Raw genomic sequence first — 72,089 nt, 5'->3', positions numbered from 1 at the left:
CACTAAAAAAAAAAAATCTAATTGAGGTTTTTTTGTTTTGCTTTTTACTACTCTCCAAAAATCTTCCATTTGATCATAGACACCCAAACTTTGCAGCTGAGGGTTGTGCTGGTAATTGGTCATGTGCCCCAGGGCTGCATTTACTTTGTATGTAATGCAACAGATTGCAGTTGCATTCCCTTTAATACAGAGTTGTGACCTACAGAGACTACAGGTACCCTCATGTAGCTCTGCCTTGATCCAAGAGTTCTCTTTTCTTGCAACCGCAGCACTGCATACTGAGACTTGTGCTACATTTAAAAACTATAATTGTGGGGCATGTAGCTATGAAATTGGTGGCTGCTCTTCTAAAGTTCCAAACCCTGTCCTTGGGTGTAGAGCAGAAGTTCTCAAACTATGGTCTGTGGACCACCAGTGGTCCGCAAGCTCCATTCAGGTGGTCTGCGGATAGTTCCCTCTAAGGTGTGTGCCTTGACGACTGCACACAAGAAAATGAAGGGCCACCCTCCTAATGAGTGGAGCTGCGCAGGCATGGCTCCACTAATTAGGTGCCTGGACCCTGGAGAAGATGCACATGTAAGGTGAGGTGGTGGCCTTGGGGGGATAGGTGGGAGGGGGCAGTGGGGTGAGAAGGGGGTGGGTGGGATTTGGGATGTGCAGGGCTGTGGCTGCCAGAGAAAGAGGTGACTTTCCCTAGCTCCAGGGCTGCAGCTGCTGGGGAAAGACGGCCCTCCTTCCCAGACTCAGCTCTGTGTATGGTGTGGCGGTGGAGACCCCCCCTTCTTCCCAGCATCCCTCTGCTTGGGGGCTGCTGCCATGGGGGAGAGAGGGAGAGACCTCCCTCTTCTCAGCCCCAGCTTGGGGGCTGCTGCGGCGGGGAGAGAGGGCACATCCATCGCATTAGAAAGGTAAGATTACTGATATTAAAATATGAGTTGTGTGCTTTTATTTGTAGAACAAAACAAGTTAGTTATTAAGTTTATATATATATATATATATATATATATATATATATATATAGCGCTTTACAATAGTTATCTAGTGGTACAAACAACATTTGGAAAGATAATTAAGTGGTCCCCCAAGACCCTCAACAATTTTCAAGTGGTCCATGGAAAAAAAAAGTTTGAGAACCACTGGTGTAGAGTTTAGCAGCCATTTAGTTGTCATTACCCACTTACAGATTGTCCAGGGGAGACACTGTGGGTCAAATTCTCAGTGGATTTTAGTTTCTTTTTGTGTCTCCATGTTTGAGTGTCCTGCTTTGGGCCTGATTCTCAAATGCTGAGAAACTGCAGATTCCAGTGGCTTTATTTGAAGTTCAGCGTGATTAGCATTTCTGAATCAAGCCCAAGATGTGTCAAGTTGGATACCCAAAAACGGAGGCACCCAAAATCAGAGCCGATTTTTGAAGACTGACCTGTGTGCTCTCTTGTGGAGTCTTGATCCTTTGTTGTTTCTTGCTTTGTTGTTCTAGAAAGTAACTCATTCTGACTGATAGTACTGGTGTGTGCTATGATATGACATACCGTTATGAAATATTTTAAAAGAAAAATTTGATCTGTGTAATGGGAACTCCAGTGGAACTATTTGGTACCAAATCCAATTAAAATGCTCTTTTTGGCTGCCATCCTTCTGTCCATTACAACAGTGTAGGGCAACATTTAGTTTGGCTGCCACTGTGTACATGCACAGGTAACTGTGACAATGTCATTTGAATAAATCACATCTCATGCGCAATACAGCTCCCCCCAGATGAACCACAGGAGACTTGTTAGAGCAGAGCTGCTCTCCACTCTGCTTTTCTTACTTCTTCTCAATGCTGCCCTACAAAACTGCTCTTTCCCCATTTTGTCTCCACACTCCCATTCTCCTGTGTGTTCTCACTCCTCCCCATGGCACTGCTGCCCAGTGTGCTGGGAGGGACTCTGGAGTCCATGATATAGGAGAGCCCCCAACCATCTGAAGTGCGGTACTGACACATGTAGGGCTTGCTCCAGCACCATTTCCTCTGTTCCCCAGTACACCGCGCTGGAGCTGCACTGAGGGGAACTCTCGCAGCACTGCTTCCTCAGCGCAGAGACACTGCTCTCCTGGCACTGTTGCCCTGAGACAGCAGTGCCAGGAGAGCCTTTGAAGCATCAATGGGTTGGTTTACAAGCACTAAATTCCCCTCAATCCCAGGTCCCCATTACAGCTGCGGTCTCCTGCTTGAAGCTTCCCTGCTTCCCATTTTTCCTCCCACACACCTCCACTCAGTTCCAAGCCTTGATCACTCCTTATGTCCTCTTACATATCTGCTGCCCCCTGGCTGATGGATGGGACACTGAGGAAGCTGCAAATGTGAGGGGGGGAGGGTGAAGAAGTACGGTTGCCAACCCTCCAGGATTGTTCTGGAGTCTCCATGAATTAAAGATTAATCTTTAATTAAAGATTATGTCATGTGAAGAAACCTCCAGGAATACGTCCAACCAAAATTGGCAACCCTAAGTGGGGCTGAAGGGAGCAGGAATGTAGGAGCACAGAAGGCCCACTTTGCTTCCTTGGCTTCTCAGGTTCTGTGTGGTGTGTGCACAAAGCAGGAGAATCGGGGAAGTGGGTTAGTAATGACAAAGATTGGAGGTACAAACTGACACTCCAGTTGGCTTTTCCTTGCAGAGACAAAATAGGTTGTGTTGAATAAGGGAAATAGCTTCCTTCACGCTCTGCTAAGTTTGAAAACTGTCCTATCCCTGAGCTGTTATGAAAGTGTGTGTGTGTGTGTGTGTGTGTGTGTGTGTGTGTTTCAGAGAGATGGAGAGGGGAGGAAGGGAGAGGGAAGACTGTATGTAGGAACTATGATTGCTACCTAGAGGAGTCCAGGAAAAAAAAAATACAATTGGGGTATTTTTAAGGGCTCATTAGTAATTGTTTCCTCTTAGAAGTTATTAAATATTTTCCTGCATCTGATTTGACTGAGAGAGGCTCTTCTGGGGGTTATTTTCATTTTACTTTCTGTTGGCTGAAGTAAATTATTACCTTCACTTGGTTATTGAAGGCTGCTGATTGGTGGCTTTCATCTATTTGTGTTTATGCTGCTGAGTGGGTATGTAAGTTTAATTATTGTCAGGGCACTCAGAGCTTTGTATGGGTTTTCTTTATTAATGACAAATCTAAAGAAAAAATATTTAACCAAGAAAATATGATAGAGAATTCAGTTGTCCCAGGAAGAGTGAATGTATTAAATTTGGAGACTAAAATCAAACACTTAAGTGTGAAACAGGGGGATTTTAATCCTGCTTTAAGTGCAACTGTCAATGTAACTATAGCTAAGGACATACCATAATATTACCTTTTTATGTAACCATCCAGTTTGGTTGCTGCAGGGCAGGTGAGGGATTGGATGAGGGATTGGAGTTCTCCCTAAAAGTATTTCTAATTTATGTAGTCCACAAGTGAAAAACATCAGAGAACAACTGGTCTGGCTAGTGAAGGACATTTTACTCTGTTAAGGAGGTACATAACAGCAAGAGGTTTATTTGTTTATTATTATTATAAACGTCTTGCTTTTTTAGACAAAAGCATTAAAGAATATTACCCAACAATGACAGAGTTTTCAAGATTTGTTATTGCCTATTTGTACAGAAATAGCTAGCATTTAGCACTTGGAAACTGTCGAAAGCTTCAGAAAGGAAGTGAAAAGACAAATTCTGTTCTTGCAACCCTGCTCAGTTCATTGAGGTTGCACACATGTAACCAAAGAGCAGAATCTGGCTGCAAAGCTCTTGTATTTTGCCAGCAATAGGAAATAATAAAGCTTTATATTTAGTGCACAAAAATCTAAAGGGTGCAAGGGTGAGACAAAACGCAAGAGAACTGGGATAGAGTGGAAAGCTCAGTAACTCATTCTGTATTGAGAAAGGCCAACAGGAAGAGATGTGAACAGTTAACATGAACTGTTTTTCAGGTTTGAATTTACCTTGTAATGACATAGCAGAGAGCAATGCTGAAGTTAGGCTTAATTATTGTCACCTATCCTGGAGGAGAATCCCATGATACCACACTGCTGGAATGATACTGATTTACAGAATTACCTCCAGAGTCAGTGTTCTTTTTTTTTTTTTGTATAGATTCCTGAAAACAAGGATTTATGAGTTTGAAAAAATATATATTTGATACAGAAAATCTGAACCTTTGAGGAGCACATTTATGGAGTGATTTTAAACCAGATGGGAAAAATAACTGAGATTATTTTAAGTTTATATGGAGTAGTATGCTTGTAAGGTCCGTATTTTTTTTTAAACTGGTTGGTTGCTGTTATGGTTTTGAAGCCAGTAAGAACCAGGGTGAAAAGCTGTGGGTTTTTTTGTTGCTTTTTTAAAATTAGTCTGTGATTGAAATGGTGATTAGTGTGTAGTATTTTAGTCTGTCAGATAAATATGTATTGTAAAAAAGTCCAGGACTCCTCACCTGTGTAAAACTATCATGTGCCTAAGGCTTTACAAAAAGGGGGCCATTATTGATATGACAATATGGTCATGAGAGTTCAGTCCTGTATTCATACATCATGCAAACCTCCCACTCAAGTCAGTGCAAGTCTCAGTAGAGTAAGGATTTTCGAATCTAGCCTAAAAAGTCCATATATGTATTAACTGTAAACTTAAAAAGTTCTCAGAGAGGCCTGTCCACTGGCTAAGTGATGGAGCTGTTACTTGACAAATGGAAAACCAAGGTGTGAGTTCCAGTCTCTTGCTTTGAAAGCTGGCAAGGGATGGGAATGTTGCTAGGAAGTAGCCTGCTTAGCCCTGGGGCATGGGAGTGTGCAGTGATTTCTCTGGCCAGTTAAGGAACAGAATAAAAGGGAGCCCTGTCCAGTCTGCCTCCTCCAAAAGTGTGGTGGCTGCAAACTATTCCCTACATAGAAAATTGTTATGTGCAAAGCGATACTGACCCTTGTTCAGCACAGTTTGGATCAAGAGTTTAACTGCCCATTTTAAAGTTTTTTTTTCTAAGTCATAGGAGGTGTAGGGTACTGTATAGCTTAGGTGCACTTCTTATTCACCGTATGAGGGTGAATGCTCTCACCCTGGGATTCACTCTCCAGTAACTCCTAAAAGAAGAAAAATTACACACACATGATAGAATAGGAGGATGAAACATGGTGTCTGGAAAGCAGATGCCCAGATACCCTCCCGTGACACCGCTAGACATGCATGTGTCTCAGTGAGAGCTACATAAATCTAAAACACAGGAGTGACCCAGGACCTCCAGACCTATGGGTAGTCACTCTCTTATCATGACAAAGTAGCAGAGTGCTATAGCTTTTGAGACTTTAATGTTCAGAGGGGTAAAAGGCTCCAAGGAAAGAAGCCTGAAACTTTTGTGTATTTAATTTAAAGTTAAAATAGTAGAGAGGTCTGAGCTGCAACTGTGAGAGACCACTTACACCAGCTAAGGGGAGTTCTAATAGGATAAAAGCAGAGTGATATTCTTCCCATCTACTGCACTTTGTACAGGGAGCTGAGCAGACTCTTCTGTGTGATGGCCATTTAGGAGGAAGAATGGATTGCTGGGATGAGATGTTTCTGTGACAGTTAGGAGCTGGTGTCTGGAGGAAGAGAGCAGCAGGACACCCAGGGGGACAGAGGAGATAGGGAGGCTGATGGAAGGCAACAGGAAACTGGGTAGAGTGTGTGAAGAGAACAGCATAGGGACCAAGGGGGTAAGAGAAAGGAAAGAGTGAGAGAGGGAACCAGCAGGACCAGGGAGAAAGTGAGAGCAGAGAAAACGAGCCAATGTGTTCTCCTACAGAGGTGGGTGTGATCTTACCATGGTGATGTGCTCTTAGGTTGTATATTAAACTCTCTCTCTCTCTCCTCAGGAGGACACATTTTGTTCCAAAATGAGAACTAAGGAGAAAGCTTGTGTAGCTCTAGTGAGAGGTAAGTTGGTTCAGGGCTGACACACCTAGTAAGTTCTCTGGGGCAGGGGCCATCTTGTTGTTCGGTGTTTGTACAGCACCTAGCACAGTGGGCTGTGGTTCATGACTAGAGCTCCTAGGCATTACAATAATACAAATAATAAATAGTACCAAGGCACGTATGGAAGTGATATGTGGGATTCCAGTCAGGACTCAGCACAGGCGACTGCAGGCCCATGAGTACTTAGTTACACACACAGGTCTCCCTAGCTGACATCGGGAAGAGATGGGTCAATGAACCAGGAAAGAGCTTTTCAGACTTCCAAGCAGGTTAAAGTATGCTTTGAAGACAGGCTGTGAAGTCTGCTGTTTTTCCCCTATGTGTCACCTCAAGCGAGATACTCCAGACGGGCTAGAGTAAATACTGAGGCTGAAAAGAATCTGCACGTGGCTTTGACTTGGATGTTGGAGAGAAGGTTTGTTTATCGGTGTGGTACGGACTGCAGGAGAAAGAGCATTTCTGCCCCCTCTGGAGTATGGGGCACCATAAAAGGGTTTTGCAACCAAGATAACTTCTTGCTGAATCATCCTGCCAAATGTAGAAGCAATTGTCATGGTCCCTTAAAGAATTTATAAAATATTTGTAATGACCCCAACTCCAAAGCACTGTCTTGGTACCAGACCCAATTACAATGTGTATTTGATTAGGTTAAAAACAATTTGCTTTTCTATAGCTGTTCCCTTTAACCATCTCAAAGCATTATTATAAACATTAGGCCTCCTTACAATGCCTCTGTGGGGTAGGAGAGTATTATTGTATCTCTTCTCAAATCTATGCAAAAAGTATCTGGTAAGATCATCTTGCTTCCCTTTCAGTCTAACCATGTTACCCCCCCTCCCCATCATCTCTGCTGCTCTGTTTTTTATATGATATCAGGTTCAAGTTGTCTTCCGGACCCTACATAACTCTTCCCCTCCTTGCTTACTTTAGTCCCTTACCAGTTTGATCCTCCCTACCTGGTCTGTTTCTAATGATGCCAGCTTCATCACCCTGTTTAACTCCTTCTCCTGCAACCTTTCTTACATTCCAACCCACGTGTGGAACGCAGACCCTGAACTGGTTCCAATAAGGCAACACCCTCTCCTCATTTAAATTCTTCCTGGAGACCCATTTCTTCCACAATGCCTCAAGGAACTGCTTCCTCTTCATCTTTATTTATCTATTAATATTTTAAAAATAAATTAATGGAGCAAAACCATTTTTTTTATCCTGTGCACTAGCCTTTGCTGAGTTTCCACTTTATCCTATGGATGTTGCATGGGCCTTTTTCTCCTGTCCCACCCTGCTGTCTAGTTACACCTACCCATTCTATCATGTCTGAAATTAGCTTATAAACTCCTTAGGGCAGGTCTCATGTCCTTTATTGGGAGGTGCCCAACACTGTGTTATTAAAATGATAAATAACATTATGCAGATGGGGAAACTGAGGCACAGAGGCTATGTAACTAGGCTGAGGTCACGTGGCAAGTCTGTAGCAGAGTCAGGGCTAGAGCTCAGATTGCTTGACTCCTAGACTTGTGCTCTAACCATTAATTCTCTCAACTGTTGTTATCATCCTCTAAGAATGTTCTTTTTCCAAAATAATCTAATTTTAATCAAAGAGCCCTTTTGTAATAAATGCTTATGATAAATCACAGTTCTGTTTAACACTGGTTTTTATAGTGGGTATTTTTCTTGCAACCATAGTGATGATGAAATATATTTATTGCTGTGGTCACAAGGATTTAATTTCAGTGAATCCTGACATTGCCTGTTATTATGGTACTGGAGAATTTGGAGTATTCATCCCTAACTTAACTCGTGACAGTTTTCTGATACCAGACTAGGAATCTTTCAATTTGAGAACCTCCCAGAATATGTTCAGATAACACCTACTCCTATGGCTTGCCTTGGAGATTTTGGTGCGAGTTTTGTGTCTGTCTATAACTTGTTTTGTGAGACTGCTATACTAAAATACGGTTAGATATTTACATATTCTCTCTGGCTGCAATTCTTCAATCTGCCATCTCCAGAGCTGTGCTAAAGAGCTAAGCTCTCTATCCGGGAGCTGTAAGAGTATGTCTACACTACAGCTGGAGCAAGCCTCTTAGCCCAGGTAGACAAGCCCTGCTAGCGCAAATCTAAGTTCGTGCACTAAAAATAGCAATGTGATGAGCTGGCTCAGGCTGAAACTTGGGCTTTCCAGTCTAGGGTTTCTGGTGGCCTTGGGAGCCTGAGCTTCTCCCAAGCTGGAATGTCCACATTGCTACTGCTATTTTTAGCGAGCTCGAGTCCCTTTAGTGTGAGTCTGTCAACCTGGACTGGGAGACTAGCTCTCAGCTGCAGTGTAGACGTACCCAAAGAAACCCATATCCTCTGTGAATCAGCTACAGAAGGGGATGTGTAACACACACTGATGAGCAGGTTACATAGGTTTTTTTCCCCCTGGAGTGAATTTCAGACTCCATGAAGGAGCATTTGTACTATTCATAAGGCTTATCTACAGCACAGCATTGCTCACAGTCATGTGGAAACACAATCCAATCAAGGTAGGGTAGGGTAGGGCTGTCCTTTGCTACATGCCTTTACAGTTCCTAGTACAATGGGGCCCTGACCAGGTCGAGGCTGCTAGGCACTGCTGTGATATGAATGTTGAATAATAATGATGATGTCATGCTATAGCTTGAATTTTGGAGCTCTGGTTAAGGGAAATGCCTTTTCCAACTCTAGACAACAGAGCTCTGTTGAGTGTAGACTCTTTAAAGATCCTTTCCTAGTTTCAGGAATCCATTAGGGTACTGATGTACTACAGGTTGTGTGTCTCCCACTCACGCATATGGAGAGAAGTATGTAGCTTTTATCACCATAGGATATATTGAGTCATCTATTACATCGTAGCTTGAATAATGTCACCAAAAACTACTCTGCAAATTCATTTAAGTGGTTGCTTTCCAGTGAGTAACAATACTTCATGCTTCTACTACGCGCCTCATCCAAGTACCCCAAAGCTCATTGGGTTTGAATCTCAAGTCTGTCTGAGTTGTGCTTGGCATAGGACCAGAGAGTAGGAAGTAAAAGTGGCTTCACACAATTCTGAATGTGGCTGGGGGTCAGTTCATACGCTGGCAGCCTAAGGACTACTATAATGTGTGCCTTGCTTCCCGTGGTTCCAAAGAGCCTTCCAACAGCCGAGAATATCTGGAGCATAGACACTCTGGCCATGCTCCCTTTCCCTGACTCCGCTGTGCTCCCTACCCTGAGGGCTGCAAGGGAGGTGGTGGAGATCCGCTACACCGAGCAGGATTGTTTGTACACAGGAGGAATTCCCAACTGTCCAGATCTGCTGGCTTTGCAGCCCCTTTGTGTTGGTAAAGTGGTGTAAAAGGACCACAGTGGACCCAAGAATTGGGTCCATTGTCTCCCAATGTCCCTGGGAGATAAGTAGGAATTACATCCCCATTTTTACACAAGGACACTGAGTGAGACATCTAGAATTAGTGGCTGAGCGGAAGTAGAAACGACACATTTATCTGGCATTATGTGCAATCGGATAACGGAGATACAGTACAACTGGAACAAACATCTTCTGGTTTAATTTTGTATGTTCCTGTGTCTAGACTTTTATCTTCTCATGCCTGGCAACCTAGTTAAATGTAATTACCAAGGAGGGTTTCAATTTCTTTTTGTCAAGAAACCACTGAACTTTTCTGTTGTTCCATTCTCATCAACTCCCAGCAATGTTTTTTAAATGCTATTTTTCCTCCTGAGGGGCTGTTCTCTTGAACTCTGAGGCTAACCCTTCACACACAGTTTTCCATGTCTGGGCAGTTGCTACTTGTTTTGAAATCCTGCTTTTTGGATTAATGTTTTATCTCTTCTGGGATATCTGGTTGAGACTTTGCTTGTCTGCCATTATAGCACGATGATCTCAGCACATGGACAGCCAATCTCTTCCCTATCCCCTTGTTACAGGTCTTTAAATCTAACTGGAAATTAGACTGTTTGCTGTTATGCAGGCTGAAGTGATCTGACTTTTGTCTTTGGGCCATGGGCAATGTCAGCCCCTTTCATGCAAAAAATATGTGGGAATGGGCCATAGGAAAACTCTCTACTGCGGTATCCCATGTGGGAGAAGGGGTTGGCAGCTAAACAACAAGGTCAGTCATGACTCCTCTCCTAACTCTGTGGAATGCAGGAAACTTAGGTCAAATCTGTTCTCAAACACGTGGATCTCTATTTGGGCAGTGTCAGTCAGTCCATATTTTCATCTGGTCTCTAGTAGCTCTCCAGGGACTGTGCTGTCATTAGCAGAATGGTTACAGCTGCATATTGCCCATTCCCCTTGCTGGTTTGCCAGATCCCCTTAACTCCAGCTGGACATGCACCTGACATCACACCACATAAGTGGCTTCCAGTATGCCTGGGACAGGGAGAGGGGATAATGCAGTGTGCACTCTGATCCCCCTACTCCTGTACTTATGACCGCTTTAGGGTTCATTTTCACTAGTGTGTGGAGAGGATGATAGCCAATATGAAAATCCCAGTCTTTCTTTGAATTATTTACCTTGTTATATATCGCTTCCATTATTTATAGATAAATATGACCACTACCAACTGTAGGCATCCAATTTATGAACTGCCTATAAATCAGTGTGAAATGTGCTGAATTCAGGATATATTTAAACATGTAGTATAATCTCCATCATAATTCAGAGCTGAAAATGGAATTTACACGAGCTTCTGAGAACAAACTCAACAGTGTATGCATAACTCCTATGGAAGTCTATGGGAGCCTTGCATGTGAAAAGTCTTCAGGATCAAGTTAATATGGGATTTATCTCCAGCCTTCAGTTACTGCCATGTAAGGTGATCCAAAAGCTATTGACTTTAATGGACTTTGGATCAGGCCCTGAGTTCTTAACTGCTGTATAGAATGTGGGTGAGGCTAAGATATGAAGCAAGTAAAGGAGAGTGACAATCTTTAAAAGGATAAGTGTATTTCCAAATTAGCAACAGAACAATAATTGTGTGGAGGTCTGTAATGTAATTACAAAGCCAGTAAAGTGAGTGCAGTCAGCATGACCTGGGTCACAGTCCGGCAACACGCAGCAAAAGTAAGGGCTTGATTTTCAATAGGATCTGTATAATACACTGGCATAACTTGTCATGTCCCCTTCAACTGTCTGGTCTACAAGTGGCTAACTGTCTACTACTGCTTCCAGATAATAGGACATAGTGCTTTTCATCAGTCAATCTCAAAGCACTTTACATTATCTTCATTATGCAGATAGGGAAACTGAAGCCCAGAGAGGTGAAGTGACTTGCCCAAGATCATTCAGCAAGCCAGTGGCAGAGCTGGAACTATAACCCCAGTCCAGTGCTCTATCTACACAACAGCACTATTAAAATTTCAAATGGCAAGGCTCTGTGATTTTGATGCTAGAGGCTCTGGGATTAAGTCCTGCTGATGCCACATGTAAGAAGATGATTAGACATGTGCACAATTTATGCAAGGTCCCATTGTGCTTAGTGCTGTTCATACAGAGTTCATGCCCCAGAGAGTTGATAGTTTAAATACACAAAACAGACAAAGAATGAGAAAATATTTCCCCCATTTTACAGATGGGGGAACTGAAGCACAGAGAAATTAAGTGACTTCCCCAAGTCACACAGGAAGTCTGTGGCAGAGCCAAGAATTGAATGTTGATGTTCTGAGACACAGTTGAGTGTCATAAAAAGTGTATCCTTCCTCTTCGATTTGCTTAACATCACCAGTAGCTTCCTTGCAGTCTTTACACATTCCAGAATCTGCTGTTGTCATGCTGGTTCCCCTGGTTGCTGGAATTGAGGAAAGAGGTACTCGCTAACTTTTTCTTGCTCCTCAAATGGGAGAAGCTTGTTCAGCCACAAACAAATCTTTTCATTAACTTCATGTAAATATATTTCATCCTCCTAGAGAGGGAGACAGGCCTAATATGAAAATAGTACTGGGAGTGAGTCATTTCTGAATTCTAATTCTGGCACTGACACCAGTGCCTTGAGCAAGTCACTTAGCCTTTCTGTTGGTTTTCCCCATCCACGTGAAAGGAATAATACCTACCTCGGAGAGGCATTGTGAGGATTAATTAATATTTGACAGTGATTTAAAGATTAAAAATTCTACATAAATGTTCTAAGTGTTAATTGTTTAGGGCTGCTGGACCTAACAAGTGGTCAGGGTGGCTGGATTGCAAGGCCAAGTTCGGGAGCATAGAGTGGGGGGGACTGAAGGATTTAGCTGTCCAGGAACTGGCAGCAAAAGGAGATTTAAATTAGAATATTTCTTCCTGAGTGATCCATCAAATGCTTTTCAAACTCTAATTGCTCATCAGGTGCCAAAGTTGGGCTCCTTTTATGCTCAAGGGTGCATGGCTAGTGCCTTTCAGAGCTTTTGATCGTGTTGGTGCTGCTGTCAGATAGCAACTAGCTGAGAACAAAGTATCCTATGAAGCAATACGAAAGTTGAGAAGCAAAGAAGGTTGTTAGAGCTAAAATCTTGTTAGATGTGAAGTTAGGTCAGGACAGGGAATAGAAAATAAGAACTCGTCTGCATGGTAAAATGGACCAGAATAAAGCACACTAAATTATTCTGGAATAAAGTGATTTTTATTCTGGAATAGAGTATCCACATACTACTGTTGTCTCTGTGCATATTAGCAACCATGGCATCCAATATTTTCAGCCATTATCAAAGTCACATCAATCTAAACTAAAATAAGTCTTGCATTGTGCCCTGAGTGTTGCTAGACTTCAGCTCTGGTGGACTCCAGCTGGAACAAATTCCAAAAGCCATAGCTCTCATCTGAGAGCGCATTGCCTGCCACCATTCCTTGAGAGATCAACCTCAGAAACTGAAAGCAAGATGCTTCTGTCTTGACCTTTAACTGCTGTGATGAGGGAGGGTAGGAAAGGTCTTTGAGATAACGGGGTTCCTGTCCACTCAAAGTCAAAGGAATCATGGGAGTGTTATGGTTTTATAGTATTTTTTTAGCCTCTCACGTGGCCTAATGGATCATTGCAGACACAGCGCCTTTAACCACTAGATTGTTAGTTTGAATTGCTCCAGGTGCTCTGTAATCAAGGTTACCATCTGATCTGATAGTTATTCATTGGTGTGAGCAATTAGACAAGTTCTTGGTGGATAAATGTGTACATCGCAGTTGGCATTAGCTGACATCTTCTAGAGAAGGACTGAATCAAGACTAAACTGTCCTTTTCATGCCTAGAATCTGTCCTTGTAGGGTCAAGGCTGAGTTAGCAGGGAAGTGTGGGAAAGTATGCACTATGGCTGCTTGTGTTGTACCTTGCCTGTATAATTTGGGATTCAAATTCTAATTCTATCAGTCTGGCTCCATTCATGTGCACTAAATTTGCTTTAACATATTCCACCCCCTTCAGTGTTTTCATAATTGCTAAAATTCAGAAGCCCTAATGACAGATGTACTTCTATTGCACATATATGACTATTGGGTAAGGCTCTTGAAAATGGAGCAGCCAAGTCACACGTTTGAATGTAACTTTGGTTTTTTTGTTTTCATCATATAAGCTTTTTAAATGGTTCTCTCGCTTTATGGTCCATGCCTGTTAAATAATTTGCTAAATTATGTGTAAAATATAAATACAGAAGTTAAGATAGTTATTAAAAAGGTGTGTGTGTGTGGGGGGGGGACTTTTATAAAATCAGTATAGACAGGAATAACATTTACCAGTTTTAGGTTCAAAATGTAGATCGCGTGTGTAGGGATGAAGAGGGTATTTACAATACTTAGCAGGCCAAATTCATCCCTGAATTCAATGGAGTTACACCAGAGATGATTCTGATCAGTAGGAGTAAAAGTATATTGATGAACAATTTTTATCTTTACTTTCAATTAAAATAGCTTTGAAGGGGATTTTAACTCCCCCCTCCCATGTTGTCAGTGTTGGTGAAAGGAAACATTATTGATCAAATACATCAGAAAAGTCAACTGAAATGGACGAGAAACTGAATGCTCTATTTTAATTGTTCAGGCTGCATAATGTGCAAATAGTAAGGAGACGTATATTGTGACATGAATATTTGACTTTAAAAATTGTTTCCATTCAGTGGAAAGTGTTATTAAGAACTGAATTATCTCTTTAAAATGAGATTTGTTGACAGTACCTCTTTGGTATTTTTTGCAAGCACTTCCTAGTGGGTATAGTGCTACACAGCATTTTTGGTTTCATTGTGGAAGCTATGCATGCTAGTTACACTGGTAGTAGGTGTATGGCAGCGTCAGGGTCTGAACTACTGATAAGTTCAAATCAGGGGGAATGCATGCACAGGGTCCACCTGTGCAGAGCTTATTGCAGAATTGAGGCCTCAGTAGCATTTCCCCCCCTCTTTGATCCAGAGCATTTCATCCCTTCTCCTGCAGGTGGGGGTTTTTTCTTCCCTTTTAATGGCACGTCCTTGCTTTTTGGTATCATTAGTTGCCACTTGCATGCATAAATTCAGTACATGCAGCAACTGTGGCAACTTTTGGTAGCCTAGATGAACACTATTATACAAATAACAAACAGTAACAAATGGAAGGGGTAAGGGATTCAGGGCTCTTTAACAGGTAAAGCTTTTAGAGTCCAGAAATCCAGTGGCCCTGAAATCCAGTGCTTAGTTCAACTGCTGTGGTCATGTTAATGGGCCAGCACACAGCTAATAGCCTTAATTTGGAGCCAGGGTCTGACTTCTTTACTACTCCAACAGCATAAAGTGGTTGAAACCAAGATGAATTCTACCAGGGCAGAAGGGTTCACTGGGTTATTGGAAAGTTGGCATAACAGCCTTCTATCACCACTCTGGTGCAATGCAGGGGTGGGCCAGAGTATTCTGCATCCTTGCTCTTCTGGACTCTCTGCTGGTTCAGCAGGGAGCAGTTTGTAGGTAGCATAAGTAACACTGGTGGCCAGGTCCAGAATCAGAGATGTGTAAAGGTTGCTTAAAGACCCTCAGCTCAGAATTGGGGCCAGAGTTTGTATATTGTATTTTAAAAGCTTGAGATGACACTCTGACTCCATATATTATTTCTATTTTCTTACAAGTAAATTGAACAATTTTCCAAATAAATTAACAATAATTTCCTTTATCTTAGAGGACTTTAAATGGAATCAAGTTTAAGTGTAAGAGGTTGGGAAGTTGTATTTTTCTTCGGAAGTGCTGTTAATGGGTTCTTGTAAAGTCACCGTTCGGCAGTTCTATCCAATATCTAGTCCTCCCTCACAGCAGCAGATCTAAAGTTGAGAGGTGATTTGCCTCTATAGGGCATTGGTGAGATCAACTCTGGAACACTGTTTAGTTCTGGTGTCTATATTTTTAAAAGGATGTTTTAAAGTTGGAGAAGGTGCAGAAAGTGTCACAAAAATGATTTGAGGGCTAGAGAAAATGCCTTACAGTGAGAGCCTTAAAGAGCTTGATCTGTTTAGTTTATCGAAAAGAAGATTGATAGCTCTCTAGATTAGAGTCTCTTAAGAACCTTCACAGAGAGAAAATACCAGATATTAAGGGCTCTTTACTCTAGCAGAGAAAGACATAACAAGAATCAATGGCTGAAAACTGAAGCCAGACATCCAAATTAGATACAATATTTTTAACATTCAGGATAATTAACCATTGGAACAAACTATTAAGGGAAGCGATGGATTCTCTATCTCTGGATGTCTTCATCTCAAGAACAACAAAGAGTCTGGTGGCACCTTAAAGACTAACAGATTTATTTGGGCATAAGCTTTCGTGAGTAAAAACCTCACTTCTTCGGATGCAAGAAGTGAGGTTTTTACTCACGAAAGCTTATGCCCAAATAAATCTGTTAGTCTTTAAGGTGCCACCAGACTCTTTGTTGTTTTTGTAGATACAGACTAACACGGCTACCCCCTGATACTTCATCTCAAGACTGATGCCTTTCTGGAAGGCATGCTTTAGGCAAACACCAGTTATGCTTTAGTGAAGACACAGATTATTGGGCTCTGGTGAAATGTAATGGCCCAGGTTCTATATGTCAGACTAGATCTAATGGTCCTTTTCTGGCCTTAAACTGTGTGAATCTAAACTCCTGCTGGGCATGCATGTAATTCTGCAGCCACAGGAAATGCCGAAAGCAGCCTGTGTGTGACTGAGCGTGGTGGCCTGGCCCAGGAACTGGCTTTGCCAGTGACAGCAGGTACCTTACCCAGGGGCAGGTAGGAGTCCTACTGCGTGTGCCTGGCCCGGGCAGGCGGTGTCAGGAGCGCCTTGGCCGGGCAGTCTGGCATTGCCCACAGCGCAGCTCCCAGGTTTCCAGGCGCGCGCACATCCGCAGGAGAGTTCCCAAGCGCCGCCCCCGCCTCGCCGTGCGCCGGCTACGGCCCCTTCCTCGGCCCGATCCAGCGCCGCCCCCGAAACCAAGCCCGCCCCTGGCAGGGAGGGGGGCCCTCGCCCCAGCAGCCCCCGCCTCATGCATATGCAAATGACGGTATAATGGCCAGCCAATGGCGTGCGGGCTGGTCACATGGTGCCGCCGGAGGCTGAGGGGAGAGAAGTTGGGTCTCAGTGAAGCCAGGCAGCTCAGGCGGCGGCCACGGGCGGCGAGCGCTCGGGCTGCAGGCGGCGGGGGAGGCTGAGCCGCTCCCCCCGCGGGGCGCCCGGCCGGCCGGGGCGCTGCCGGGACCATGCCGATCCTCCTCTTCCTCATAGACACCTCGGCCTCCATGAACCAGCGGGCGCACCTGGGCACCAGCTACCTGGACATCGCCAAGGGCGCCGTGGAGCTCTTCATGAAGGTGAGTGCGGGCCGGGCGGGCCGCCTGCCCCGCCGCCCCGCGCCCGCCCGCTGGCTAACGCCGCCTCTCTGCTCTCTCCGCAGCTGCGGGCCCGGGACCCGGCCAGCCGCGGGGACAGGTACATGCTGGTCACCTTCGACGAGCCGCCCTACTGCATCAAGGTAACGCCCGCCCCCGCGCGCCCGGCCCGGGGGGCGCAGCCGCCGGCGGCAGCAGCCCGTGAAGATGGCGGACATTTTGCTTTTGTATGGAGGAGCGAGGCTGGCGGAGGGCGCTGCTGAGATGGAGGAGGGGGAGGAGCGTGATTCGCTGCCCCGGCGTGGGGCGGGGCCGGCCCGGACCGCTGCTGCGCCGCGCGGCTCCGCCCCCGCCTCGCCGCCGCCCCGCCGTCGCCCCGCGGCCCGACCCCTTAGCAGCCCTGCTGGACCCCGGGGCGGTGGGGGTCCCGCCCCTGCGGTTGCCCCTCGCCCCTGGGGACTGGTCCCAGGGGGTCCCTATCCCTCTCTCCCCGGGGAGACGGGGCGGTGGGGGTCTCGTCCGTCCTTCCCCCCTCATGCGCCAAGGCCCTATAGACCAGGACAGTGTGGTTCTTGTCTGTGCCTCCCCTTACTGGGACCCTATAAACGGGGATACCTGGACCCCGCCTCTGCACCAGGATCCCGCGGAACAGGCCAGTGTAGGTCCTTTTCCACCCCCCCGATAGACCAGGACCGTGTGTGCCCCGCCTCCCCATCCCCTTGGTGCCACTACTCCTCCCTAAGCACTAGGACCCCATAGACCAGGCTAGTATGGGTCATGTTCCCCTTACCCAAGCACTGGGATCCAGGGCAGTGCGAGTTCTTGCCCCACCTTGGCTGCTGCTACACAAGGATTGGAGGAAGGGGCTTCTGAAGCTTTTTCTCCTCTCCCCCAGGATCCCTGTCCCCTTCCTCTGCTGCCCTGCTTTCCCCTCCTTTAGCGGAGTTTGCTTCTGCCTCCAATTCAGCTGCTATTGCTAGGGCGGCCTAGACTAGAGTGTCTCTCTCTACCCCATTGCAGTGCTTCGTGCACAAGGATTAGGGCAAAAGACTTCCCCCACTCTCTGCAGCAGCAGGAATATATGTATTGGAGCAGCAGCCTGGAAGCAGTCCTTTTCCCTGTACACATGCGGCTTGTATTGCAGCACAAAGCCTGGGCAACTGACTATCTCTTCCCCACACTTGCTGGTGCCTTTCTATGCCTCACCTTGGTGTGTCTCCCTCATTAGTGACTGAAGCAACAGACTGAGCCTGTCTCTTCCTTTTCCTCCTCCCACACCTACTGCTAAAGGTGCAGCTCAGGAATCGAAGAGAGACAATGTGGTGCTGCATTGCCATGTGTTGTGACTTACAGCTGTTCAATGTGGGTGTAAAACATTACCATTCTGCTTTGATAGTACTACTCTGCACAGGTGTATGTGATTACACACGGCAGTGCTGAATTTGGCCCGGTGTGTGTCTTTCTCTTCCCCCATTTTTGTTGTTTCTCAGGATTGAGGCAAGTAGTCTGTCTTTCCATGGCTGCTGCATCCCAAGAACGTGTCAAAAATATAGGCCACCTTAGCGATATTTCTGTTTGCTTCTCAGACCATGACTTTCAAGCAGCTGAGATGTCCAAATAAATGTAATTTTAAATGTCTCATTAAAGCACACCACAAAACTCTTCACTGTTAGAGAGGTTTTGAATACTTGTAAAATGTATCCATTGAATGGCTCTGGGCATAGGTATTCCACTACCGTTCTTTTCTGTTTTAACATGTCAGTAATTACCAATAGTTATCATCTGATTGGCATTAGCCCAGCACAAAGTATACAGATGTCCACATAACAAACGCCACCGTTGTTGGCAGTCCCAGCAAAGAAGCTAAGAATGGATGGTCTCTGCAGGTGATGGCCAAACATGTTGTTGGGACATGGGTATGCTTGTGCTGATGCTGTGCGCGTTGTACAGCTTCTGTGGGAAGAGAAATTTATTATCTGGGGCCATGCATCTTCCGCCTTTAACCAGCACTGAATTCACACACTTGAAATGCAGTCTGCTCTCTGAAATGCTGATAACACTTGCATAAGTCAGTATTTATTTTGTGTTTAGTACTCCACACCTTTCCTTCCCCGTCTCATTTTGTTGTCTCTGCGTTCATGAAGATCCATCTTGAGCTCTGGGTTAAAATCCCCTAATTTCTGGCAAAGAAATGTTAGCTGGCATTCTAGTCCGACAACACTGGAAGGTTTTCTGCAGCGCAGTGTGAAATATATTTCCCTCCTCTTCTCCACTCAGGACTAAATACAGCAAGCCTAGTCTTTGTCATGGCAGTCTTAGCTGTGAGAACACACTTCCCTGTTTTTGTTGTATTGCACACAACATGATGTAATGAAAACATTCCATTGTCAATGCATCTACTTGTAACTCTGCAATGAGAATACTATATAGGCTATTATCACATGCCATGCAAGTCTCACTAAAGAAAATTCCTATATTTGGCGTATTGTACCAATGAGTAGTGCTATACTACATACTACTAATGTTGGTACATAGCAATTGAAATACATGGGAAATGATGTGTTTTGTCCATAGTGTTGTGTGGCACAGAGTGCATGGTTTAAAACAAAAATAACATGAATTGGGTACTTCATGTGAACAATAGTTACTTTCTGAAGCTTGGTAAGATACTCCTTTTCTTCTATCAAGAATAAGCAGGCTTACCCTGCAAATATTTCTCATAATTCAGTAGTTTGCATATCATCAAAAGCATGTGGAACATGATGATCGTATCTTGTATTGTAAATATCATAGTATTTAAATGGGAAAGATCTAAGGACTTAGATCAAGTGTGTTTTCCTCTATCTCTAGTTCCACAGTAGCCAAGCAGATTTGTATGTGTTACAAAACAAAAACTTTGCAAAGGAAATACTAATATCAAACTACAACAATAATGGTGGATATGCCAAGATCTTTTTTCTGGGTTGGGGAAGGAGAAAGTAAATATAAGAATGAAAAAGTAAGCTTACAAAATATATTCCAATATCTGTGCAGCAGCAGATGATCTCCCTTGTCAATTGCTTTGCTCTCTTGTTTGTAGCATTTTATTGAGAGGGAATCACAATCTTGTTTCATTGGTTACTTTAGGAAATAGTTGTTTAGCCCTTTCTATCAACACCAGCTGAGTTGACCCTACCAGAAGACGGCTTGCTGGTAGGCAGAAGAGGTCACCTGCTGAAATCAGTGGAACTTACTCTCTTTTCCATACCCCATATGTTGTACAGAATGCAATGCACAGTAAAGATGATTAAATATGATCTAAAATAGATGTAGCTATCTATAGGGTTAAATAAAGACAGACATCTTAATTTTTTTTAAATAATTTTTTTTTTGGTCTCCAGAGATGCATAAAACTGCACCTAAAATCTCTTTTGTCAATGGACTTTGTCCAGAGCCCACTGGAGTCTGGAAAAACGCCTCTGACTTCCTTGGGCTTTGGATCAGGTCCTTTGTTAGGTTTTCTCTTGGTAGATGGCAAGTTATTTATTTTAAGAACAACCTAGGATACTTTATTTTTAGTACTTCCGAAATTATGTTTTAAGAAAAGCACTAATTTCCAGAATTAAAAACCTTTGCGATGCAAAGTGAGTTTGCTGATATGCTACTAGACAGAGGCTGATAGCTATGCAGAGACAATAGTGCAAGTTACTTGAGTTACTCTGATTTACTATGTCATGTCCAGGATTTGCTTACACTTAATTTGAGGTATTGCAGGAATCTCTCACTCCCCACACACTCTTAATTCCCATTTGAGAGAATGGCATGTTTGTTTGTGGTTCCTACCTGTAGATCTCCCCATTGTCCTAAGCAGGCACAACTGATTGAAGCAGCCATTTGGCTGTTACTGATCTGGCAGTGCTATGTGGAGAAGCAAAAATCTATTCTGGAAGAGAATGAGGAGAGAAATTTCCTCTTGCACCCCCAGCAATTGTTACTCTTGCCATTTTCCCTGATGGCATAGAGAAACGAGTTGACTATTGTTGTAAAGCTAACCAAAGAGGGCTACAGATGTAGGTTCTGTGGGATGCTGAGATCTCCCAAGTTGTTATCCAGTCTTGCAATCCCTGGGCATATGTATAGACTTGTTTTGTTTCCTTTTTTAGGAAGACTGGTCCACTCTTAATTTATTTGCTGCTTTTTCCCTAATAATATAAAACCTCATTTTGTCAATTGCTCATCCTACAGTTTGTGAAACAGTCCCAAATTACTTTCGCAGCCTATGCTGTGGGGAAATATTCAGTCTCACGATGAAGTACTAATACAGTCTTATCCAGACTAATTGGTTTTATGAACTTTCTTATGCACTTGTGACTGATATGATTTCAGCAGGGTGGGTAACCGTGAGAGGGCCTTCCCTTGGCTCTTGACGGTGTTCTACATGGCATTTTCCCAGAAATGGTGATTCTTGTTTCAACATGAACTTCTCCATAAATGACCTGCTCACAAGTCCGAGTATTGGGACAACTTACAATTGATTAATTTACTTCAGGGACTAGGGTTAGGAGTTCTGTATTCCTGTTTGTTTGTATTGTCACGTATTGTATTGACTTCAGTTGGTGATCCAACAGGTTGGGCCAGTAGTTGGCTTCCTGAGACCTAGTGCAGTAATATGTAAATGTGATTTTGGAGCTGTTGTTAAACTACACATCTACCCTGATATAATGAGACCCGATATAACATGAATTCCGATCTAAGGCGGTAAAGCAGCGCTTCCGGGGGGTGGGCCTGCACGCTCCGGCAGATCAAAGCAAATTCGATATAACGCGATAAGATTTTTTTGGCTCCCGAGGACAGCGTTATATCGGGGTAGAGGTGTAACTTGGAGTTCTAACTGCAGTACATATTAATGGAGTTTACTGCCATATAAAACTCTTGAACACATTGTGTTCAATTAACATTTCTATATAAACGCCTACTGTATAAACACATGAAATATGGGGGAGTTATGGAAGAAAAAGAAATGGGGGTCAAGGTGAGAATTGTTGGGAAGGCATGGGAACGTACAGAAAAGTGGATAAGTAGTGGGGAAAGAGCTGTGAAGCTCCCTGTAGGTGACCGCATGGAGCATGAATCTGATGTACTAAAAAATGGGGATGTATATGTGGATAGTTGAAGGGTAGGGAACAGAATGAGAGGGAAGGAAGATGACTTCAACTGTGTTTTGAATGGACTGGATGTGGCAGTGTGGGTCTTGGAGGCTAGAAAGGAGTAGTGTGCAATAGTCAGGCTGGGGATCAGTGCATAGACAAGAATTTGAGCCATCTTGATGGACAGAAAAGGAAGGATCTTGGAAATGTATAGGAAGATTTGACAAGACTTGCTAGCCCAGAGCTCTAACTAGCGCTGGTTGCTCCCCTTTCTCTCCCGCTCTGACTGCATGCCTTGTCACGTTTAGATGAGCGCTCCAGTCTTGGAGGATGGGGACTTCTATGACTAGACTCTCTGGGTCTCTCACTAGGTAACCGCTTCTGACTCTGAAACCATTACCTGAGGGTCTGTGACCATTGTCAAGGTTGGCTGTGTTTGTTGGCTGGAGGTGGTAGAAATTTCTGGAAGGCTCCTATGTAAGCGTCCACTGAAGGGTACTGAAATAATGCCTAGCAGCTCGGTTACTTTTTAGGGAGGCTGGTGAGGCTTGGGATTAGTTTCACTATTGTCAGTAGTGAAAGTAGTAGTGAAAGATATTGTCATATCTTTTGATATGAAGTCTGTATACTTAATGGTGTCAAACAAATCAGACTTTCTCTTTGTTCATCATGAAATGGTTGCTCCGTGAAAGCAGTGGGCACTACCATGGCCTACGTGGCTCTCTGTGACAGAGAGTAACTGAGTGTACTCTGGTGCAGACCTGGGGTCTCGTCGTATAATTTCGATGTCGGAGAATTCAGAGTTCCAGATGTTGGGTCAAAGAACTCGCTCTGCTTGGGTCTTGAGGTGGAGAGTAGCAAGAAAGCTGTTCCGGATGGCAGGTGCTGTGTTGTATAAAGGCTTTCGTGTTGGCAATGGCCAACTCATGGAGAGTCGAAGGAGGCTTGTGCGGAGGACAACAGAGAGAGAATCCATTTGGGTAGGCTGTAGCAAATCTGTAGGCTTTTAATTTGGGGTAACTTAAACAGGGTCTTGCACTGAATGGGGTTGTATGAGGTTGGAAGTGAAATAGTTATGTTTTTATATACATGTAAGAAATCTGGTAGAAGCATTCTGCTCAGGTGGGCATCTGGAGCTCTGATTTAGAGCCATGGAGAAAGGAATTCCAGTAATCTAAAGTAAGAGGAGATGAAGGATGGTGATTTCAGCAGAGTTGAAGTTGAGGCAGTGGTGTAAATGGGCAGTATTGTGGAGGTGGTTCTAGGCAGGTCACAAGATACGGGAAGAGCAGAGTTCTGGGTCAAAGATGAGGCTGAAGTGAAGGTGAGTTGAGGGAAATGGAGTTCTGAGTTGGGGGTGAGAAGAGGAATTTCTGTTCCTCTTGGGCAAGAGGAACATTTCTTTCTCTTAATTTGTAGCTGAAGTAATCTGAGAGGTCTTCAAAATTATCTAGTCAAGAGGCAGGTCAGATTGGTGGGCAGAAGGAATCACTTAAATATTAATACATAATTTAAGTATTGTTATAAGGTTGTATAAAAGGGACAATGTAGAAACATGAGTTTTGATTTGTTCCATTTCCAAAAGTTGCCTTGTGCACACTACTTAAATGCCTTAAAATTATCTTCCATCATGTGTAAAGTCTTCAGCCAGCCCCCAAAAAACAAAGTCCTAAATTCGGTGAAGAATCTTGTTCTAACCAATTTATTTTGGGCTTCCATTATCCTGGTATTCTTTTACATAGTCTTTTTTCCTGAGTGGTGACTTTGAGCATGAACAAATAAATTACAGTAGGTAGTTTAAAACTAACAAATGTTCTTATTCTGTTTTTGTTCTCTTAAATTAATTTGCTTAACAGAAGTAATTTAGTTTGAAGGGAGATTGGGGCAAATCCCTTATGACTATTACCCTCTGAGAACAAAATAGGTTTGGAATCCACTTACTGTTACTTGCTTGGGAATAATTTGTCTGCTAGCTGTAATAATTCCCCCGCAGTTAGCTGCTCCGTCTCCAAGTGTAATATTCAGGATTTTTTGGTAGCTTGATTCAGTAGTCCCAAAGAAAGGTGACCAGAGGACGCACTACTTGATTCTATTTTTAGTTGGACAATCTTGGGATTGGGCAAGTAAGATTAAAGCAAAATAAAATGGTGGGTGTTTTTGTTGGGGGCAAGGCAGACTTATGCATGCCGAGGCCCCCAATGGATGCATTTTAAAATCTAAAACTAAACTGAGTACTATTTCACTTGAACTTTGGGGGGATTATGAAATTAGCCCTCTAGTGGAAATACCATGGAATAGTGACAGCTTTCAATTTAAATGGATACTACTTGACTTTTTTTTTAATTTTCTGGTAGAGCACACTTTTTAAAAGTGTATACCTGTTGCTGGGTGGGCCTATGGTCAATAGCAAACATGCTCAGGCTCTTCTCCCTCCCTATTTTCGATGCACGTTCCTTCCTGCTATCTTCTCTTTCAACTGTGGTTTCTAGTAAACATTGTCTTGTAGAACCCGGGGAAGCGGTACAAATGTCAACAATGGCAAATTAGTGATACACAGTGCAGACAAATGCACAAAAAACTGAAAAAGCAGAGGTTTGGTTTTTTTTCCTTTAGTTTACAGTAAGGGTAAGAGTTACTTCTAGCAATATTAGACCACTTTCAGATGGAAATATGAGGGTTTTTCTAAATTCCAGTTTATTCAGAAAGAATATGAAGCACTGCGTTCTGATAAGGAATTGAATTCTAAATGGAGAGAGCAGTGTAGAAATGACTCCATATCCAGTCAGATGTCAAAAGTTGTCTTATTCATCTAACTGGTTTCCAGTTAGATGACTTGTTTTCACTGGCTGCTTATAACTAATGAAAAGGAGAGGCAGTGTGGATTGCTACACTAAGCTTATTTAAAGCATCTAAGCAGCTCATTGTCTACTGGAATTTGCAAATTAAGGCCCTGATCCTGCATATGCTTATGTGAGACACTGATGGTATGAAATGGTAGGATTCTTTGGAGAAGTTAGATTGACACTAACCCCTATCGCTAATAGTCACTATGGCCATTTAGTTTTTGTCTTTTTACTTGGCTCTCTATTTTATCTTGAGCAGGTCCATAGACACATCCGATGGCTTTAAGGGCTTACTAGATAAAAGCAGAAATGTTTGCACTAAGAGGCTTAACTAATTTCAAATGCTAATGTCACTTTTTATAACAAGTTTAAGTTGTAAAATCCTAATACATATTTCTGCCTAAGGTAGTCTGCAAATAAGTGGAAAAGCTTCTCTGTTGTGAATAGGGAGTTGTCTCCAAGTTTCTTTGCCAAATGCTCTTTGTTTCTTGTGTACTACGTGCTGTTTTTTCATCAAAATACCAAGGCAAAATCCACAAGAATGACTAAACTATGATCCAGGCTTCATAGCGTGGCTTTGTAATCTATATAAAAATGTACATAATAGTTTAGATTGTAAACTCCTTGGGGCAGGAACTCTCTTCTTAAACTATATGATGTACCATTATGTTGATTTCTGAAAATATGAATGTGTGTATGTATTAGCTTTTGCAATAATGAATACTATAAGATTGTAAATAGTCTTCCTTTTATTCTTAATTGCTTATAATGTGTTCATTCTCATTTTGGGTTTTGAAAATGTTTCTCCCTAAGGAAAATAGTCTACTTACTTTGAACCCAATGGTACATAAATGATATTCTGAACTTACTGTAACAAGAATACACAGAAGGCTGCCTGTGTTTGCATACTATGAAAATACCGTTAATGTGAAAAGCTGCTTCTCTGATAAACTTCAGTTTCATGACTTGCGTGGATCTGTATTCATGGGTAAAAGTAGTGCATGTCTAGTGACTTAATTGTCTAGAATATTCTGGTTTCAGCTTTAACTTTGCAGCCATAATACATACATGAAATTGGCTGTTTAGTTGTAAGAGTCTGATTTACAGATTAGTTAGCGAGAGCTCCACCATCCAATGATTCAGTGTCTTCACGCAATACTTACCAAATTCGCAGTCCATTTTGGTCAATTTCGCAGTCATAGGATTTTAAAAATCGTAAATTTCATGATTTCAGCTATTTAAATCTGAAATTTATGGTGGTGTAATTGTAGGGGCCCTGACCCAAAAAGAAGTTGTTGGGGGGTTGCAAGGTTATTGTAAGAGGGATTGCGGTACTGCTATTCTTACTTCTGCGCTGCTGCAGGCGGTGACATTGTCTTCAGAGCTGGGTAGCTGGAGAGCAGCGACTGCTGGCTGGGAGCCCAGCTTTGAAGGCAGAGCTGCCGCCAGCAGCAGTGGAAAAGTAAGGATGGCCTGGTATAGTATTGCACCCTTACTTCTGCGCTGCTGCTGGTGGGGCACTGCCTTCAGTGATGGATGCCCGGCCAACAGCCGCCATTCTCTGGCTGCTCAGCTCTGAAGGCAGCACAGAAGTAAGGGTGGCAATAGCATGATTCCCCTAAAATAATCTTGTGACGCTTCCCTCGTGGCTTCCCCCGCAACTCCCTTTTGGGTCAGGACCCTCAATTTGAGAAATGCTGGACTCTTCCTCTTCCCTCCGTGAATGCTGTACAGTATAGGGTAAAAGCACACAAAAGACCAGATTTCACAGTCCGTGATGTGTTTTTCATGGCTGTGAATTTGGTAGGGCCCTAGCAATACTGTACAACTTGATCAACTTCTTCAGTAACTTGCGTTAGGAAAACAAGGGTATGGGGGGAGGAGGAATGCCACCATTTTAAACCAACTTTATTTTAACTTACATTTAAAACTAACTGTTTGATACTAATGTGGACTGTGGGTTTGGGAACTTGCTACTGTTCTCTCTCCCTGCCCCCTAATTTCTCTGTCTTATTAATGTGTTCTCTAGTCAAATATTGTGATATATCCACCACAGAGTACAGCTATTTCCAGAATCTATAACATCACCGTGTAGTGCTATGTATAGAGCAGCTATTAACAATACCACTTAACTATATGCCAACTGTCATTTTAATATATAATCTCTGTTACTGTTACACTGAAAACCTTGAGTAGAATTTGAATACCTAAAACTACACTCTATCAAATTCAGTTTTCATGGATTCTGCTTAATATTTGCTGGAGACTCTAAACATAAAGATGAAAAGGATCATATGGGGGGCTGTTCTAAACACAAGGGACAAGGTTTTAGTAAAACGCTTGGTTCATGTCTAGAATATACATTTTAAGTGGTGTCCTTGTAGTCACATTCTGTGTGCAATTTAGAATCTGTAACTGCCTGATACTTGTATTGATTTATCCATTTCTCCCCAGTTCCCTGTAGAGACTGAGGTACTTGCATTTTCTGTGTAAGGCATGGGTATTAAGAAGATATGTCTCTGGGATCAGTAGTTTTAGTTTGAATTTCAAACTGAGCATCTACATTTTTCTTTCAAATATTGATTTTTAAATTTGTTTTTGAATTGGCCACAAAACAAGGTATTAAAATGTGGTACATTGCTGTTTAGCTTAAAAAAACAGTAACCAGAGAGTATTGAAGTGAGCAGATTCTTATTCACTTGCCTTGTGCTTCTCTGCTTTTAATGCTGTGCTTAGCTCTCTAATGTGAACTTTTTACAAGAAGTGATATTAACAATTCTATTCATGTATAGGGTGTAAAGCAAGTACACCTCTACCCCTATATAACGCTGTCCTCGGGAGCCGACAATCTTACCACGTTATAGGTGAAACCGCGTTATATCGAACTTGCTTTGATCCGCTGGCGGGCGCAGCCCCCCCACCCCCGAGTGCTGCTTTACCGCGTTGTATCCAAATTTGTGTTATATCGGGGTAGAGGTGTACCTTCCTTATGCTTGCTGTTAAAGATAAAGGGACTTGAAGTTAATTTTAGCAACTTTTTCAGAGGTGCTATTAAGCTTCCAACAAACCATGTATAAAGATTGCAGTGTTTGTTCTTTTAAAAATTGTGTTGGTTTTGGAACTGATCAACATTTATCTTGGTATTATAGTGGGGTAGTAGCACCTGTGTAGTTAAGGTGAGACTCTTACTGTTTAACAGCTGACTTTTCTAAGTGCTGTGAAGTCCACATGCTTACCTGGATTAACCTGACAATTTCTGTGCCTCTTGAGGATCTGGGGTAGGTTAGTGGTCCATGTTTGAGGTTATTTGAGCAAAGGGTTCCTGAGATACAGCTATCTCACCCCCCAAAAATCTTCAAAATTGTTTCTTATAACATGTTTTTGCACAGGGATAAAGTTAATGGTGCAATTTGGGGTCAGTTGGGCAAGAGATTCCCAATTATGGTCCGTCACATTACAGAATTTTGAAAATTAAAAGCTGTTCATAAAGTCCACATGCATAGGGAGATTATTTTGAAAATTGGTTTTCCGTAACAGGGGCTGAGGTGGACTTTGAAAGAGGAGGGGAGGAGAATACCTACTGAGTTCATACGTCTGCAATCTTATGCTATAGAGGGTTGTGCAAAGCACCTTCCCCCTACACCAGAGTATGGGGCTCTCCTCCATTTCCTCTTGATGACTCCAGCTGGTAGATGTGCTACTTGCAGCCCATCAGTTACCACCTACTTTTCTTCGTCACTCTAGTCCTGCTTGGGGAATGGAGGGGCCAGGAGAAGTGTAGAGCTGCTTCCTGAGTGGCAGTGAGGTGGTCCCAGGAGGCTTCCTGGTGTGTCTCAATCATGTAACCCTGACTGTCACCGCTTCCTCCAAAAAAAGGGGTGGGAGGCGGGGGGAATTCACTGCCCAAAAACTTAGTACACTTGACATTCTGGAAGCGTACAAGGCACTGTTGGTTAACCTTGACTTAAAGATTTTGGTCCTTGAATGTTGTTTGCACTGTTGGGAGTGTATTTTACTTATCGAAGTTTATAATCCAGAAGTACCTACTATTTCTAAACTACGGTGTCCATATAATCCATCTTCATAAGTTACTACATGAAACACATAGCTGGTTTAAATACAGAATTAAAGTAGATACTGTAAAATTTCATACTACTTCAAAACCATACTGATATGGTCACTTGTTTACTGAGTGGAACAAATTCTGGATAGTTTTCTGTTCCTTGTTTAAATACTGATACATTTTGAAATAGTGGGTTATGATGACCTCTTTGTGTTTATATTCTTTCATTTATTTAAGCATATGTGATGGCCTTGATGTTGCTGCAGCAAAAAAAAAAAAAAAAATGGTGCTTTTGATCATAGCCATCTAAATGTCTAAAATATTGCAGATTAAACCCTGGATATCAGTTATTTAAAAATACAGCTATTAAACAGGTAACAAGACCTGTCTTGCTGGCAGTTTGCTCTTTGATGGTATTAATTATTTTACTTGCCTCAGAGCTACATTTGAATATATTATTTTCATACATACCTATGTTATAAAAAAACCTGGGCAGTTATATGGTATCTCTGTTCTGCTTTCCTTGGTGCAGACAACGTTGTTCTACTCGGAATGCCTGCAGTTTACATTAAGCTGTGATTCAAGCTTGCATTTTACAGTTTGATCTGATGATCAGAAGCATTTTATTAGCAGATTTATGGGTGTCAATCAGTACATTTGAGGATTAACTTTAACGCAGGGAAACAAATGTTAAGATGAATAAGAAAAACAAGTTGCGAAGCAATCATTAGGATTTGGCTAATACAACTTGTATTTTAGTATTGCATAAGAGGTGGCTTTTACAAATAGATCAGCACATTTAACTCCTCCTAATGGAAATTAAAATTTTACATATTTTGTACCTTTAGCTCAATGCCATAGATCCCTCTGAAAAGGACCATGTGTACTGCTGTTTTTACACACAAGAGCAGGGTTTAGGTGGCTGTAGTAGCCAGAGCTGGTTGTACGTTGTGTGACGTTCGAAATGTCATGGAAAAACAATAAAACAGAATTAAGAAAAACAATCAGTATGAAAAAAGAGCTTATTGACAGGCTATCAATCACAGTAAACAGTATTTATGCACTCAGTGTTAAGTACTGCTTTTGATCTTGTTCTCTTCACCTAGTCAAGAAAGAATGACTTGAAAAAGAAAATTTATAACCATAATTTTGTAGATAGGAAACTGAATCAGTCTTTCCACAGACAGCGCACTTTTTTAAAAATTGAAATTATTTAAAGAGTTTCCATCTCCATTTCTGGAGGAAGGAGGGTGGTGGTGAGGCAGAGTTTTCCACAATGGAAAAATTCAAGCTAAGTTTTTGGGTTCTGTATCACGTGAGTCAAAGAATATAAAGATTGTGTGGGGGGAGTTTGAAAATGAAGGGAGTTGCTGCTGAGAGGGAAGGAAAGGACAGGTGTCTGGGACTCCCTCTTTGGTACAATCCCTGGTGTGTCGAACTGGGTCGCTGCCTCTCTCTGAGAATGCTCTCAAATTTGGGTGGGTTGAAAGGGCAATGTGCTGAGAAGTTTTTTAAGACCTATTCAAGTGGTTAATGCTTCTCATGTCTGTTTTGGAACAGAAGGGAGAAGAGATCTTGCAATTCTTAATACTAATAGAAATGTTCTCAATAAAAGAAGGTTGCTTTCAGTTATTGAAAGCACCATAGGAATGTAACGATTGCTAAATATTTTTATTAGGGCTGTCAAGCGATTATATTTGTAATAAAAATAATATACACTTTGATTTCCGTTACAACACAGAATACAATATATATGAAAATGTAGAAAAACATCCCAAATATTTAATACATTTCAATTGGTAGTCTATTGTTTAACAGTGCGATTAAAACTGCAATTAATTGCGAGTAATCGCAGTTAACTCAAAAAAATTAATGGGCCGTCCTAATTTTTATTTAAATCCTCTACTATGTTGGAATTTAAAAGCAATAACGTGCTATTGGATGGGAATCCAAACCTGAAAATGACGGGATAGTGAAATTAAATCAAAGTTGAATGCCTAACACAAAACAAGACCTCAGGAGTAGTGAAAAGTAAAATGTTAAAACTGAAATAATTCCTCTATCTACTAGGCTATAAGTAGCATAGGTAAACTATTTATTTGTTTCTCTTGACTTTCTCTAAGGCAATTTTTAGAGCCAATGACTATTCTGCAGACCTTTTTATTGTGTGTTAATACTTTGTGGAGTTTAGAGCAAATTATTTCAATCTGTGAATTTACTACACTTTTGATGCATTAAAATTTAAACATTGTGCAGTGCTTCCAGATGGTCTATACCAGGGGTAGGCAAGCTATGGCATGTGTGCCGAAGGCGGCACGCGAGCTGATTTTCGGTGGCATTCACACTGCCTGGGTCCTGGCCACCGTTCCGGGGGCTCTGCATTTTAATTTAATTTTAAATTAAGCTTCTTAAACATTTTAAAAAACCTTATTTACTTTACATACAACAATAGTTTCTTTATATATTAGACTTATAGAAAGAGACTTTCTAAAAACGTTAAAATGTATGACTGGCACGTGAAACCTTAAATCAGAGTGAATAAATGAAGACTCAACACACCACTTCTGAAAGGTTGCTGACCCCTAGTATATAGTGCTTATACTCCTTTACTGAGACATGTCTAGAGAGGTGCTTCTCCAAGACTGGTTTAGTAATGAAGATCACTACAAGCCTGCCAGTATTTTTGGGAAGCACTTAGCCATTTCTCTTTGGCCAGATATATAACTTAAAAACTTACCTAATGTGCTTAAACTGAAAAGGAACTCTTTTGCTGCTTTTGAAAGTCAATTTTAAGAGAATTCAAAGACACACTAGATGGCTATCTAAGTGTTTTGTTCTAAGGAATGGTGGGTGGGTTTAGGTTTCAGTGTTTAGGGCTCAAAATTGCTTGTTCACCATTAGCATAGCAGTTTGGTGAGTGCCACTCTCCTGGCTGTTGAGTTTTCCAAATGCTGGCCTGTCTGAAGCACAGAGGCAGAGTAAAGAAGATGACATAAGAACGGCCATACTGGGTCAGACCAAAGGTCCATCAAGCCTAGTATCCTGTCCTCTGATAGTGGCTAATGGCAGGTGCTCCAAAGGGAATGAGCGGACAGGTTATCATAAAGTGATCCATGCCCTGTCACCCAATCCCAGCTTCTGGCAAACAGAGGCTAGGGACACCATTCCTGTCCATCCTGGCTAATAGCCATTGATGGACCTATCTAGCTCCCTTTTGAACCCCGTTATAGTATTGGCCTTCACAATACCCTCTGGCAAGGAGTTCCAGAGGTTGACAGTGCTTTGCGTGGAAAAAATACTTTCTTGTGTTTGTTTTAAACCTGCTACATACTAATTTCATTTGGTGGCCCCTTGTTCTTGTATTATAAGAAGGAGTAAATAACATTTCCTTATTTACTTTCTCTATACCACTCATGATTTTATAGACCCCCCTTAGTCGCCTCTTTTCCAAGCTGAAGAGTCCCAGTCTTATTAATCTCTCCTCATATGGAAGCCGTTCTATACCCCTAATCGTTTTTGTTGCCTTTTTTGAACCTTTTCCAATTCCAATACATCTTTTTTTGAGATGGGGGTGACCATATCTGCATGCAGTATTCAAGGTGTGGGCATACCATGGATTTATATAGAGGCTATATGATATTTTCTGTCTTATTATCTATCCCTTTCTTGATGGTTCCCAACATTCTGTTGGCTTTTTTGACTGCCACTGCACACTGAGTGGATGATTTCAGAGAACTATCCACAATGATTCAAGATCTCTTTCTTGAGTAGTAACAGCTAATTTAGACCCCATCGTATATGTATAGTTAGGATTATGTTTTCCCATGTGCATTACTTTGCGTTTATCAACATTAAATTTCATCTGCCATTTTGTTACCCAGTCACCCCATTTTGTGAGATCCTTTTGTAGCTCTTCACAGTTAAGTCCCAGGCAGACTATCTTGAGTAGTTTTGTATCATCTGCAAATTTTGCCACCTCACTGTTTATCCCTTTTCCAGATTGTTTATGAATATGTTAAATAGGACTGGGCCTAGTACAGATCCTTGGGGGACACCACTATTTACCTCTCTCCATTCTGAAAATTGACCATTTATTCCTACCCTTCGTTTCCTATCTTTTAAACAGTTATCAATCCATGAGAGAACCTTTCCTCCTATCCCAGGAGTGCCTACTTTGATGAGGGATCTTGTCAAAGGCTTTCTGAAAATCTAAATACACTATATCCACTGGATCTCCTTTGTCCACATGCTTGTTGACCCCCCCCCTCAGAGAATTCTAGTAGATGGGTGAGGCATGATTTCCCTTTACAAAAACCATGTTGACTATTTCCCAACAAATTATGTTCATGTATGTGTCTGACAATTTTGTTCTTTACGATAGTTTCAACCAATTTGCCCGGTACTGAAGTGAGGCTTACTGGCCTGTAGTTGCCAGGGTCACCTCTGGAGCCCTGTTTAAAAATTGGCGTCACATTAGCTATCCTCCAGTCATTTGGTACAGAAGCTGATATAAATGATAGGTTACAGATGACAGTTAGTAGTCCTGCAATTTCACATTTGAGTTCCTTCAGAACTCTTGAGTGAATACTGTCAGGTCTTGGAGACTTATTACTGTTTAGTTTATCAGTTTGTTCCTCCTCTGACACCTCAATTTGGGACAGTTCCTCAGATCTGTCACCCAAAAAGAATGGCTCAGGTTTGGGAATCTCCCTCACATCCCCTAACATGACAGGATGTTTGGCACCCCAAAATTAAATTGCCTGCTAACTCGAAGGAGGTCTTTGTGTAGTGTCAAAGAACTGATTTTAGAAATAGTCTCTAAATTGAGAGAGTAGGACTGGACCCTAAGCAATCCAGTGGAAGGTGGAATATACAGTGTAGTTTTATCATGCAATTCTGTGATCCAGTGTTTGTGCTTTCTCATATCTTTGGGCTGGTCTAGACCTAAAACTTAAGTTACCCTAGCTGCCTTGCTCAGAGTGTGAAAAAAGATGCAGTTGAACATTTTAAGGTTGTTTTCTTTCATTAAAAATAAATGTATATGCTGTTTCATGTATTTAAATTCCGGTTACCATTCTTTAATGCAGCTTGACACAAATCATGAGCAAAAAGTTAGTAATCGAGTAAAAAAGCATGTCCCTCACCATTTTCCAACATACTAAAATGTACAATTAACAAGAATCCGAAAATATTGAGTTACATAATTATTTAAATAAATGTATATAGTTAGTGTACCCTGCCAGGTGGCAAAAAGATGTACCAGATCTAGCGTAAAGGCTCTATTTAGTTGTAAATCAACATGTTTTAATGGTTATATCAACCAATGGAAGTGCACCTTTCGTTAGAAAATAACTGAAGCGTACAAATGGTGGGAAAATTGATTTAAATCAGTCCATCCTGCTCTGTACATATCTAAAATCCAGGGACTTTGTCTGCTTATTATTCTCTTGCATTTTGATACTCTTGCATGAGGATGGTGCTTTTTGTCCAAACTGAAAGTGAACGGTTAGGAAAACCTACTGGTGGTGGTTTGTTTTTATTCAGACATTTGTTTTGAAGATCCCCAAACCTCTCAACTGAATTCTACACCAATTACCTTAATTTTCCCAGCTATTAAAACTATTTATTTAAACTTAACTGACTCTTTAATATCTGATCTTTCATGTACTGCTTAATTCTGCTACTTTATTTTTATTCGCTTAGCTGGTGGACCCTTTCTCTTTGCTTGGCAATTCTCTTCAGCTTTTGTCTGAAAGGAAACAGGATAGTTGTGCAGACCCACCAGATGTCTTTGATTTGAAGAATTGTATTTCACAAGACAAATTTCAGGATTTCACAGGATGATATTTGAAAGTTCTATTTAGTGCTACAGAGGGTTGATTGACATCCCTTTTGCCCAATCATGGGTTGGGGCAGCAGGTGTGTGATTCTCACAAATGCCCAGAAAAGCAAGTACAGTATAAGTACCTCATTAGACCTTCATATTCACCAGAAGTTCATCCCATTAAAATTCAATTCTCTCCAGTTTTTCCTCTAAACTCTCAAGTAATGGCAAATTGACACTTCAGTTTATTTGCCAAGATGTAGTCTACTCAGTGTTAACAAATTCTGTGTATAAAAATGATCCACTAGGAATTTGATACTTGAAGACCTGAAAAAACTGAAGTCTCACAACTGGAATTTATGTATAAGGAATCCAAAATATAACTGCTCTATGGCTTTGACTTTATTCTTGTCTATTTGCATACATAGCCTCTTTAACTCTCCTTGGCCTGGTCCACACTAACCCCCCCCCCCACTTCGCACTAACTCCACACTAACCCCCCCCCCCCACTAAGGTACGCAAATTCAGCTATGTTAATAACGTAGCTGAACTCGAAGTACCTTAGTTCGAACTTACCACGGGTCCAGACGCGGCAGGCAGGCTCCCCCGTCGATGCCGCGTACTCCTCTCGCCGAGCTGGAGTACCGGCGTCGACAGCGAGCACTTCCGGGATCGATTTATCGCGTCTAGACAAGACGCGATAAATCGATCCCAGAAGATCGATTGCTTACCTCCGGGTCCAGCGGTAAGCAAAGTGTAGACCTACCCCTTGTTTCAATACTTGCATCTCCAACTCCTCCCGGCTCTCCGAGCTTTGGTCAAGTGTAGGCTCGCCGAGCTCTGGTCAAGTGAAAAAATTTCCTACCAGCAGATGGAAAATAACTATTCCCTCACAGTAGCATTTTCCAAGGCAGCAATTTATAATCCTAACCACTTTGGAAAGGCTGCTGCTGACACAAGAGGACAGAAATGATTACACTGAATAATTCTGCAGGATTCTTTTAACAGTGTATTGAGGGGGAGGAAGAGCAAGAATATAAAAATCCTCAAACCCAGGTCTAGTTTCACCTCCTGGAGTACTCTGAATACCCCTGTCATTTTTCAGCGTTACATTCTTAGGTCAAAGTCCCCAAGAGAACCATATTACAGAAGTGATTTTTGTACTATTCACTTGGATATTTTTTTAATGTCCTCCAAACAAGCCTTGCACTAATTGACAAAAAGGCTACTTTTACTTCCACAGGCATTTTTTAAACAAGGTGTGGAGTTAGGGAAATCCTGTGTTCCCTGCCCCCTGCTCTCACATGGAATAGCCCTATAGAATCGCTCATTACAAAAAAGAAATATACAAGACATTCAGTTAATATACTGGAGGAAATCCAGGTATGCACTCAAGATCATTTGAAAGTTAAGGCATGAAAGAATTATGCTTCCATAAGTGTGTATTCTGTCACTTTCCCAATCTATATGTTAAAGGAGATCAGGAACCCTTTCCACGTATAACACCATTCTTCAGAAAACACGTCTTGAGTTGGGGCTGGGACCTGGTTTTCTACCAAGAAATGTAGCTCATTTGGCAGGCGCTCCTACCAAATGACGTTTAGCAGTTGTACTGAAGAGTTAGGAGGATTCAGAGGTCCTTTGTAATTGTTCAGTTAAGTCAAAAGAACTGGAGCTGGCCCAAAAAAACCCACTGCGAAGATTCAGGGTGAAAAAACCTGTTTAGAGGCAACAAAATGAGGGATTTTGAAAGATGGGGATTCTTCTAGCTGGTTATTAGACTATCTTGAAATATCCGTGGGGCAGATCTTGGAATGGAGGAGGGCTGTCTGCATTGTTGAGGTTGGGAACCTGTACCCAGTCCATACTCTCCCTCCACTTCTGGGACACTGAATGATGGCTCTCAAGATACCAAGGAGTTCAGAATAGGTCTGAAAGCTCTTAGCCTTGGTCTTTCTCTGAGCTTTTTGCTGTCCTACCACTCAAAAAACAACCTTCGTTTGAAGAGATTAGCGAAGATGCATAGAGCCTGCCCCACTCATAGGGCTTTTAATCTAGCATTTTAAAGCACACAATCAAGTGTCTTGCCACTGGAGATTTCTGCTTCAAAGAACAGCAGGTGGGATAATATCTGTTGGGGAGTTTACCTGACACTTTTTAAGATCATTTGCAACACTTATCTTGCCTCAGAAGATAAACACCTTTGGGAGGCCCTGAAGTCTAGAAATGAGTCTGTCTTCAGCCTGAAAGGATGAAATCTCAGTTGCAGTCAGCTCTGTACCAAAAACTGCTTCTTTCAAGAGCTCTGGTACCTAGCTCTGGCTGCTTTTTTTAAGACCCCCCCCCCCCCCCACCCTCAATCTACAAGTTTGTCCATGCATCTGTCCAATAATAGACCATGGAACATGTAATTTGGAGGGTGGCTGGGTAGAGTTGAGGGGCAGGGATGTTTGTTACCAAAATCAGTGATGCAAGTTTCAGAGACTCCCCCAGGCTGCAGTGCCTGGCATGTTCGGGAGGGGGAGAATCTGTTTCATAACAGCAGCTTGTTTTTGGGGTGGGGGAGGAGTCCCAAACTTCATTTTTTTTAAAACAATTTTTTAAATATATATTTAAGGGGTAAAACAAGTGAGTTTTTTTTAGGCTTCTATCTCTTTTTAAAAACAAACAAACAAAAACAACCCAAACTAATCAGACTTTTGTATGCCCCGACTTCACGTGGCTTCTGTTTTATCTTAGAAAAGAAGCCATATGAATGCAAGACCAAACACCTTCCACTCCATGTGGGTTTTTAAATTTGGTTTTAAAATGAAAGCTGACACTTGTGCACAGTGTGAGGCTGACTCCTGCGGATAACTTTTCTCTGCAGAAGGGGTATCTCACAGGCTGGTAAGCTTCCCAGTGTTGGCCTGCTAATGTTCTGTTCTGGAGAACTACTGTTAACCATGCCACAGCAGCTAAGGCTCTTTCTCTGTTCAATTCTAACCCTCTTTGAGACTCGGGGCTTTAGCCGTGGTGTGGACAACTGGATGGAAGTCTAACTCGTTTCATATAGGCCAATCAGAGAGCCATTTTATGAGATCAATTCTTGGATACTACCAAGCTGACCTGGATTCAAATTGCTGACTAAATAGAAATAAAGAATTGCCCTCAGTATAATCTCCTGAGTAATCTAGATTCCTTCCATTTCCTTCACCCCATTTTCCCAATAGGGGTCTTGAATAATGTTTTTATTTGGATTTTAAGATAACATTCTCCTTGCCCTGAATATATGTCCATTCATTTAGGGCCATGTATGCTGTCACCTCTTTAAAAAATAACTTACACAACATGCAGGACATAGTTTTAATACTATAACTCACTCACTCCGATGCAACATAGAACTACTCTAAAGCAGTAGTTCTCAAACTTTTCACATTACTGTACCCCTTTCAGGAGACTGATTTGTCTTGCATACCACAAGTTTCACTTCACTTACAAACTTGCTTACAAAATCAGACAAAAAAGTACAAAGGTGTTCTAGCACAATATTACTGAAAAATTGCTTACTTTCTCATTTTTAATTACTTTATCTATAATTGTAAAATAAATTGCGACCCCCCCCCACCCCACCCCCAGGTTGAGAAACACTAATATAGTATATAGAGCCGTATAAACAAGTCATTGTATGAAATTTTAGTTTGTACTGACTTTGCTAGTGCTCTTCATGTTGCCCGTCATAAAACTAGGCTAATATCTAGAGGAGTTGATGTACCCCCTGAAGATCTCTGTCCCTCAGTGGTATACGTATCCCTGGTTCAGAGCCACTTCTCTAAAGAAATTAGTGACTTTTTTTAATTTACATATAGCATCTTTCATCTAAATAGATCTTGCATTTAAAGCTAAGGAAGAAACTTAATTCTTTACTCTTCCTGTTGTGGCTGACGATAGAACCGATAAGGATCTGAGAACATGGTTACTGCTTATAAAAACATTTGCTCTTTTCTCCAAAGTGCTCTACAAACAGATATCCAAACTAGACATCACTTCATTGAAAGCAGCAGGAAGTGAAGAATATTTCATTGAACCTGCAGTAAGGACTTACTTAAGACAGAGTGTAAATGCCCTTGTTGGAGTATGGCACCTACTTTGCTGAAAGAGGATAGATGGCCAGGACTTCAGTGTTAAGTTTCATTTAAGATTTTAACTATTTCTTGCCTTAGTCCTTATCACCAAGATCTCCCAGAGCTTTACAGTCCTCTTCAGCTGAGTCTTCCTGCCACAGTCAGCACTTGCAGTTATCTCCCACTCTGGCCTCCTCTAATAGCTTCAGAGATTTCCCGCCCCCTTCAGGTACGCCCCTGCCTAAAGTGACCGGAAGCCTTCTGTGCAAATTCCTGAAGAACACATGACTAGGAGCAGGCATATGGCCTACAACCACAGCTTGGCGTTTCAAAGGGCAGTAACAGGTGCAATGGGACACAAGCATGCCTTCCAAGGCCCAGCGCTCTGTTAGGTGGGCATTAGCGAAACTAACAAGAATTGAGTTAGTTTTACTCTGCTGCTGCTCAGGTAAGTTCTGAGCAGCAGCAAAGGCAGGGATTGGCACTATTCAGTGTAGAGGACTCAAAACTGAGGCTTGGGGGTAAGGGGTGGAATAACACTTGCACATGCACACACCTGTCTCCTTGCAGCAGCCAGGTAGCTGAGGGAGTGAACTGTAAATATTGGAGAGATGTTCTGTACTCCCCATTGCAGCAGTCAGGAGTCTCTGGGATGCAGAGGACAAGACAGAATGTCCCTTCTCCCTTCCAGCAGTGGGGCAGGGATTGGGACCATGCAACTATCAGTCTTCAACTAGTAAGTGTCTGTCTGCTAAAGAGACAGAAGGGTTCTGGGCAACAACCTGGTAGGAATCTGAGCCAGCTTCCAGCGGCAAGGAAGAAGTGGCAGAAGAAAGAAGAGTTAGAATTACGAGGTAGGATGCAGAGAAACCGGGGTAGGAGAAAAGTGTGGTTTTTTTTTTTTTTTTACAAATATATAATATGGATGTGGAGGAAGAGAGTTGAGGAAAGCATAAAAGAGGCATGATCTGTATATGAACATAAATGGAGTGAAGCCAGGAGGGAAAGGAAGTACAAGAAAAGTGAGAAATATAGTGAGTCACATTTGTGAAACTTCTCTAAGTTGGCTGATTATACAATTTTTAAAAGTCCTCAATTAATGGTACACAGCTGTCTGACGTCTTTCTAGTTCTGGGGCGGGGGTGGGCACTGAACTGGGAGCAAGAATGTGGCGGCACTGGTATCTTTCGCTGGCTATTAGGCCTAGCCCTTGAGCACGTATTGCACGTTTTTCTGGGTAAGGCTGATTGGGGGAGGAGTTGCAGAGCACCACAAGAGTAGCTCGTGCTCTCCTTGCAGCTCCTTCATTCACCACCATGCCTTAGGTATTCATGTTTGATTTCTAAATGCCATTCATTGGACACATTTTTAAAATCAAATGTTCTCATTCTCATGGAAGTACCCAAATAGTTCCATTAGTCACTTGCGCTTTGCTGCATCTTTCATAAAAAGAGCTAAATAGACATAGTCATTGTTTCAAAAACTTAATACTGTGTGTAGCTTGTCAGTCTCCTACTATGTACTTCGTGTTCTGTACACATTGCAGTTATGTGGGAAGATACTTGTGTGGCTCCTCTGATTTTTTTTGTTTGTTTGTTTCAAATGTATGCATCATACAAGCACAACAGCATCTACCTGCTAATGAGAAATGTAATCTGCCTCTGAGATGAAAGGTGATAATCATACCCTGCAATTGATGTTTGCCGGATCACTACTAAAAATGACCAATAAACTGTCTTGTCTCTCTCTATATTACTACATAACAGGCTGGATGGAAGGAAAATCATGCAACATTCATGAATGAACTGAAAAACCTGCAAGCTTCAGGATTGACTACCCTTGGGCAGGCTCTCAGATCCTCGTTTGATTTGTTAAATCTCAATAGATTAGTATCTGGAATAGACAATTATGGACAGGTAACAAATGTTTGTTCTTTCTTCACATTGTATCAAACACTCTTTATAACAATTGCTGCTTTGTGGATATTGTTAAATATCTGGAGCAGGGGGGTTGATGGAGTATGAGTAAAAGGAGGGGGCTGCTTTGAACTGGTTATAGTAAAATGGTCAGGTTCTTTTTAATAAGAACATAAGAATGACCATACTGGGTCAGAACAATGGCCCATCTAGCCCAGTATCCTGTCTGCTGACAGTAATCAATGCCAGATGCTTCAGAGGGAATGAACAGAACAGGTAATCATTGAGTGATCTATCCACTGTCATCCACGCCCAGCTTCTGGCAAACAGAAGGTAGGGCCATTCAGAGCATGGGATTGCATCCTTAACCGTCCTGGCTAATAGCCATTGATGGGCCTATTCTCCATGAACGAATATAGTTATTTTTTGAACCCTGTTATAGGTGTGGCCTTCACAACATCCTCTGGCAAGGAGTTCCACAGGTTGACTGTGCATTGTGTGAAGAAGTACTTCCTTTTGTTTGTTTTAAACCTGCTGCCTATTTATTTTATAGGTTGACCCCTAGTTCTTGTGTTATGTACTATCAATCTTCATAAACTACAAATAGATTATATAAGTATAGATTTAATTTTTAAAACTCTAGTTCTCATATCACACACGAAGCCACGTGGAAAGATGTTGTTTATTTATGTCCAGTCCATATTGTGTGTGCATGCACGTATACCTGGAATCTTAAAATTGTAGGCATTTATCAACTAACTATTTCAAACTCTCTTATGTTTGCCTTCTCAGTATGATATTTTAATGAACTATGTAATCATCTGTTTAAAAAAAAAAAGCCCAGTTTGAAAGATGTTTAATTTTCCCCACTGTTAAGTGTCCTGAATGTATTTGACAGTATACTGATGTTTTTATTTTCTCCTGCAAGGAGAGCCAGCTAGAATATAGATGTACCGCTGTTATGTAGTGTCATGGGGGTCTACTCCTAACACTCACCTTTTGCTTAAGTGATAGGAACCTGTGACTTTATGGCCCGGAGGTCTGAGTTCTACACTTGTGGTCAGTCTGAAGTTCTGAGTGGCTTTGATGTGCAGTATTGTGTCAGTTGTGGAATTCTACATGTCCACAGATTTAACACCATCTCAAGCTTTTATAAGGATTGTTTGGCATTTTAAGTTCTTAAAGGCAGATACCGTGTTTTATGTGCTGTAAATTGATGAGTACATTTACAGAGCAATACAAGTTTAACTGAAGTATGGAATTAAATATTATTTGTTACTGTTTTACATGTTTTTATTCTTTCTCTAGGGGAGGAACCCGTTCTTTTTAGAGCCATCTATTTTAATTACCATCACAGATGGAAACAAATTGACACATAGTGCTGGTGTTCAAGAGGAGGTAAGACTTTTGTATTTGTTTTACTTTTTAAAACGGCTACAGGAGAACACTAACTTTCTTTGCGGAGTCTTGTTAACAGTTAAAAGTATTTCAGCTTTAAAATCTGTAAACTTGCATCTTGGCAGTGTGCTAAAAGAATTATGAATTAGATTTATATTGGTGGTAATTCAGCTTCATTCTGCAGACCACTTTTTAAGAAAGGTGGACCAGTTTCTCTCCCAATGCCCCACTGTTTAGTTCCATAGCCACTGGGAGTTCAGACTACAGTTTGAGAGCACTGATTAATAGAGAAGAAAACTGGTCCTTCAGTTTATCCATTATTTTGATGATTAGTTTGGGTACATGTCTTCAAATGACCATCTGATCCCTTAAAGCTTTCTTCAAATCTTTCTTTATTAGCTTCATCTTCCTTTGAATTCTCCTCTACCTGGAAGTGAACTAACCAAAGAACCATTTCGTTGGGATCAAAGGCTGTTTGCCCTAGTGCTGCGTTTGCCAGGAGCTTCTTCTGTTGAACCAGAGCAACTCGGGAGCGTACCCACGGATGAATCTGCAATCACACAGATGTGTGAAGTGACAGGAGGTAGTTGGATGTTGTTTTGCTTTGGTTTCAATGTGGAATTTGTCTTACTCTCTAAGTTGTCTTAATGGGATGCTCTTGGGGGATGGAGGGAGAAAAGTAATTTTGCATCTAATTTTTCTCACCTTGGATACTGACTTTATCCTGGCCAGTTCAACATGTTAGCATAGCACTGCTGTATCTGGGTTTCTACCTTGCAAGAGTATTTTAAAATTAAAAAATACTGGCTCTCTTAAATCTGACAGCTTTTCACTTTTTTTCACATTACTTTGTAATCCCTTCCCCTTTCTTTATAAAAGGCTGGTCTTCTTCTTTGAAAAGTGACTAAAAATGAAACCATCTCACTCATCAGGTCTATTCCTTATGTATTCAGTAAAACCTGCTTCCTTTAATAACTGTTTACTTCATTAACCCTCTGGTGCTAGCACAGCTAAAAGGAGTGAATTACACAGGAATGAACAGAAGGATCATCAACAGCATTGAGCTGTGCAAACCCACTGCCTCCAATGGGTCTGCACTATTGTCACTGAAGGCTTTTTTGGCCTGCAAAGCCTATGTTGTTGGTGACAGTGCACAGGATGGAAGAGACCAACTTGGCTTTCACAGTCTGTATTGTTTGCACTGTGGAAGTATTGTGCTATGTCTGTTGATGATTTGAGTTTGTCACTAAAGCAGCAACTCTGCCGTGGTGATTCCACGTAAAGTTGAAAGAGCCTCGACATATAATATAACTTTTATTTTTATAATAAATAGTATCCTCCCTTACTTATACAATTAAGGTTTGCTGTGACTTATTTTCAGACTTTAACTGCATTGCTCTTCTTTTACTTATAGGTCGCTCCTATTGTGTGCGGACACAAAGAATGTTGAACCAGTGTTTAGAATCTCTAGTTCAAAAAGTTCAGAGTGGTGTTGTTATTAACTTTGAAAAATCAGGACCAGACCCAGCTCCCATTGGAGAAGGTACAGTAACTAACTATTCATTTTCATCTCTGTAGCTGTAATCTATGTACAAGTGTTTTTGTTTTGTTGCATTGTAAGCTCAGTGTAGATCCTTGATGTGTATGGTATCTGAGATTTTTCCTTAAACTATCTTGTCTTAGGAATGAAATGCCTTTATTGCTTGCTATTTTGTTGACTAAGGAACCACAGCTAAAAAGACAGAAAATGTCCAACATTTCTACTTATTCCTGTTTTAAGTAGTGGTTGCAGTGTAGTTTTAACGGTCAGTCCCAGGATACTAGTGAGACAAGGTGGGTGAGGTAATATCTTTTACTTGACCAACATCTGTTGGTGAGAGAGACAAGTTTATGAGCCACACAGAGCTGAAGAAGAGCTTGGTACCACATACAACAAGCTTGAAAGCTTTTGTCTCTCATCAACAGAAGTAAGTAGTAGAGGCATTAATAACTGTACTGTGTTGAAATAATTGGAAAGCATCCTGGATGCATTATTCACACCAGTCTTGTGAATGCTATGTATATTTTCAAAGCAGTATAGGGTGACAATATTGTTGTTTTTAAATACCTCAAAATCTATTGTAAGAACTTCTTCTTCTTTTTTTAAAATAAATGTGAGCTGTGTGTGAATTTTATTTGGGCGTGTCTTCACTAGACTTTACCAGAGTTAAGTCACCTTCAAGTAACTTGAGGTCTTCAGCACATTTGTAAAGGCTAATGTGGATTTACTTCCTCCTCCCCTTCCGCTTCCCCCCGCGCCACACACCCATTTTGCTTTACCCTTGAGCTCAGCCTAGGGTAAAGAGCAACAAGTATCCTGAAGCTAATGTTTGGGAGTGTACATGCTAACCTTTTGAAACACATGAATGAGTTAGAGTTAATTGCCAGTCAGTGAACTTGAGGTCAAAATGTCTGGTGTTGACAAACCCTTGGTGCTCTCAGGCTGTCTCTGCGCTGGAAGGAAGGTGCATTTTAACATATGTTGCATATGTGAAAAATACACCTTTGTTTTACCTCCTGTAGACAAGGCCTTTGAAAGCAATTGCAAAAGACACCTGTTAGATTTACAGTTCTTGAAGATTACCACCGTGGATCACCATTAAGGATTCTTACAGCAACAGAATTTAATCAGTCATGGAAATACTGCTTCTTTGAAATCTAGTAATTTGCGTCTCTCTCCCCATGTTCGGTAGGGTGAACCTCAGAAACAGAGGAAACTGTCTATGTATGGGGGAAACAGTAAAACTGACTGTATACATGTGCTGTCAAATGCACAAAATGAATGGGGGAAAAGAATGTAATTCTATTCATTTTTAGGTGCTACAGTGGACTTTAAAAAAAGAACAAACTTCAGATGTGGTTTTAAATTGATACACTGTAAAGGTGTCTGTTTTTTAACGTTTTTGGCATTGTGCTGCTTGAAACTGATCACCCTGTGATAGATCAAAACTTTTCTTTCCTAACTGCAAGTGAAAAATTATGTGCCAGGACAGGAGAGAGAGTGTGGGAAAAAATACATTTGTTGATCATGGGGCAATTTGTTCAGACTTGCAGAACTTGACACGTAAAATTAAGAAGAGAGAACTGATCCCTTGGCATGGAGGGAAAGAGTCTTCCTAAACAACTTACATACACAGAAAATCATACACTTAAAAGCAAACTTGAAGACACTTAGAGTATGCAAGTAGAACGAAAAAAATCAAGTGTGTGTATTGCTTTTGGGGGGTCCTTTAGACATTCTACCATGATCATCTATCACCCTTACTTTCATTCTGAGCCACCTTTTCTTCCCCCCCTGCCTTTCTCTCCTGTTTGCCTGCCTGCCTGCTTTCCTTATAACGCCTTTTCATCTACTTGGGAGAATGTTTTAGACTTACCCCCAGCATCCTGTGCAGTCCAAGTTGGCACTAAGCAAAGACCCTGACATCTGCTGGTCTGGACACTGGAGTCGCAAGGTTGCTCTTGTATGGAAAAGCAACTGAATGAACTTGATTGTTTGGGTTTTTTTTTTTTTTTTCTTTTATCCAAAGCTATAAAATAGTAGAGTGTACATATCAGCATAGCACAAAAGTGTCGAGAGAGCTCAGACTTGGCATGCGTCAAGGAAGCAAATAAGTTCAATCCTAAACCAAGAGCAGCAGAAGTTTCTGGGGTGGGGAAATGTAGCAGTGTTAATGCTCTTCAAATTGTTGTACTGCATGCTACAAAAAATGGAGAAATGAATTGATCTGTAACAGAAGGGCATGTTCTGTAATACCAGTCAACCATTTCTGAAGCAAATCAAAAGCGTATACCTGTGACAAATGCTGGAAACTAGACTGGTAAGCTTAGCAACGCACCTGTACCTTGTTGAGCCATGTTCCAAAACCACATCTAGGTTTTGTGAAATAATCTGAGTTTATTTGAACTGTTTCAGTTTTAATAAAAAAAAAAAAAATGGGGGAATGTATGTGAGGTAATAGGACATAATGCGTTAACTGATACAAAACCCTTAAACTTGCATTTCTGTGGAGGAGGAGGAGTGAAATGACTTACTAATAGGGCATTAGGAACTTAACAGACTGCTGAAAATTAAGACTGAATCTATTGCCAATAGGGTACATTTTACACCTCTAAAAATTTTGTCTTTCCCTGGAGAAGTTTTTCCCATTTAATTTCAACTAATACTAACACTATTTCCTGTACACTGTATCACTTTCAGTGAGACTATAAAATGTCAGTGATCTGTTTTTGTTGCCGGGACAGTGTTAGTGATTCTAGACTTGTATATTGTACCATTTTTAAAGCCAGTACTTAATAAACTTCATTTTGTGTAGTCTGCTGTGCAAGCAGTGGTGCACTTAGTTGAATTGCTGTGTGACTGGAGCAGGACTGTAGAATGTGGGCAAACGTTCTTAAAGTGACTTTAAATTATGCCATTTTACATGCTGATGTAGGTGTTCAGCACACACAATTGGTGTCTTTTGAAACAAATGGAATGGGACATTGGTTGTTAATAGAACTTCCTGGGAAACAAATGCATGCCATGTAGCTTTTTATTTTTCATTTTATTTTTTTTTGCTTTGTTTAAATTTTAGATGGACTTGTTGATTCATCCAGGCCCATCAATTCATTTGCTTCTCAACCGTGGCATAGTTGTCATAAACTCATTTATGTACGACCTAACCCTAAAACTGGTGTTCCTGTTGGGCATTGGCCAATTCCAGAGTCATTTTGGCCTGATCAGAATTCACCAACTCTGGTAAGTAAAACGAACTAAAGAAAAGGATTCCACATCTCCTGATCTGATAGAGAGCTCTTAAATGAACAGTAAATTAGTCTCTTGCCCCAGGCTTGCTTATGGTCTGGCTTTCACTACAAAATGAATTGACTCTCCGTGATGCTGATTGGTGAAGACAAGTCTAGAAATTGCATTTCACATCACTTCTGGATTGGAAAGTTTATTGCAATAAATTTTTCATTCAATAAACTAGTTCTTTTAATAGTTCTTAAATATTGCAACAATCAGGCTTTAATTCAATATCTTTACATTTTGCGACAGTGGAAATGAAGTTTTCAAAATATTGAGTCAAAATTATACTTTGAACTAAATTATTTAAAGCGTTTAAAAAAAATGGGGCTAGAAAATAGAGCCATGGAGTCTTAAACTATCTCAACAAGGGAGGTTAGAAGATGTGCATTTTTGATGTTCCTTCTTGTGGAATCACTCTTCCTGGTACATAGCAGCATTCCATGGATATGATTCTTCTCTTCCTAGCAGGGAAAGTTGTGGTTGGGAAGGAAGCAAATAATTGCATCCTCTAGATAATCGTGGGAACATGCAGCATGTGCTTGCTCTTTTCTGAAACATTCAGTCATTTTGCTGGTTATTGGCTTGACCTAGCAGCCTTTTTTTCATAGCTATATCACTTCTAAGTGGGCACGTTATGTTTCTGCACTTGTGCTATTTGCTCAAAGTGCTAGTTTTTCCTGGCGGGGAGGAATCACTCACTAGGGAACATTTTGAGCAATCGTATTGGCCAAGTGGCTATGCTCTCAAACACGGATTTCTGTGAACAGCAGGCGAGAGAAAGACTTCAAATTTTCTTTAAATCGTGTATTTGTGCGCTTTTTGGATTGACTGGGATTTAGGACTTGAAATATTTAAATTTTTTTAATATTAACTACATTTTCCCCCCTTGTGGGTTAGGAGGGAATTGTGTGCCAGTGTTGTTCAATAATGTGTGAATGATTTTGTTAATAGTCCATTATCTTGATTCATCTGGATCACATGGTAGGAACTTAACCTTCTGCTATTGTCAAAACTCGATGATTAACTTGTTTGTTTTTTAAGTGTTGAAGGCTAGTGGGGAATAAAGGGTGTGTATGGGAGGGGTTGCATTACTGCATGTCAACTATTTGTTTACTGAATGATTTTATTCATCTGTGTTTAGTAATACAGCTTGACTTGATTTATTTAAAAGAATGTAGTATCGAAAGTGGAACACTCTTAAAATATTACCTTAGATTGGAGCTGTATTAAATAAAAGAAAAAAGCAAAATTCTGGGTGGCAGGTACTGGCATTAAAGAATTAACCTGATTATCTTTAACATCTGGCAGTTGGTGGACTCTAAGTCATGAATCTTTTCTTCCTCCTCTTAGCCGCCACGCACAGCTCATCCTGTTGTGAGGTTCTCCTGTGTAGATTGTGAGCCAATGGTAATAGACAAGCTTCCTTTTGACAAATATGAACTTGAACCTTCGCCCTTAACGCAGTACATCTTGGAACGAAAGTCTCCCCATGCCTGCTGGCAGGTATTTGCCTTTATTTGATGATTATAAATTTAATGGGAATCCCAGGCAGTGCTACGTTAATCTGTGTAAACCTGCAAGAAGGCAAGAGGTATGTCTGATGTTACACTGTTCTGCTGAGTTGAGGAAATATGTAAAGATGCTGATCTCCTCAATTCTGACTAGATTTTTCAAGCCTTTGAAAAGGTGATGCTACTTCAGACTTCATCAATTCATTTAGTTCTGTTTTGAAGTCATAGCATTTCAGTGGCAAATGTGTCCCCCAGGTTCCACACTCAGATGAAATGCAACTTGCCATTTGCGTGTTGGAAAAGGAAGAGATTATTGATTTCTATTAGAACTCTTGGATGTTATTTAAGTGACATAAATTCTAATGTACTGTATGGTAAGTAGCGGTTTTAACTTCTCCCATCCAATTCACACCTCATGCTTAACGCACTGGATTGGTCCTGTGGAAGCCTTGGTGCTATTCCTGGCTTTGTCACAGGCTTCTTCTGCGTGGCCTGGGGCAAGTCACTTAGGCCTGGTCTACATTTAGGGCTTGTCTACACTTGCAGTGTTGCAGCGGCACAACTGCCTGGGTGCAGCTGTGCTACTTTAGTGAAGAGGCTACCTACGCCAACGGGAGAGCCGTTCCCATCAGCGTGCTGCTCCGTCTCCCCGAGATGCAGTAGCCCTCCCATCGACATAGCACTGTCTATACTAGGATCTTACGCTGGTATAACTACATCACTCAGGAGTGTGGATTTTTGGGATCATTTTATTATCTAGAAAGAATTTGGAAACCGCATGGAAGTGCAGAGAGATGTTAACATCTCCTAACTTACAAATAAATGGTAAAAGTAATTTGGAAGTGTAACCAACAATAAAACAAATCACACTGTTGCCTAGAAAAAAAGTGAGGGAATGCAGTCAATTTACAATCCAGTGAATTCCAAATAATGGCTTTAAAGCATGCTTGGATATCTTATCTGTCTCTCGGTCCCCCTGACAAATGTTGTGAATTAATCTCTCTAGTTTATTTAAACAGCTTTTCTTGTCCCAGTTCGTGTTTGTGTCTGTTTCTCGAACTTAGTACTCCACTCCATCGTTACAAGTTTAACCTCTAGAATATTGGCATCCTCCAAATTTAAAGAAGTGCATTTCTTAATAATCAGTTTTCTGAGGATTAATGCTGTGTTTAACTTTCATGTTTACAAATTGGCAATATCTCCTTAGTTTGAGAGTGTGTGTGTCAATGTATTGAAGAATGAAAAATCAGGCTTGTTCTCAGTTGTGCATATGTTTTAGGGAGATAACTTTATAAATCAAATTATTAGAAAAATCTACTTGCAACAGAGATCAGGTATAGCCTGTTAAACAGTGTCCGACAATGGAGCATCCATCACTTCCCTTGAGAGCCATTAAATATAGTGTCAACAAATCACTAGAAAATATGCTCTGGAGAGCAATCCCACCCTGACGGGATGGACTAAATGACTAAGTATCTTTGCATCTCTGATGTGTATATAATTTACAAGTCTAAGGGCTTGTCTACATTACTGGCTGAATCAACGGATAGCAATCGATCCAGCGGGGGTCAATTTATCGCGTCTAGACGCAATAAATGGACCACTGAGCGCTCTCCCGTCAATTCCGGTACTCCACCAGGGCGAGAGGCACAGACGGAGTCGACGGGGGAGCATCAGCCATTGACTTACCACGGTGAAGACGCCGCGGTAAGTGGATCTAAGTACGTCAACTTCAGCTATGTTATTCACGTAGCTCAAATTGCGTAACTTAGATCAATTTCACCTTCTCTCTCTCTCTTCTCTTCTTCCCCTCCCTCTCCCCCCCAGTGTAGACCAGGCCTAAGTGCATGTCCAGTTTTATGTATACAGGTAAAATCAAACTCGGCAATTTTCTACAGTTTTCCCCTTCTCCTCTTTAAAAAGAGTAAACAATCAGATGGCACTTATTCTGATAAATGTGCAACTTTTTAGAATGTTTTGTTTTAAATATAACAATGTTTCTTATGTTCTTTATCAGGTATTTGTGAGTAACAGTGGAAAATACAGTGAACTTGGCCATCCATTTGGGTATTTAAAAGCAAGCACTACTTTAACCTGTGTAAACCTCTTTGTGATGCCTTACAACTATCCTGCTTTACTTCCTCTGCTAGGTAGGTAATACAGTACATCGGACAGCGTAACAGCATAAAAATAAGGATGGCTAATGTGCTGCCTAAATTTATCGGTTAAAATAATGGAGATCAGAGAGTATAGAATGTTGCAAACTCTTAACTATAACTTGGGAGGAGAGGATTTTCATACCCCCTCTCCTTTTTTTTTTCTCTCCAGCAGAGGAGGAGAGCTACCTGCTTCCAGTGCATGTTTGATGCTGTTCACCTCCTAGACACGTAGCCTCTTCCTTAACCTGGAGTAAGCTTCAACCTCCATTCTTTTCCCTCATGTAGGATGTGGTATCTCCATTTTTTTGCAGTTGCTCTTGTGGCATCCTACTTGTGGCTGGAAGGTCAGGTGCAGGCCTTTTTAGGGGTGTTGGGGAGAGAGAAGTCAACTACTGCAATTGAGAGTAGCAACCAGCAAGCAGGTCTAGAGCAACGAAGCAGCCAGCATTTCCCCTCGAGGACCAAATGTTTCATTTTCATGATGAGCTTGCTTTCCACAGGCGAGATGATACGAGAGAAGTGGTGCATGAATAGGCCCTGTAATAGCTATAGTGTAAAGACTTTGGTTCCCATGGCAAAATGCTAATGGCAGAGGGAATTGCTTCGCAGGTGCTATTATTTCTTTTATTTATAGAGCCAGTGTGTTTTAAAAATTATACAAAATAACAGTGAAGATTTAGGATATATTGAACTTTAAAACATTATTTCTCGTATTATATGGAACAGTCACGTACATTATTCTGGCAAGAAAAAGGTGCAAGAATGTTTGTTTACATTCTTAATACACCTTCTCGCCTCACCATAATCCACCAGCAAATCAGCACTTCTCTTAGTTGAAAACATGAACTCATGGCTTGTATGTCAGCCTGATAATGATTCCAATGCCTAGGACTTGGCGTTCAGTCTAAAAGCGCCTGCTTTCTGGGAGCTGGTGGCTACCAAATCAGATGAACTGCCACTTCTATTGCAGATCTGCTAGTCCAGCAGAGGCCATTGGTGGATACAAATAAATTTGGTGTAGTCCTCTTGATCTGCCACTTCTTCCCCCACCCTATTTTCAGAGGTGAAGAGTCTTCCCATTTTACCTGGAAAACAGGAATGTAAGAGGTGCCGCTGCAACATGTGCAGTGCTGTTCTGCTACTCACTACCTCAAGCACGTGGTGTACCTTGTCTGTAAAATTAAACTGCATGGTGCTGTTTTAAATGACGGGGCAGGGCTTTTCAAATGCATGAGTCGTAAACGGGATGTCTACCATGGAGCTACAGTGATGACACATCCAGTGCATGTATCTTGAGCTGTTTCTTATCACTGTTTTGAACACTTCCATCCATGGAATGGGAGGCTTGGCGAAATTAGTCTAGAGACAGTTCTGCATGAACCTAAAACAAAAGCTTTTTTGCTGAATTTATATCCTCAGATCAATGGGAGAAATTGCCAAGTACTTAACCAACTGACAGTACACCCTTAAATATTTCCAAAGACACTTCTAAAGATACGTGACATCTTTCATATGTGGGTTTTTTGTATTTAAAAAAAGAGCAAGAAGACTGGTTTGATTACATAAACCAGTCTTTCCTTTTTCTGATCAGCAGGGGTTTGATGTTCTACAGTGGAGAAGGAAGAGTAACTTACTTTGGTCACCCATGACTTGTCTTGTTGCTCTAAGAGCTATTGTAATGTTTCCTGTGTCCACCATTCTATTGGAAGAGCTCTGCATCTGGGGAATGAGACAAACATTGATGCTCTGAGTGGAATGCAGATAAACTTTTCCCCCTCCCCTTTTTTCCATGACTGTGGGGGGAAAGTTGTACACTACAAGAAGATAAACTTTATCTGAACCACCCTATCTAATGTATTGCCTCCCCTGGTCTGTCAAGAAGTTTTCAAGACCTTGTGTGTTTTAAGTGTTGCTAGTTGCTTACAAGACCATTCTTTCTTGCATTTGTTTACTCCCACTATTCCATTGGTGGGTAAGGGAAGGCTTTAATTTGACATCCTGGAACAAGTATTGCATGCGGAAGCCTGTGAATACCAGTGTTAAGAACGCTAAAGAAAATGGAAGATTTTGCCAAGTTGGTGAAGTGAATTGCTGGGACCAGTGACTAGAAGATGTAAAATCATACCACAGCTAGAGACGTGACAACTTATCTTTTTTTGCTTCCTCGGGAGCAGAAATGTGGATTCTGTATCTGGCCCCCAGCTTAGAGTGTGCATGCTTCAGTTGCACCTGACGATAGGCAAGATAGGGGCTTATTCATGGCAAGGAATGTTTGTCTCAATTTTAAGACATGGACTCAGGAATCTGAAGCTTTGCAGGGAACCACTGGGTGCAATTGAGAGGTGTGGCCATTCCTGGGAGAGTGGCGCCAAACAGTCCATTGTGATGGTCTGATCTGAGCAAGTTAATAGTATTGGTGTCTGGCTGACAAAACTCTGGTCTGTAGTTCAGAAGAGGATGCCCTTGCTCTTACAGAGCCGAAGAGTGACCATGTGGGATGTACTAGTACATCTGGCACATGCATACTCTACCTCCTGCTTGTACTGAATGCCAGAGAATCATGGTCTTCTAACTTGGCAGGCTGTCCGCTCTGAAGACCAGAAGAACACCAGAATAGCAAGCACAATCCTTGTCTGTTGCTTCTCCAAGTTTCTCCTGGCAATAAAATACAAAAATCAGCCTCTGAGGGTACTTCTGCTCCTGGATAGATCTCTGGTGTACCATGATATTACATGTATTGGGCCCAGGGACGGAATTGTCATGTTTTCTGATCCATCAGAATTTTAATCCGATGACTGACCTATGCTTAGCAACTGTTTCTCTTGGTAATTTCTTACACCAGTTTCTAAATGTCTTCTCCTAACGAAGAAACAACACCACTGAAATGGAATCATCAAGGCCATTGCACTTACAGATCTCGTCCCATGTCTGCAGAAGAGCAAGCCAATTGAAAAGCCAAAGCCATAAAGCATAAATGAAGCCAGGGATTTAAAATTGGAACACAGCAAAGATCAAGTATATTGATGAAATCGAGGGAGTTAGCTTGGCTGAGCAATTTACACAACTCTTTCCTGGCTGATTCTAGTCACCGAGGCACTAATGTGGAGGGCAAGCTTTGATGAGAGAACAGGGCCATGGATATTCTTCTGAAGAGTCATTGGAGGTGATGGAGAAATAGCAGATAATAAAATATGCCAAAAGGAAATCAATTCAACCCCCATGATGGTGCTTACACACACTGGAAACTGAGCGGTTTGAAAAGTGTAGGTTTTCTGTGGAGAGCCTGTGACTTGGACCAGCTCAAATGATGCTCCCACAGACTTCTTGAGCGATTGCAAGAGGTGATTTTTATATTTGAAAATCCAAAAGCTGCCCCTTTCTCCCCCTGTGAGCTAAATGAACTGTTCTGGCATAGTATCACAGAGCCAAATACTGCTTTTACACTAGTGGGAATAGGGAGTACTCTATGATGGATTATTCCATACTTACATAACAGTGCCCTTGATTGGACCGTCTGTGGGGATGGGCATGCCATGACTTTTGGATGTAAAATCACGAGCCTCTACTGCATAAATTAAAGCAATGGTTCTCAAAGCCGGTGCGCCACTTGTTCACGGAAAGCCCCTGGTGGGCCGGGCCGGTTTGTTTACCTGCCACGTCCGCAGGTTCGGCCGATCGCGGATCCCACTGGCCGCGGTTCGCCGGTCCAGGCCAATGGGGGCTGCGGGAAGGGCGGCCAGCACATCCCTCGGCCCGCGCCGCTTCCCGCAGCCCCCATTGGCCTGGAGCGTCGAACCATGGCCAATGGGATCCGCGATCGGCCGAACCTGCGGACGTGGCAGGTAAACAAACCAGCCCGGCCTGCCAGGGGCTTTCCCTGAACAAGCAGCATACCGGCTTTGAGAACCACTGAACTAAAGGACCATGTCCATTCGCTCGAAGGCAGTAGAAGGCTCATAAATGTCTATACGTAGATTAGTTGCTAGAGGGGAACAGTCTCACTTTCACAGGTGCAATTGAACAGAACGTAACACAGTAATAAAGGATGCAGTGTTTTTCCTTTTACCTTAATCTGTTAAAACATTTTTATATTGATTTCAGATTATGCGAACTTGCTGTCACACAGGATGCCCAGATAATTGGAATCCTACTGTATAACTAAAACTGTTGACTTTTTTTGCCACCTTCTTGAGTTAGAAGTAAACCAGCCTCCTGATCTGTTACTAACACTGAATTTTAAAATTCTCTAATTTTTGTACCTTGTCTAAACCTAGTAAAGAAAACAGACTGGTCAGTTTCATCTATGTTTGCAGTCAGTCCCTAGTCACACTTGGGTCTCTTGAATTATTATAGTATTAGCTTGCAAACGTGTGAACCCATCCTAAGGTTCTAAGCCCCTCTTGTACAATATTCAGTGCCTTCAGCTCCCACTGACTTCAGAAAACAGAGTATTCAGCATCCTGCAGGTTCTGGCCCACTGTCTGCAGGAGAATAGCTGAAGACAAATTTGATGCATCTTTAAAACAAATATGATGAATAGGGTTGGCTTAAAATCTTTTTGTTGATAATAAATCTTAAATTGTGGCCCTTAAGTGCTTGAGAGTTTCCTTTTATGAAAGGAACAGTATAACTGAATTGATGTGAAGTTTCTTTACATAGACACTGGCATACTGCCCTGGCCAAACACCATGGCAAAGTACATTTCAGAGGCTTAAAAGCTGTAATGACTGGCTTGAAATATGAACATATGGAAATTCAGATAATTTCACATCGGTGTTGCAAAATTGTCATGAGTTTTTAGCAGCCCAGAGCTTACTCCTCCCCTTATCACAATTATGAACAAACGGATTATATTGGAACTCTTCTTTCCTTAAATTGGTCTAAGATAAAGGCCAAAACAATTAATTTATCCCCGATGTTGGAACTTTCTCTTGTAACTCATTTGCCCTGCCCTGTCCTTCCTTGAAATAATGAGGGGACAGGAGGGATAGAGACCAACTCTTAAATCCTGCCTGAAACTTGTAGCCATTTTCTTTCTTATTTGGAGGGTAGGAATTGTTACAGTGGCTGTCTATTCTGCACTGTTGTTGGCAACCCTATCGGTGAGGCCCTGAGTGTAAACAGAATGAAGGTTCTGCAGCAACTCTTAAATGTCTGTGTCAAAGCTCTGTTTACATTTCACACAATCTGGTTGAAACAGCATTTTGAAACTCGGGTATCCAAACATCAAAATTCTCAGATTGCAACATGCTCTAGTATGGGTACTCTTAACTAGTTGGGCCAATGCATATTGTAAATATTAATCCTACTATTTATGAATGGTTACACCATCAAGCTACATGTACTTTATATTCTTAAATATCCTCCTTTATAGGAAGGAACTAACGCAGTAATAAAATATTTCATTGGCTTATTGTGGCCGATGTTTCACACTACAACTTTGATGTCACGACACTAAACGCTTTTCAGTTTTTTGTCTCTTCATTGATTTAGCTGTCTGTGTCTGTGTGCAATAAAATATATAGCAACTCCTGAAAGAATCACTTGTTTTCATAGCGTGCATACTACCAGGACATTGAGTTCATATAAATGAACGATATGGTTAAGTTTATTTGAAACATCAGACTATCACTATGAAATAATTAAGTACATGTAAACATTAACAGACTTCTTCACAATATAACACACAAGGATTGTTTTGTATTTGCAATAAACCTCAGATATCCAAGCATAGGAAGTTCTCACAGCTCTAATTAGATAATACTGCCAATTATGAAATGTGCTCAGATTAAAAGGGAACCTTAACTCCTCGGCAACACACCCCAATTGCTTCAGGCCAGAAAGTAGAATAATTGGAGCAGCTGTAGTGGGGTATTTTTTTTTGTTTGATACAGAATTCATTTAGATTGGAAAATACCTGTGGTTAAGATGGGTTTGAATGTGAGAAGATAGAAAATATGTGAAACATCTTCCATTTATGCAGCGCACTGAGCAAGTAAAATCTGCCTCTTCAGCTAGATCTTCCTGAAAGCTCATCAAGGAGAAAACCCTTTCCCTGCCATGTCTTTTCTTCTTACAACCTCCTTCTGTACGTGTCCCTGTCCCCTGTAGCCCTGCCCAACCTCCTACTGGATGTCTGTTTCCCCATCTCCTCCAAACTCTCTAGCTTCCTTTCTGCCAGCGTTCTGCAGACCTGATGAGCAGAGATTATGAAATCACAAGTTGATAATGCAGCATATAGACTAATCCAGAACAGCACAAGAATTTTGAACTCTACATACCTTTCAATAGCAAATGTTTGGAGATATGATTACAAACTACAAGCTGTCCAGCAGTACAGCAAATAAATATGTCATAGGGCTTTCTCCTGCTCCGATACGCAGCCACGAGTCCATATCTTTCAGTTTATCACAAGTCAAGATTGAACCTTTAGTATAGCTCAGATGCCTGAAAGCTTCTCGAAATATGAGAAACAGCCAAGGTTCATGTGGATTGGTTTGATCTGTTATGGGGAAATCCTTACTTTTATTGAGGAATTCTGATAAATGGTCCGAGGAAGATAAAGCTGCTGTGATACATATATTCTCTCCCTTCCTCCAGTTGATAGTTGTGTGCAGTATTTAAACGGCCCTGTTTAGTTTGCTTGTGAGATCATATAGGCAACCTCCACTGTAAGGCTGCTGTAATAATATCCGGCATGGTTTCCGGTGTCAAAACTGTAGCTACTATGGAGGGTGCAAACCCTTTCAATCTAAGATTAAGGGCAATTGTTGTGGGGAAGCCCCCTGGAAAACCCCCCCAGGAAAACTGACTTATTGCAGTGTTGGTCAAAAGTTAGTGTTGGGGCTATGTAATCAAATCTTGTTTTCTCTGTTGCAGATGACTTGTTTAAGGTTCACAAATTTAAGCCAAATCTGAAGTGGCGACAGGCTTTTGACAGCTACTTAAAAACAATGCCTCCTTACTATGTATTGGTATGTATTTTTTCATATTTTATGTGTAGAAATATTGGTGGCTGATAACTAGAATCTTAGGTTCCGTTTTTCCTAAATTTTGAACACTAACTATGAACTTTTAGTTAGTAAACCTTTTGTGTTTGTTTTATGTGTGTGTCAAGAATAGTACTTTTTTTTTAATTCCCAAGCATGTTCTGTGCTACTAGCAACAGTAAACATTTTAAGATTAATTTTAAATCTGGCACAATTTAGTATTAGAATCTGAAAGTGTACTTTAGATTGAATTTGCTTTGTCAAAAGTGAATTTTAGACTTTACCATTGTAATTAAAGAGTGTGCAGATTATTGTTTACGGTTATTAATGTGTGTGAATTCCTAGTCCTCGGGAAAGTGATATCAACAGAACTGGCCTGACCAGACAGATGAGGGTGGGCACAACATAAGCTTTTGTACGTAGCTTGGGCAATGCACCTCTATGTGGACTTGCATCATCCCGGCTAGTCTAGTACTGAGCCTTTGAGTGAAAATTGCCAGTGATGCCATATTGCATGGTGTGCTGGTATAGTGGCATAAAGCCCACTGCAAGCTAGCTAGACCACCAAACTCATGACACATGTTACTTGAATAGACTTAAACGCTAGTTTCCAAAAGCGAAAAGCTAGAGCACTAAACCACGTGCCCTAATTTCCTATAACTTATTTTTTAAAACTTTTTTTTTTTTTTTTTAAGATTTATTCTCTTACTGTTGTGTATTTTGTTTTCCTTATAGCCATTAAAGAAAGCCCTAAGGATGATGGGAGCTCCAAATCTGATATCAGATAATTTAGATTGTGGACTTAGTTACAGTGTTATCTCTTACCTTAAAAAACTCAGCCAACAGGTAGTATTGATACCACCTTTGCGATTAGAAGTGCATTGATTATTATTTAGTTGTGTTCAGATTATAAATAAATTAATCTCTATGGGGTTTTCCACTGTTGTATCATACTTTCTCTATAGCTATATGGATGAACCCCTAAACCATTTTGGAGCCAATCACTGTGGCTTCTATAAGTAGTAGAGTGGGATGGGAAGGAGAGTGTTTTGTTTTGTTTTTTTCCAGCTACCTTTTAAAGCATCTGTTTGATTTCTACTCTAAAGACGGTTGCCAAGTAGACTTGGTATTTCTACTGCTAATATTCACGATGGCTAAAATAAGTTGCTTGTTCTTAGCCACTTTAAACTGTGCCTCCACTGGAGACTGAGGCAATAAGTGTCTATTCTGGATGTGCATTACTAAAATATTTAAAGTTTGGCCATACAGAATAGCGCTCTTGCCTGAAAGTTGATATTAAAAGAAGAGTTTTACATGAGGCAGGGTCATCTGGCTTCTCCCCATTCAGCTCCCTTATCTTCCCATCAGATGGGTGGGGGTGACACAGAACACTAAGCAAAGCAAATCTGTACCTTCAGTTCTTTCTTGAAAGTTCAGCATGGAGAACACACTTTCCCTGTGATGTCTTGCTCCCCAGTCCCCTTCCCTTTGTCTTCCCATGTTCCAATAGAGTGAGCTGTTACTCAACATCTTTTGGTATTATTCTAATAGTATCAGATTATTTAGAAACAGGTCATTTAAAAACCTATGGTCAGCGTTGGGGAAGTAATGCAGTTTTAAATGTAACAAAAACCCCTCCACCTCAAAAAATGAATAGTTTCAAGCAGGCTTATGATATGATTGAACCTTCACTAGATGTAAATGCATCTGGTGGCTTTTTGATGAGTGTTTGTACAAATTCTTATGTATTTGATATATAGGATCAGCATGGCTTGAGGACACTATGTAATGTTCACAGAAATCCACAACAGGTGACCGATAAAAACATGTGCATTATATAGATACTGGAATAAAGGCAGCTAATATCTGAAATTCTGTGTACTTGCTTTGCCCTTTAAAATTAGGGAAGAACTCTTAATGAATTATGACGGAACTGATCATAAAAAAGGAAGTTTCTTTGGGGGAACAAGTTGGTTTTCTTGTAAATATGAAAGTAGATGCATTTGAACTCTTGGGAAAAGTAAAAAATGCTTACTGTACGCACCTAAGTAAGATCACCCATTATCCAATAAAATCACATTGTAAATTTCTGTGTAAAGAGCCGAAGTAATTTGCTTTTCTTTACTGACTAACTTTTAGTAAGGAAGCAAATTGCATGCAAATTTTTACGTTATTTTTTCAGTCTTGTTGTCCCTGTACAGTGAACTTTACTTAAAATAAGTTGTCAAGCAACCCCAAAAGTCTGAAACCATATAGTTTTTGTGGCGGGATAACCCTGCTATCTTAAATACTAGTATCACAGTGTGTTCTGACTTCAACTCAGATTTTTGCTTTAAAGAAAAATGCCTGTGATTTTCTTCGTTTTTATTGCTGCTGGACTTTCAGCAAAACTAGTAGTGTTTGTAACCCCTCTAATTCCGTAGCACTAGCTAAATGCAGAAATTTTCTGTTTTGGCATAGTGCAGCATGGTTGCCTAGAAACTGACTCTCCCTGGACATGTAATTCTCAATTCCTTGAGCAGTTGGGAGTCAACTATAGGTCTGACCTCTTAAAGTAATTGAGAGTTTTATACTTATACTTATTGATTGTTTCTCTAACACCATGTAATTTCGTTTTAGACAAAAATTGAGTCGGAGCGGATAATAGGTTCGGTGGGTAAGAAAGTTCCACAAGAGACTGGAATTAAAGTGAAAAATCATTCCAGTGGCCTCTCCCTGGTTCATAGCAGGGATTTTAAGCAGCTGCTGCAAGGGATCACTGGTGACTCTCCATTGAGACTGGCTGAAATGAATGTTAAAGAATTTGCTGGCTTCCATATCGGACTCTTAAACAAGGTAAACATTATACTGTGGGTGTGCATGACTATTGTCTCCTTCTGCTTGTCTCTCACATAATGTAATTGTTCTTAAAAGCTTCTTAATTCCTTTTACTATACATAGAAGTTACTGATACCACAGTTTAGGCATACATATGGATAGAAAAATAGATAATGTTTTTCTGCCGATGCTTTGTGGATCTGTTTGAAAGTATAAATGAACAAAGACTAATCATTTTAAAGTATCTTTGCAGAAAGATACATCTGGTAGTTCCGGAGTTTGCATGGTGGTTAGTTCAGTGGAGCTGAGAGCACTAGTACTGATATGTGTCCTGTAGAGATCGTGCTTCATAATAATTTTTAAACATCGTTAAAATCCTCCATTGTACGTTCTCTCTGTAGATGAAAATGGTTGGCTTAATTGAAATGTGTATGCTTGGTTTAAAACTAGGATTTGAAGCCACAGGCATTCAGAAATGCTTACGATATTCCTCGTCGCAGTCTTCTAGATCAGCTAACTAGAATGAGAACCAATCTGCTGAAAACACACAAGCTTATCCTTGGACAGGATGAAGGTAAATAGCTACCTTTCTCTTGCTAACAGTGAACAACTGCACTGGGGTTATTCTGGAGTGAGTCGCTGTGCTCCAGACGTGTGTGTCTGTCTGCATTGTGTGCTGGGTCACTCGGATGCTGTTTAGAATGCCTGTCTTCTTGCTGGGGAGTGGATTCAAAAGGGGCTACTTCAAGCTTTTACCCTGGAGGAGAATTCAATGCTTGCTTTAAATTTTAAACACAGGCTTCAGGGAGAGCTCTGTGGCAGAATTTTGTTTTTCTTTTTGTTTTTTGGTGACAGTGCCTGAGGCTGGGATGGGCATGCTATTTCCAATTTGCCTACAGCAGCCCTCCTTAAAGCTCGTGCTCACGGACACTTCACAGTGGGGCCTGATAAGGATGAGGTTGGGATAAAAGTTGGTTGAATGATTTCTCTTCATCCCTTCTGTCCAAATCAAGTAATAAATTTAGCTCTTTGACAGCCTTATCACTCCTAGTGCTCCATATCAGTCTTCAGCCCCATAGTGGCACATACGAATACATAAGAACATAAGGGTTAACGCTAGTAATCTAAAATGTGTATGTTCTTTATATCATCTTGGTCTTAAAATAGACTAAGTAACGCTATGCTGTTCCACTGCAGACTGCCTTCACAGTGTTCCTGTTGCTCAAATGGGAAATTACCAGGAATACCTGAAGATGATGCCTTCTCCCCTTCGCGAGATTGATCCAGACCAACCGAAAAGGCTTCATACATTTGGCAATCCTTTCAAACAGGATAAGAAGGTAGGAGGAGCAACATTCCTGCTTCATTTATAGTTATTTTTCACCAGTACATGATAGGGCAGGCTCCATAACGTTTTCAGACAGGTCAGTGGAGAGTGGAGTTATTCCTCCAACTTCAGAACCATTCTCATTCTCTAAGTACGTTGTCTGAGAGAATTGGATACAAAGGCTTGTGTTGCTTTTGTAGTAAGTGCTTTCCGTTCTAAGCTGCTCTGCATTTGAAATACTGCACCTTTATATTAGACCTGTCTGCATTGTGTTTTCGGATAGCTACAAGGAGTAGTAAAAGCCAGCTGAGTTGAGGAGGCTTACTCTAGTTATATCAGTGGAAAAATCTCTGTTTCAAATAGAAATTTCTGGTCTCTTTTCAGGGTATGATGATTGATGAAGCAGATGAATTTGTCGCTGGGCCTCAGAACAAAATTAAGCGTCCAGGAGACCCCAACACTCCAGCATCACTAAAGAGAAGACGCAGTATGTCGCCACTGTTGAGAAGACCACAGTCACCGCCTGTTGTAACTAATCATGTTGGCGGGAAAGGACCACCCTCTGCTTCGGGATCACCATCTTATCCTAACCTCAAAGCCATCCCAGGTCACAAAGGTACGCTGAACTCAGTTCATAACCCTGCCTGGGTTACAGATGAAAGTACCAGTGCAAGAAACCATTGGCTACCTAAAGGAGTTTGTAAAAGGAGGAGAAGGGTTATGTCATCATTTTTACAAGTGTTTTTAATTAATTTCAGTGAGAAGATTTTAGTTTCTCCTCTGTTGGTCTAAACAAGTGGGCTATTATTAGAGCTGGTCAAAATCTTTTTGTTAAAGAAGTTTTGATGAAAAATAGTTTTTAATCAAAAACAAATTTTGGTGCAGGAAAATTTCTAATGGAAAATCAAACAACTTTTTTCAGTTAAATTTGGTTTAACTTTTTCATTTGGAAAAAAACAAAATTGATAGGAAACTTAGATGAAAACTAAACCAATAAAAAACTATATTTTTCTTCCTGCTTTATCGTTTCTATTGAGCATGCTGAGACAGAAGAAAACTGCTTGCTGTCTTTCTAAAAGACGTGCTCTTGTTTAGCCAGAAGTTATGAGCTTGATACAGGAATTATTGGGTGAAATTATATGGCCTATGTTTTATAGGAGGGCAAACTAGTTTATAATCGTCCCTGCTGGCCTTAAAATATGTGAATGTTGGTGACATACCAAGTATACTTAGATTGGGGAACCTCAGAATGGCCCGGTTTGTTCTTTTGACATCATATGGCTACTAATTTGTTTATTCGGTGTTCCTTCTTTCCTGACATCTAAGATCTGAAGATGGAAAGTACAATTTAAAGTTTGATACCTTTGTAATGGTCCCAAGGTGCTATTGTGATGCATTAGCTTGCAGATCATGACTCAGTAGAGTAGATTTATTCTGAGGCATTGATTTGAGGAAAGACTAAAATTATATGTGCATGCTTGGCTAAATGACTCCTAAAGGGAAGGAGGAACAAATCACCAAGAAGAGTGTAAACAGCAAATAGGGGAAGAATACTTTTATGGAGATAAAATTGGGTGCTCTGGGCTGGGACCGAGGGGTTCAGAGGGTGGGAGGGGGATCAGGGCTGGGGCGTGCAGGGAGCTCAGGCTCGGGGTGGCGCTTACCTGAAGCAGTGGCATGTCCCCCCCTCCGGCTCCTATGCGGAGGCGTGGCCAGGCAGCTCTCTGTGCTGCCTCATCTGCAGGCACCATCCCCGCAGCTCCCAGAAGCAGTGGCATACCCCGCCTATGGCTCCTATGTGGAGGCACGGCACCGGTCATGTAGCTCTGCGCCCTGCCCCGTCCGCAGATGCCACTCCTGCAGCTCCCATTGGCCACGATTCCCAGCCAAAGGGAACTGTGGTGGGCAGCGTGCGGAGAACCACCTGGCTGCCCCTACACATAGGAGCTGGAGTGGGGACATGCCACTGCTTCCAGAAGCCACGTGGCAAGCCCCCAACCCCGTTCCCCAGCTGGAGTACCGGAGCGGGACAAGCCCCTGACTCTGCGGGAGCTCGAGGGCCGGACACGGCCCACAGGCTGTAGTTTGCCCATGCCTGTGCTAGATGCTGTACAAACACAGAACCAAAAATGGTCCTTGCCCCAAAGAGCTTACAGTCTTGATGGAGGGGGGGAGGCACTTCTTGAGAGCAAGGAATAGAGAGATTATTTTATCTCAATATTTGGCACTGGTACAACCATTGCTGGAATATTGTCTCCAATTCTGGTGCCCACAATTCAAGAAGGATGTTGATAAATTGCAGAGGGTTCAGAGAAGAGCCATGAGAATGATTAAAGGATTAGAAAACCTGCCTTATAGTGATAGACTGAGCTCTTTGAGTCTATTTCACTTAACAAAGAGACCATTAAGGGATGACTTGATTTCAGTCTGTAAGTATCAATGGGCACCTCAATACTTAACAACGGGCACTTCAGTCTAGCAGTGGCTGGAAGTTGAAGCTAGACAAATTCAGACTGGAAAAAAAGATGTACATTTTTAATGGTGAGAGTAATTAACCATTTATCAAGGGTCATCATGGATTCTCTATCACTGACCATTTTTAAATCAAGATTGGATGTTTTTCCAAAAGATCAGCTCTGGGAAATATTTTGAGGAAGTTCTGTTGTCTGTGTTACACAGGAGGTCAGACTAGATCAGTGTTTCTCACATGTGGCCACCAGGGGCTTTTCCTGTGGCCACAGCCTTCTGAGTGCTGATTGGGGTGGGGGCGTGGCACAAAGCAGCAGCCTTCCCTTGGGGCTGCCAGGAAGGTTGGGCCCTGCCCCCCTCTGGACAGGGCCGGCTCTAGGCACCAGCAAAGCAAGCAGTTGCTTGGGGCAGCAGATTTGCAAGGGGCGCAAGAATCCAGCAAGGGAGCTGAGAACAAACAGGGGGCCCTGGGAGCTGTAGTTCCTTGGTTAGCTCCCTGCCTATAGAGCCAGCCCTGGAGTAGGGAAAGAACAACTACATTTCCCAGCATTCCCTTGGCCACTAGCAACAGGAAAGGGTTGGAGAAGGAGTATGGAACTGAAATCTGCAGCTTGCTGTGAATGGTAGGAACAGAGCCAGCTCTAGGTTTTTTGCTGTCCCCCCTTCCTCCGCCCTGGGCTCCCGCTGCACCCCTGTATTGCCCCAGCCCTGGACTCTCCTCTGCCCACACCCCCTGCTGCCCCAGCTCTGGCCCCCACCCGCACCCCCTGTCGCCCCAGCCCTGGGCTCTTCTCCCCCCCGCACCCCCTGTCGCCCCAGCCCTGGGCTCTCCCCCAAAGAAGGAATTGGGGGGACTAAATGGACGGTGCACCTCTCTATCTGAAGCCTAGCAAGGGAGGTATGTGGATCCCACTAGAATTTAAAGTGAAAAGTAAGGGAGGGGAGGCTCTGGACCTGGGCAGCTTTAGATACCGTACCAGGCACTTAGGATTTCCACTTCTGAGCCATGGAAGCAGAAACTGACTTTTCCTTTCCAGATAGAGCTAATATTCAGAAAGGGAATTTAGCACCTGCCTTCCAGATTTGAACACCCTCAAAATTCAGGAGTGCTCAGACTCAGTTTGAGCAACTGTTACTTCGTTTCCCCCAAATCAAATATACTGATCTACTGTAAATTGCTGTAGAAAAAGTAGAATAAATTGAGCAAGAAATGCTTCCCAGTGGTTATTAGGACTGGAATTGCTATTTTCAACAGCCATTGCTTTTTTTAAAAAAAAAGTTTGTTTTATTTGTTTAAAAGGAAGACCGTGATAGTGCATTCCCCATAGAAACAAAGAATGGAACAAAAGAATAATAAAGGCACCTCAACTTTTCCTCATTTATGTAGGACAGTCTTATAATATGCATCCAGATATCCTCCAGCCACACAAGCTGAAAATTGTTCCACTTTACGGCAGTTCTGTAACCATATGGGAACCAATCCTGTCTGTGTTCTGTGCACATCCAAAATTCCTGCTGAATGACCCGCCCTGGGAGCGAGTTACCAGTGACCCAGGGCTGGGGCGGCAGGAGGTGCAGTTTGGGGGGGGGGGGGGGGGGGAAAGGAGAGCCCTGGGGTGGGGAGCAGCCAAAAAATTTTTTTGCTTGGGGCAGCAAAAAACCTAGAGCTGGCCCTGCCTCTGGAGCAACAAACACCAGAGAAGCAGCCAGCTGGTGTGAGTTCCCCATCACCCTGGCCCCTGCTGCCTCCCCACCTTCCCTTCCAAGCCTTAATTTGTCCTCTGATTTGCCAGGCCTGAGTAAGTCTGCAGTTAAAAGTGATATGTGTATGTTTGTTACTATCACTTTTTTCACTACCTCCCAGCTAGCTAACAAGTTGGCTGCTGTGAAAAGTGATAGTAACAAACATACAAATATCACTTTTCACGGAAGCAGACTTACTAGCTAGGAAGTCCAAAAAAAAAAAAAAAAAAAAAAAAAAAAAAGGAGGGGGGGGGCGGGCAAAAGAAATAACAAAAAAAAGACAACATACAAGGCACCTTACTTGTTTCTATTCAGTTTAGGTCTAGTAAAGAATAGACAACTGTTCATTATTTTTATTATCGAGTCTGCAAAAAAAAAAAACCCTACATAAATAAATTACTATGATTGGGATATGTATATGTGCATATTTATTTGTTTTTCCCAAAGTTAATTAAGTATTTTAGGAAAAATTGTCATAGCGGTCACCAGCAAGAGTTGGTGGCCACATTCTGAGGCCACCAAAAAATTTGTTGAGAGCCCCTGGACTAGATGATCACAAGGCCTTCTGGCCTTGGAATCTATGAACCCATGAGATGAGTAAGATGGTAGAATAATCTCCCAAGGGGAGTGCTGGAAATTCCATCACTTCAGAGCAGTGGTCCCCAAGCTTTTTACCACCCCGTCTACATGTTTCCACCCCCTCCCTGTGCCTCCAGCCGCAGCTGGGAACGGAGCTGGGATCTGGGGCCAGAGCAAAGCTGGTGGCAGAATGGAGCTGGGTGGTGCTCCCTCCCTGCCCCCTGTGGGGGCTGGCCAGGGCTGCACACACCCCCTCTCCCCCCAAAATAAAGTTCCTCTGTAACTCCCTAGGGGGCTGCTTCCCACAGTTTGGGAACCACTGCTTTCGAGTTAGGGCTTGTCTACCTAGCTACTTACGGGACTGCATCAAAGTTCACTCCAGAACTTTTAGTGTATAAGTCTCAGGGTCCACGCAGCTGGCCAGTGTGCAGTACATTCACACCCTGTTTTCCTCACCCTTACTAGCCATGTAGACATTTCCATCACAGTGCAGCATTGTCCCAGCATTGTCCTTTAAAAGACTAGGAGTTTAAGACTAGATGACCAAAGAGGTCCTTAGCATTTAAAACAAGAAATGGAATCTCCTGTAGATGCTTTTAATGCTAGAGTTATGGACTAATTATGATGCATAATTTAACTTACAGATGCCAACAGCAGTGTAGTTCAAGATGCTAATGGAGGGAAGAAGGCCGAAAATTGTCAGTCACTGGACAAACAAATTGACGGATTGTCTACACAAATGGTTCCATCAGTCCCTGCTGCTACGGTAGATGATGATCTGTTACCGAATGACTTAGACTCTTTGCCTGATGAATTCAATTGCTTAAGTGAAGATGGACTGGATCATAAATCTGCTACCAATGCACTTGTTAGAGGACCTCTAAATTACAGCATGCCTGTTGATGACCAAAAAATGGTAGTGGAGTCAACTTCTGGGACTGTGCCAAACTCATTGCAAATAACACCTACTATGTTGGAAGGAAACAATGCTGATATCAAAATAAAAGTGATGAAGGAGGTTCGCAAGCCTGGAAGAAGTAAGTATCAAATGTCTATCTTGGTATGGCCTACTTAAAAAATACAATTCATTACTTTAAATTACATACAATTTTATACCCTTAGATTTGGAATTGCTGCATATACGGTGGTTTTTTTGGGGGTGTTTTCTTGGACTGTTGAATAAATGAATTGGGGTGTAAGGGTGGTAGTGGTGGAGAAAACACTTTCTAACATTGTTGGACGTTGATGGGAGCAGAACACTTAAGGTGCAGCACCTTTAAAGCATACTATTTTATCTAGCACTAATAACGTTTTTGAAACTATATAATTTCACATCTAAGACATGCTTCAAGAAAAATGGACTGTTGGGTTATTTGAACATATGAAGTCTGATATTTTGTTGTGCTGTGCTGTGCTACACTTGTGTATGCATGATGCACTTTTGCTGCAATACGTCCCATATCCTTCAATCTTCTGTCCCAAAGGGGAAGACATATGTAACTAGCACATGTTTTGGAATGTTCCATAATTGGAACCTTACAGTTGATGGTGAAATGAAATGCTTTTTTTTTAATTAAACATGAAAAGACTTTAAGATCATTAATGGAGAACATGGATAGCCTTAAAAAGAGGTGATTTGAGTCTTACAAATCTACTAGGACCTGAGTTCACAGTTCTGCTTCCAAAAAAAATTTAGTGATATCCCCAACATCAAAATCCTGTGAGGAAAAGCAACTCTATCCTCTGCTTTTGATGATTGTGGTTATGCCATCCTTGCAGGACAAAAACAGCTCCAGAGCTCACGTCTTGGAGGTAAAAACACTTAAGTTAACAGTAGAACTTCACTGATCAGCATATCTTATGATTCGCACACACTCATACTCTTCCCACTTCTCAAAGATTGAATAGCAGCATGCTGCTGTAGTTGACTAAGAATTAATTACTTCTCCAAATTATACTACAGAACCTTGTACTAATATATTGTGAATTATGATATAATACAGTAATTTAAAATAACAGAGGACTCTTTTTAATGCAGTATTTTTGGGTTCTGGTAATTTGTTTGCTTCCTAATTCCTCAAACTGAGGATTTTTCAATGGGTCTTTTTGTCACTTATGCAAATTGAGGTTTCTGTAACATAAAAAGTTACACACACTTATTCTGTTAATGATGTAAGACCGTAAGCAACCTTTTGTTTTTAAAAGCATTTCAGTTCATCTTTAACATATAAAATAAATTGCACCTGAGTAGCTGAGTGAGGGTTTTCTTTGCTTCCTGTTTGGTAGAGGATGCCAGTCTAATCCTATTGTTATCAAATTTGCATATGGTAAATGGGGGGACCTTACATTTAAAACCATATATTAATCTATGATGAATCTTCTGCCAAAGCTGCTTGCTTTTCGAGTTGACGAAGTACTCATGAAAGTGAAAAGACCAGTAGCAATGGCTTAAACCAATCCTGGGTCAGGTTGGTAGAAATCTGTTTACTTGTGACTCTGCCAATGCACCCTGGTCCCAACGTGTCATTCCTCTGCTGTTCTAGTCCTGGATCTGTTAATCATGCCAACATGTGTAGCTTTGTAATATGGCTAAATAGTAGGGAAGATGAGAGCACTGCCTTTGGTTTCACTTCTGTTCTAATCTAACTGCTACACAGTTCTGCCATGTGATCTTCGTGCAATGGCTAAAATAGTTTTCATAAATTTTGGTTAAGTGGCAAATGCTTCATAAATGGAGAAGCTTCTGAAGGAAGAATCTTAACTTGCCTGCACAAGTAGAGTCTTAAATATGCTCCCAGAGATGGCCTGCCCAGCGTAGAGTTGAGGCTCACTGACAGTTTGGCATATGTGCACAGTTTGTGGTGGATAAAGTGAGAACAGGCTAGTTTTACTGCAGAATCCTACGTTTTCCAGTGACCTTTAATAGAATTCAGCCTCCCAGGTGCAGCACTTGAAGTCAACCAGTACTTCAGTAGCTTTTAAATTCTTGCTATCAGCCGCTTTCTGCACACAAAATAGTGTTCTGTCTTTAGCCTTGCATATATTTTCAGACATAGCAGAAGTGCAAAATTATGAGCTTCATTTCTTCCCTTGGATGATGATCTTTATTGAAGCCACATTTGAAAGATTCTTTTCTTAAATCTGCACTCTTGACTGACACAACTATTTGGATTATTTTAGATTACGAAAAAATCTTCGCTCTTCTTGAGGAAGTGCAAGGACCTATGGAAATTCAGAAATATTTCATTGAATTTGCTATCAAGGAAGCAGCAAGGTTTGTATAGAGACTGCAAAGGAATATAAAACCCAGATTAATTTTTTTTATTGCAATCTTAAACATGGCAGTAAAATCAAAACTTTTCCAATAATATTATCTTGTTTTTTCTATTCCAAAATATTGGTCATTTAATGAACTTTGTTATTAGCAAATAAGTAACTCCATAAGAAATATTGACAGATTGTCTTGATTTACCATAGCTCTGTAGTGTTGTAGATTTTTAAAATGTAGAAATGGGTCCTTGAAGAGACAGGGTTTGAGTTTGGGCCCATCTCTAATTTAAAGTACTATAACGAAGTCAGAAATATACAATAGATTTCTGACTGAAGATGTAGAGAAGCTCTGGAAATGTGATTTGTATGTTGAATGGGTGACTAATATGAAAGTCACTTTATTTTGGAAGGAAAAAATTAATATGAGCTAAACCAACATTAAATTACTCCCCCTCTCTTTCTTAGGTTTAAAAAACGGGTCTTAATACAACACTTAGAGAGAATACTAGAGGAAATAGAGTTCAGCAGTCTACCCAACAGAGTTAATCATGTCAACAGTAGATAACAGTGTACCGGCAAGACGCACACGGATCAGGGATGAGTTTGCTGTGCCACAGAAGAATGAAGGAAGACGTGGCTGATGCCCTCACCATCTTGGCAGTCAAGTGATTTTACTGTCAGAGTCTGAGAAGAAGCAGTGGAGCTTTAACTTTAAGAACCTCTGTCGGCAGAAGCTGGGCTGTAACCTTAAGGATTTGCTATGAAAGGTGTGGCTTTTTTCCTGTGGAGGGTGCGATTCGCTCAACAGGCTGAAGAAAATAACCATTGCTGCCCCTCCTGCAGGTGATGAGAATTTACTCATTTGAACATTGTCATTATAGACATTTCCGTTCTGTAGGCAGCAGGTTGCATTAAAAATGGGGCCTGTCAAACACGCACACTGTCTGCACTCTTTGGAAAGATCCTGTGTGTTCAGAAAACCTCCCAAAAACACCCGTGTGGTAATATTGCATGTTGCCACCACAGAGACAAGGGTCTTGTTCCCAGGAACTGATAGCCATGCCTATAAACTTGAGTTTCAGTGTAGATTGAATCAGAGTAAAGAAACTGCTATTCTGTGTTAATGAAAGCTAAAGACAGCCCTGTGACTGTTACCACGTGATGGTCACTAAACAATCTACCTCAGACTCTCTTCTGTTTTGTCTACAGACATTATGAAAGTGCACCTGAGGCTTCCCAGGTCCCCGACTTCAGTTCTCTTTCATCCTGTGAGGAGGACGGAGATTCTTCAGGTGGCCTTGGCACACGCTGTGCTTTGGAAGCACTAAAAGGAAACGCTTTTAAAACGTGTATTTTAATGTTCATACAAAAGAGATTATTTTGAACAGTATTGTTACCAGATCACTAATTTGATATTTTAACTGTATAAAAAGAATTTTTGGAACACGTGTATATATATAAAATAAACCATTTATTAATTTTTAATAAGTGCATAATCTGACTGAGGAGTCTTTAGAAAGAAGTGTTGGTTCCTCTGACTGGTACAACCAGAAAAATAGTAATGTTTCAGTAGATCATTGTGATTGATCCGGTAAGAACTGAGTGCAAATATCACAGCAACACTATCCATAAATTTTTTTCCCCTCAGTCACAGATCATGGAAATAGCTGCTGAATTTGTGTACTTCCCAACATTTTCAGTTTGAAAGAATTCTCTGTACAATCCAATTAGACTTGGCAAAACCTCTGTAGGAAAAATTGGCTTATCCAATGTAAGGTTGTGTCCTGGGACGTGTATTAAATGCATTAGGAAGTCCCCTGCGTATCCAAAACCTCGCTTATCAAAATTAATATCTTCCCACATTTCATTCATAAATGGCTGTGCTGTAAGTTGACTATCGAGTTTTAAAGAACAAATTTGGACAAAAGAACATCACTTTTTTCATGAATACAAAACAGATGGACCAAGACGACTGCAACACCTACAGTCAAGTAGGCTTAAAAAAAAGAGAGCGAGAGTACCAATTATATGCCAATAGTAGGTGGCTTGTACAACAAAGGACCTGGTAAATATTTGGTTAATATTATAAAGTAGGAACCAAACCAACTTCAAGCAATCCCATCTACAATGGTTGTGTTTTTGAAGAAGGGACTGAAGAAGAGATCATCTTAAGTATCCACAAGCTTTTATCTTGCAATAGAAGTATACTTTGGAATCTGGCCATCCAGGCAGAATGTGAAGGAAAATGGATTTCAGCTGGCAAGTCTATACTTGGCTACAAGCAAAGAGTTCCCTTCCTCCCCCCTTAACAGAAATAGTCTTCCCTCATCTGCCTCCCCACTCTGAAACATG

The 72,089-nt window shown here is 41.5% G+C and overlaps 1 protein-coding gene across 12 annotated transcripts; it reads left to right on the top strand.

Moving 5' to 3' along the window:
• Positions 1-16,502: 16,502 nt before the first annotated feature.
• On the top strand, positions 16,503-71,230 carry LOC101939744 (integrator complex subunit 6-like). 12 transcript variants are annotated; one of them, XR_010590305.1, is made up of 21 exons: positions 16,503-16,751; positions 16,835-16,912; positions 40,495-40,644; positions 41,953-42,042; positions 42,442-42,625; positions 43,457-43,585; positions 46,659-46,822; positions 48,224-48,376; positions 50,402-50,534; positions 50,713-50,793; positions 57,423-57,517; positions 58,268-58,378; positions 59,293-59,343; positions 60,152-60,367; positions 60,800-60,923; positions 61,547-61,689; positions 62,061-62,292; positions 67,112-67,504; positions 69,648-69,741; positions 70,203-70,580; positions 70,947-71,230. XR_010590305.1 is itself a non-coding variant. In XM_005301060.5 (19 exons), the coding sequence occupies exons 1-19, from the start codon at positions 16,641-16,643 to the stop codon at positions 70,300-70,302; spliced, it is 2,751 nt and encodes a 916-aa protein (XP_005301117.1). In that variant the 5' UTR covers positions 16,503-16,640; the 3' UTR covers positions 70,303-71,230. The 12 variants fall into 12 exon arrangements, 3 of the variants coding, with proteins under 3 accessions (XP_005301117.1, XP_065412809.1, XP_065412810.1); XR_256349.5 differs by lacking the exon at positions 50,713-50,793; XR_010590307.1 differs by lacking the exon at positions 58,268-58,378 and having other exon boundaries at positions 50,716-50,793.
• The last annotated feature ends 859 nt before the right edge of the window (positions 71,231-72,089 follow it).

This window comes from Chrysemys picta, chromosome 9, assembly GCF_011386835.1.
Source record: "Chrysemys picta bellii isolate R12L10 chromosome 9, ASM1138683v2, whole genome shotgun sequence".
NCBI classification, from domain to species: domain Eukaryota; kingdom Metazoa; phylum Chordata; order Testudines; family Emydidae; genus Chrysemys; species Chrysemys picta.
The sequence above is the reverse complement of the archived record's forward strand: the minus strand, read 5'-3'. Positions and strand labels throughout refer to the sequence as shown.

Bases quoted from the DNA above. Each gene is read 5' to 3' on its own strand.
- LOC101939744 (XM_005301060.5), top strand. From the start codon at position 16,641: ATGCCGATCCTCCTCTTCCTCATAGACACCTCGGCCTCCATGAACCAG. The intron at 48,377-50,401 runs GTATTTGCCTTT...GTTCTTTATCAG, and splicing joins CTCCCCATGCCTGCTGGCAG to GTATTTGTGAGTAACAGTGG. The intron at 61,690-62,060 runs GTAGGAGGAGCA...GTCTCTTTTCAG, and splicing joins CTTTCAAACAGGATAAGAAG to GGTATGATGATTGATGAAGC.